The 72,089-nt window shown below is 34.4% G+C and overlaps 1 protein-coding gene across 2 annotated transcripts; it reads left to right on the plus strand.

Annotated features, from left to right (window-relative positions):
* The first annotated feature begins 16,828 nt into the window (after nucleotides 1-16,828).
* On the plus strand, nucleotides 16,829-55,741 carry LOC126821419 (homeobox protein Hox-B5). 2 transcript variants are annotated; one of them, XM_050549839.2, is made up of 3 exons: nucleotides 16,829-16,991; nucleotides 36,907-37,548; nucleotides 53,763-55,741. In XM_050549839.2, the coding sequence occupies exons 2-3, from the start codon at nucleotides 37,029-37,031 to the stop codon at nucleotides 54,041-54,043; spliced, it is 801 nt and encodes a 266-aa protein (XP_050405796.1). In that variant the 5' UTR covers nucleotides 16,829-16,991; nucleotides 36,907-37,028; the 3' UTR covers nucleotides 54,044-55,741. The 2 variants fall into 2 exon arrangements, with proteins under 2 accessions (XP_050405796.1, XP_055957349.1); XM_056101374.1 differs by having other exon boundaries at nucleotides 36,910-37,548.
* Nucleotides 55,742-72,089: the final 16,348 nt, after the last annotated feature.

The raw sequence follows: 72,089 nt of genomic DNA on the forward strand, positions 1-72,089 counted from the left end.
TTTTTTATAGACGCCATGTCAAAGTTCATAAATTAGATCAAAGGAATTTTTAAGGCTTGAGAAAATGGAGGGGTAAAAATGTCTGATACACTAAAACATATCTTTTATTTCATTTTACCAAGGTGATAAATATTTCGAGTGGTTTTCAAAATCTTGGTGGTTCTGATTAGCGAAAAATAACAAGTTACGATTTATAGCTCTCTTTTGTCGTCGCTTGTTCATGGGGTTTAATTTAATGAAAGGCTTAGAACTATAATTTGCATATTTAAAGAAAACACTTGCTACCGTATGATAAATGTCACGTAATAATTGGTGCCACCGCCCTGCCCATTGATGTACAATATATAATATAACTTAAGTTCCTTGCCGAGTTTTTTTTTTAAAGCAAATACTCACTTTTCATCACCAAACGGAAGAAATCGTTTTGAAGTTAGATACGTTTAGAATGGGTTTGTGTGTAGATCAAGTGCTATATAAACTGCACTCTCTCCCGAATGACATTTCTATTAACTGGCGGTTTTTAAGTGAAGTACCCACTTCTAACACAGATAACTGTTTTTCGTCGTACTCATCCATTGTGCATGGTTTGTTCTCACTGAGACTTCGTGTACCACTATTCGGTCGCCCAGTTTGTTTCGTTCCTTGTATATAAAAGTGTAATTGATTTAATTTTACAAATTGTGGGATACAGACACTGTGTCGTTGTTTACTAAACTGTATCGGCCTATGGGTTTCATCTCAGTTCGCCACTGAAGTTTTTTTCTAATATTTGTGAACTGTGTGCATTTGCGGTTTAAAATAAGTATACTGCCTTGAGCTCAAGCTTGACTAAAAATCCACTTTAGTGTATACAGAGATCCCCCCGAAAATTCAAACCTGTAGAGGCTATCGGTTATATTTTGCAACCAAGTTCGCCACTGTAGTTTCTCCTAATACGTGTGCTTGATGTGTTTTTTCTGTTTAAAATTTCCATACTATCTAAGTACTTGTTTAACCAAAAAATCCACAATATTTAGTATATGCAAAAGAAAGATCCTACTAGGTTCTACTGGTTCGATCTTCACAACCATGCTCGTCACTCAAGTTTGTGGATTTTCTGTTTAAAGTATACTGAGTCCTAGTTTTAAACAGAGAAAGAGAGAGAGAGAGAAATGTTGTTTAAAGTCCACTCGACACAAACTAGGTCATTTCGGGACTAACATATGGTTTAATTTTATTTCAATAATTCGCTTGCGCATAGAGGTCTTTAGCAGTGGGAGGAAAACGGAGGACCCGGAGAAAACCCACGAGGTTGGACAGGCGACCCTACTCCTTGTCACGTACAACCGAGGATTCGAAACCACGCCAGTCGACTCAATGACAGACTTTATGATACAGCGCGCGCACGCTAACCATTCAGCCATCCAACCCCTAGTTTTAAACAAATCCATACTATACTATTCAAAAAAAGTAGGGGATATTTGATTTTTAAGTGTTATTAAAGTCACCTAATGAAACTGACGAAGAAACAAATGACAAAATGAAATGAAGTTCACATTCATCGATTTATTCCAAATGATCGTTAGACTAAGTAAGGCACAGACTGACCATTATAAGGGTAAAATGATACCCGGGGTCAAACAGCAAAGTTACCACGGCATCACAACCAAGTCAGTAACGGGTAAATCCTCCTCTGTTTGCCAAACAAGCATTGATCCGACGTGGCATACTCCTAATGAGACGTCTAAGGTCATTTTGGTCCAGATTGTCCCATTCCTGTTGCAACGCAGCAGCAAGTTCTTGGACATTGGCAGGACGTTGTTGACGTTGACGTAACCTCTGTCCAAGCATGTCCCAGACATGCTCGATGGGGGAGAGGTCGGGACTCAGTGCTGGCCAAGGTAATGTGGGGATGTTCTGTTGTTGGAGGTAACCTGTAACGATCCTGGCCCTGTGACATCTTGCGTTGTCATCCTGGAAGATGAAACGGCGGCCATGACGTCGTGCGAACGGCACAACATGGACTGCCAAGATGTTGTCCCGGTAGTACTGGCCTGTAACACGCCCTGCAACAACATGTAAAGCCGTTCTTCCAGCAACAGTGATGCCTCCCCACACCATAACAGAACCACCCCCAAATCGATCATGTCTGATGACGTTAACGTCTTGGAAGCGCTCGTTTCGACGACGCCACACCCTCCTACGTCTGTCCAAAAAATCAACAGTGAACCTTGACTCATCTGAAAACATCACATTGCTCCAGCGTCGATTATCCCAGTGTTGACGATCCCTACACCAACGACGTCTTGCCTGAATGTGATGATCTCTCAAACAAGGGATCACGCGAGGACGTCGGGCGCGAAGGTGACCCCTATGCAGTCGATTCCGAATCGTCTGGCCACTCACTCTCACACCAGTGTCTGTTTGAAGACGAGCGCTGATCTGATTTGCTGTGATGACACGATTTCTCAAGGCCAAGGTACGGATAAATCGATCCTGGGCTTGAGTTGTCGCCCTTGGTCGACCTGAGCGTGGTCTGTCCTGTACAGATTGTGTATCACGGTATCTGGACCATAGCCTGCTTATGACAGACTGAGAAACATTCATCGTCCGCGCCACAACCGCCTGTGTTGTGCCGATCTGTAGCATGCCAAGGGCACGTAACCTTTCATTTTGGGTAAGCCGACGCATATCAAAATTTGTTTTCTGGTCACTAAAACAATTAAACTGATGTTTCCACCCTGGAATTCAATGCCACAATGACTGTAACATTCAAAGTCAGAGTCGTGCAAATCTTGGGTTGGACCCCCATGATGATCCCAAGCATCACCTGCATTCCATGCGGTAGCTATTGGTGCGTTTGGGCGTCACATGTAACTGGAAATGTTTCTTCTGTTAGGTTCTATAGTGAATTATTTCATAGTCATTTGCATATTTTAGTATTATGCCCCCAAAATCAAATATCCCCTACTTTTTTTGAATAGTATATTTAATATCCCCACAAGAAAGATTGATGCCAATCCTTGTCAACTGCATGTATTATGTATTGTATATTGGTATCTGGGTCTGTTGATGGTCATTAGGGGTTGAGTACGGCTGAGACATTTCGGCGCCAAATATCACCCTTACCTTTGAATTGCATTTGACCTGACCGCCCCCTTTCGGTTCAAAAAATTGAAATTGGAAAGTTGAATTGAAAACGAAAGTGGGGAGTGGAATATTATGCAGTATGAACGCCAGTGTTCAAACACGTAAATTACATTTTCCAGGGTGACCCCCCCCCCCCCCACCCAACATAAAAAAACTCATCGTATTTCATCCGCTTCAAAAATGAAAATGGTATTAATTTCCTTTTTAAGTATGAGGGTTTTGTACTTTCAGAGCACAAATAACTAAGACAAGACTATGTTCTGTGTGCAGACATGAACATTCGGTTCTAAGCTGATTTTTCTCTGTAGCTTTCAAACCGTAAACAATCCGATTTTATTAATTTTTTTTTAACATATTAAAGACGTATATAGTAAAAACGTAAATTTCAGTTTGTTCTCGAGCAAAGGTATATCTTCTATAATAGAACCATAAAAACAAGTCTCGACTTTCCCACAGATAAAATTCTAATTATCTAATTTAGATTATAATAATAGCAATTCGTCTTAGTACAATAATTAGATTCAGGTGTTGAAAGTTCGGGAGATATGTAAATGGTCGAAGCATTTGTTGTGTTAATTGGGTACTCGTCTGTAGGCGATTTTATGGATAAATACCGTTCTTCCGTGGAAGGTCAAACCAATGGGCTTTTGAAGTAATATTCAACTGATATTTCCTTTATATAGTTATTTTACACTGATTATGCTGGACTCTGCTGGATGAAGAGGAGTTTCAGATGCTTCAAGCCCAGTCATATTTTCCAGGTGTAGTTAAGTGGAGACGATCCAGGTCTGAACCAAGAGTTGACTTGCTGTGATTATGCTTTTCATTATCTTTCGTACACAGTTAATAGAAAACATATCTCGATAAATAATTGTCCCTAATTTGGACGTAACACTAAATTCATGGGAGTGGTTTTTAACTTTATTGCATATACCAAACACTTGTTATGCTGAGTAGATTGAAGAAAGTCGTGTCCATCATTTACGATGTCCAGCAGTTTTTAATATCCACGCTCTATCTACCCGCTATGTAATATTCGGTTACTTAACTGTTGTCTTGATATGAGAACTGCATTTGATGGTAAGTCCAGTAAGACCTTAGGACAAAATAACTGGAAATATAGAGTAAACAATAGATCGAGAATGGTTTTAAACAAGTAATGAACAAGTATTGGTGTTTTAAGTATGAAAAGGGTTGCCATCAGGGATATTCTTCCCTAGACAGTGCATTTATATTAACGAGTCTACTCTCGAATTTGTTTAATTATCCCACTGGACTTTGTATTTGTTACAAAGTAAGTATTTAACACGAATAATAAGACAAATCATTAGATGTTCTGTCGGGAATCGGGGAGTCTGCACAGTATCGTGGTATGCTTTCCGCCTTTGTCTCAACAGCGCTGAAAGACGTAGGATAAGGTAGATAAAGAGAGAAACATGCGTTACCTTATCTTGCACCAATGTCTATGATAGTCCAGTTTGTGGGAAGATGGTTTCCCTCAGGACATGAACAAAACACTTTCTCTGATCGTATTTCAGAGAATAAACCACTTCTGATTATCTGTAGTTGTGAACGTTTACAAGTAGTTTATACTGGGAGATACCTTTGAATATAAAACATTGCTTGCCAACGTAATTTGTAACACAAAAAGCAACATCGTTGAAATAATGTTTTTTTCTGTAAAAAAAAGGATTCTATTGCTATGCCGTTCAATCCAGATGTCCTATCATTATATGTTTCAATAGCGTGTATCAATCCACACTTCAAACCATTCCAAAAATGTATATATCATCTTGGTATAACGTAATTAATTGCGTGGGATGTAAAAATAAGGGCATTGGGTCATCATAAAATGATCTTTTAAAAATATTTAGAATTGTATTGAGATTTGCGAAAACACATTATATGAATACCGTTATTCCATTTGGCTCCAGATGGATAAAACTAATTCACGAGAACAACTCACTCGTTCTGGAACATATGATACCATTTCCGATAAAGCTACAAGATGTGTCTAGTTATAAAAAAAACCCATCTTACTTCTTCATTCTGATCATATTCCTGAAGCAATGGCCCGAGAAATCCCTCTCTGGCCATTGCTGGATTAGCTTCTGATACTTGCGCTTTTGAGGAAGTGTGTCTATTCTTCCCGTTCAATCAAATCTATCCCTAGGCACAGCAACATGACAGCCCTTCGTTTAATCTGGGGTCTTCCCTAAAACTCAGGACAGTGATTTAAGGTATTAAAAACGGCGAAAGTGTTGTTCGTCTCAAAACAGTATTGTTTACATTATATCCATGTTGATAGCCTCGTTTGTCACACAATTAGTTTTTCTGCAATATTCTGCTATGTACTGGTTAATTGGGCATAATAAAATCGTGAGTCAAGACGTAACGTTATGTAAACATATTTGGTCCAATTTGGAGCTCTGTTTGGTATTGTTACGCAGTTAGCTATTGGTTGCCAATCGGACTATTGATTAGTCATAATTTGGAACAAGAATTTGGTTTTTTTTTACAGCAGTGAGTAGTGGGATTAGCTCTAATCAAACGAAACACTACAAGGAGTATGAATTCTGATATATATCCATTCATATAAGCTTAATAGGATTCTACACATGTCATAATGCATATAAAGAATTATAAATAAGCTTATTTTGCACATCTTTATAGTTTGGTGATCCTGCACAATATTACCTTACTTTCCATTTCATCCCATCAAGTGAACACAATATGGTTTCAACGGCTTCTGCTTGAAATGTGGAACCGAAATGTTAACCCGGTAAAGTTTTTGGAGGGTAGATCACAAATCATCTAATCTGGAGAGTCAGAATAAGTTGTTGACGCCGTAATTTGCAAGTGTCACCTGTAAATAGTGGTGTAGTATGTTTATAAATTTACAAACTAATGGTTTCGCCGATAAAACTTAAGACATTAAAAGATAGCTTGGCTATTTGATACCCCAACCTCACACGCAGTTTTAGTGATAACTTAATGACTTGGATCAAATAGTTAAACTATCAGAATACAAATTCACATCAGAAATATTGTTAATTGTGGAATTCTAACAAAACAAGGAGCGGTATCAAGTGTTATAGAGAGCGCCAATACCATGATTTTTGCATACAACTATCTAACGTATGGTGTTCTTTTCTAGCCTTTTTAAATGCTAAGCTATAGCGAAAAAAACGCGACGTCGACTTTTTAACAAGTGACGCGTCGCCTTTTGCGTTGCGTGTCGCTTTTTAAAACAATATTTTATTTATAGATTGACTTCCGTTTTAGATTTTACATATATTCTTAATGATTAATAAACTGAATTCTTAATGATTAATAAACTGAATTCTTAATGATTAATAAACTGAATTCTTAATTTATCTGTACATTCAATATTATTCACCATTCCCAAACGCCACCAAATGAAATATACAATGCAAACCCGTTCCTTGTGTCCAATAATCACTGCATGGAAAAAAAATACTAAACAGCGAATGAATTATTCTGGTACATGCGCCTTTCTTCACTAAAACTATAACCATTTAGAAACAGCGATGTGAAGGGTGTCGCGTCGCTTTTTGAAGGACGTCTTGTCAAAGGCGATGCGCGAAGTGGCTGAAACAGAACACCATATGAAATCGGGAACTGTGGGTAACCAACTTCTGAGCCAATTTGTCAGAAATAGTTTCATGGATAGATATAGATCAAGCCTCGTCACCTAATTACTGTTGACAGATGAATAATATAAACAAACAACTGAAAACTCTTAATAAATAAATGAATTCAATAAGACTGTGAATTCCATAAGACAACTGAATTCTATAAACAAATGCATACTAAAAACAAACAAATGAATACTCCAAACAAATGAAAAATATAACCATAACACAGTGATTCTTAACCAGTGTGCGGCGAAGAAAATTTCTCACTAAAGAAGATAGCTATTTGACTGATGAAATTCGAAACACTGCAATAAAGTAAGCTCATAGCCGTGTTTTTCTTTATTTAGTTCGAGTCATTCAATGTGTCTATGACTAGTCTGTGCCTACGGTTGTATGCCGTCTATGACTTGACATGTTTTAATTTTGCAAAATTCAAATATTTTTCACATATAATTAGCCAGGTGTGCCGCTATTTTCTCATGTGTTCCAAGGTGTGCCGTTGGCAAAAGAAGGTTGAGAACCACTGCCATCACATAACATAACATAACACATGAAAACAGACAAATTAAACTATAAACAAACATGAAAACAGACAAATAAACAAAATCCTATTTTGGTGTATCTGCTAAGGTTATAAAAAAGTACAGTATTGTTAAATCAATAGGTAATTCACATATCAAATCATGTCTAATCTTTGCATAAAGTAAAAAACGTGTTATTATTATGGTCATCTACTGTATCGTATCGTATTCTTCTATTCCTCTCAGTTTCTGAAAATTCCTTAAATTACATTTTGTGATGTAATCATGATATAAACAAGTATATTATTCGATAGTGTTATCTATAAAGGAGCTTCAACTCTTACAGAAGAAAAAATTTACAAGGTTATTTGTATTTATGAATATTATAGTATTATATATTCTAAATTAAAGACTATTATATATCCTAAAATAGTTGATTTATTTAACAATCAGTGTAATTATTTCCGATTTAATAATAGTGTCACGCCAAAGGTCAAAATGTATTTAAGAAAATGAATAAGCCAAGCCGCCAGAGACATTGCCGTTTAATTTAATGTGTATCTAATTGCATATTCAATGATTCGCGCAATTAAATAACACGCGTACAACGCAAAATTTAATTCTAACAAAGCATAAATAAATTTGCAGCGATTCAGTCTCTATTACACATTTCTAATTATTGTGACTGTGCTGTCTATTCTTACAGTGGAATGTTGGTCTTTTGAAACCATACAGTATAAATCAAGCATTGTTTAACACACTTGTCATTTAGAGATAAAGTCTGGAAAGTTTCCTTTATGCCATCTGTACGCTGCATACACAATATAGCGTTTTTCTCGTCATGGAGTTAATACAGTCGGCTTTTTTCAAGATAAATCATTTCTCTTAGGAGCTTGCTGAGACAATATAGAATACCTCGACCATTTTATCAGGGCATTTTGTAGATAATACCATTTAAGTCTACGTGCAAAAGTGGTTGAGAGTTCCTATTCTCGTAAAACGTAAATCATTTCGTGTTAACCCCGTTTGACCCGGTTCTTACATTATCACGGTTTATGCGTCTTTAAACGATGTTCGTTTCTCTATAACGGCTCAGACTGTCCCTTTTTTTCTTCGACTGGGTTGTTTAATTAATTTATTGAACTGAAATTTAGCCTCTTCAATGTGAATAGGTGCTGGAACTTTGATTTCTTTTACCAGTTAATGACAATAGATCATTTTGGGCATCTTGGCGATGACAACAGCACAATTGACTCCGTCGCAAAAAAATGGTATTCTGGTCTCAGCTAAATTACACGTTTTGACCAAGACGGCCCAGGTCTTGAAGAAGGCAAGTCTCTGGAGTGTGAGAAATAGAATGATAGATGGAAAATGTTGGGATTAGAATACACTTGTGTTAGCTGATGGTGCGAGACCAGTTTTAGTTGCACTATAATCACGTCCCGTATTCAATGAGTCAGAATTTCCCGTTTTAGGCCCATAACTCACTCTTAGGGCTGTCTAGCTACAGCACTCATTTCCTCGCCTTTGTAGAGCTAATAATCTAATTTTTCCTCCACAATTGCCGTAATTGAAATGTATGGAATATATTTCATTTTGCTTTATACTAGCTTTGTCTGCTTTCACCCTTTTGTCATGGAACAGAACCCATGAAACCCAAAGAACAAACCTTTGACTGTTGAACAAGATCGTCAATGATCACCGGGATCAACTGCTTTTATTACCACTTCGTGTGTGTCCAAACAAAATTGACAGAAGTATAATTCATTTTAAATTCTTCTTGTGTATGGGTAATTGGTATCGGAATAAGCATTATTGAATCCATTTTTATAAACTTTTTTATTGCCCGATGAAAACCTGGTAATTATAAGCCACCTTTAAGATTATTTGAAGGTGATTTATTTTTGATTGTATATAATACGCACGATTATTTTTTTATGTGGGGAGGATTTAAATGAAATTTCGGCTGATCCATCCATTTGCTTTGATGTAATATGAACACAACGTGGATTGTATTTTCGATTTAAAATATGGTATTGTTAAATAAAATGATCACCATATTTATTATCTACACACGTGCAAAACTACGCACCCCTCTGTATGAGGCTATTCGTTCGATTATACTGCATATCAATGTGTGACGCCCAGTCATTTAGGGGGTGACCGAGCGCTTTTTTAGCGCGCGTAGTAGATCATAAGACCATTTAATGTGCCAGTCATGGGTTCGATCCCACGCTTATGCATGACAAGGATTATGGCCGTCTACGTAAAAGTGTTTTCTTTGCACGGTAGTCTGGTTTTCTCCTACTTGTAAAGATTCAAGCGCGATAAGGAATATAACCATGGTAGTTCCATGCTGTATCACTGGCTGTAGTGCAATTTCGATTGTCTTTTTTGCTCGCTTTCCTTTTGTTTTATTTTCTATATGTATTAGATTTAAAATTGTACATAGAACGGCGGGTATTCCGAACTGAGCATCAACCTCTACTCAACCGCCAATTCAGGTACGATGAACATGAAACTTGGCACGTGTGTTCTTTGGACAACAGCAAACTAAAAACTATATCAAGACACCTACATGGCATTAACAATGGACGCCAAGCCAATTTTCTCGCAGGTGTAATTCATACACAAACACATCACATAAATCATGCATGTATGTATGTATGCAAGGGACTTTTTGTTAATTCCAAGATGGTCCATGGTACTGTAGTTCCTGTTTTTGGTACACTGGATTGTGCTCTATAAATCCAGGGGACCATACTTCTGGTTATTTGGGTGGCCGATGTCAAAACCTCAGAGAATTTGTGTTTGTTGTTCATTACACAAAGTTCAAAAACTTTTACAAAAAACACGATGAAAAAATAGTAAACAAATATCAATTAAAATTCTTCAATATCCAGGTGAACACCATGGATTTGAGTAATTACGCACTCAGCTATGACGACGACGATAACTGAAATATATGAAAATAATATTGACCAGTATCCTTATAAAAATATGTAAACCGTCCATGCAAGTATATTTTGTCTGTTAATTTTCTCAATCTAAAAAGGCGAACCCTTAGAATTGTTTCGAAGAACTTACCCAAGAGATCAAGAAGATGAGTCGAGGTTGATGCCCAGTTCCTCGTATAAAAATAGAATACCCGCCTTTCTGTGCACAATTTTAAATCTAGTGCATATAGAAAATAAAACAAAATAAAAAAAGACAATCTGTGACACAACATATCTAAGAAGGGTGCGGTGTATTGACATTATATATAATAAGGCAATACCCATTGAATGTTGACGTATGACCACTGACTAGGTGTGATTAAGTTATGAGGAAGTATCGTGACCAGTGTCACAAGGATGAACATAACATTTCCCACCTAAAGTGACTCATTCAATTTAATACAAACATTTCATTGAAGGTGTATCTGAAATATCCAAACTATTTTGACCTAGGATGTTGTTTTTTTTATTAATCTGCGACGTTTCGTCCATCGTCGTTCCAAATTAGCGATGGATGCGTGCATTCTCCACACAAGGAATTAAGCAGAAGCTGCAAGCGAGCATAACCGTTTTCTCCTAGATGTTGCGAATCGGCATCTCACACTACATTCGTTTTATTTGGTATTTTTCTGGAAAATATTTTGGTTATAGATTGTCCCATTTGATAGCCTTCAATTTTAGATGACCACTGGATTTTATATTTCTGTTAATGAACTTTAAAACTAGCTTTAATTATCCATGTGTGTCTGTTCCTTTTTATTGGTCGGTGCAGAACTGTAGGACATTTGACATGAAAAAATTGTCTAAACTTTCACGTCTTTTACTTTTTTCAGGGGAGCAGTCCTATTGATTATAAGCATAAATATGCTCCTGAGAAAACATCTAGAAGAATCCATCGTTGTGGAAATGTTTATCTGTATCAATGCAATCTATAGACTGTCAACGATTTCGGTCAGAATTATTCGACTGTGTGTTAAACTCTTGTAAGTGCATTATACACTCTTTTTAGATTCACAAGAGGAAGAAATCTAATGACTTCCAAAATTACCGACAGAGTTACCCCCTTTGCTATATAATATGGTTGAAACTGTGAAATTTTTGATCCATTATTGATTTCATTTAATTTCCAAATTAACTATGGCGACCTTTACCAGTTTATGCCCCTTTGTTGCAAAATATACAGGCCAAAGGAAACGAATGTGTTCTTGTTTAAATAAAATTTGTGATTTTTCTGAAAAAAAAGAGTATCTATCCAGATTGTAATGGGCCAGTGATGGGTCGCTTATTCTTACTGTCGTGTATTTTAATTCAATGTTTGTAAATGAAATGAATTAATGGGGTTTAACTTACCACTCCGACTAAGCTAATGAAGAAGGGCATACGCCCGGACAGCGCCACTAGGGCCTTCTCTTATTTCGAACTACACGGGTTCTTTTACGTGTACAGGGGCAACCAGGCGGGAAAATCCCCATGAAATTTCTCGACCAGAACGGGGATCGAACACATGACCTCCAGGTTAGAGACCCACCTTCTTACTCAGTGAACCACCGCGGCTGTCAAAATTTGGACAAACACTTTAGCCAGTCCGTTTGTGTGTATAATTGAGTCAAAGGTTCTTGGCCTTGCATATTTTACTGCTGATAATAGTAGAATAGATATGAACACAAAGGATATATATTATACACGACAAAGAGTACCTGACACTACTTTGTTATTAGATCGTCCATGATGTGGTGTGTATTTTGACCGTACACCTAAAACCGCATAGCAGTACATCATAATCCATTAGATCACAAACGCTTGACAGAATGACTAAAAGTTCTTTGGAACCTTTTACAAAATCAATTTATTCTGAAAAATATACATAACTAGCGGTTGCCAGGCAATATACACCCGCATTTTGCAAGAGATGGATAGAGAACAAACTAAAATCAAACGCGATTTTTGTACAATCAAGGGCCATAATCCAGAAAGTTATGGTCTGAAATGCGCTAATATCAAAAGGGATTGAAATCGCTGGGATATAAAGATATATCTTAAGTTTCATCAAAATCGGATGAGAATTGTGACTTCTATAGGGTCCAGTAAAACCTTGGTATGACATACTTTTACACTATTTGCGTATAAGGAGCGGCCGTTTTGTCTGGCAGTTTCGAACTCAACCTTCATTGATGTGTAACGGTGATATATTTAAACGGTTTTTAAAATTGAATATAAATTGTGATTTATAGTGGGTCCACAAGCTAAAAATGCGATTTTTCGAACAATCCAAAAAGAAACGTTCAGATATGCGCGATTATCAACAGGAACTAGGGGCTTTGTGATATAAACATAGTTTTAAAGTTTCATCAAAATCGGATAAAAATTGTGGCCTCTAGAGGGTCCACAACCTTGATATACCATACTTTTAGACTATTTGCGTACGAGAGGCGGCCGTTTTAGTCCGATTTTCACGAAATTCGAACTCAACCATCATTAGGGTGTTACGGTAATATATATATTCACACGTTTTTTTAATAGGATAAACATTGAGACCTCTAGCGCGACCACAAGCTAAAAACTAAAACAAGCTAATTCAGGAAGTTATGATCCGATATCTGCGAATAACGAAAGGAGCCAAGATCTTTGGGTAAACATGCATTTCAAGTTTCACCAAAATCGGATCAAAATTGTGACCTCTAGAGGGTCCACAAACTAGATATACCATAATAATATGTTTACACTATTTGCGTACGAGCGACGGCCATTTAGTCCGACAGGTTCAGTGTAACGGTGATATATTCGAACGGTTTTTTTTTTAAATCGGATAATTGTGACCTCTACAGGGACCACAAGCTAACAACGCGATTGTTTGTAGAATCAGGGGCCATAATTCAGGTAGTTACGATCCAATATGCTCGAATTTCGAGAGAAACCAAAATCTTTGGGTTATAAACATGCATTTCAAGTTTCGTCAAAATCGAATGAAAATTGTGACCTCTAGCGTGCCCACAGGCTAAAAATGTGTTTTTATGTACAATCTGGGGCCATAACCCATGAAGTTATGGTCCGATAAATGCTAATATCGACAGGAACCGAGATCTTTGGGAGATAGACCTATAATTCAAGTTTCGTCAAAATCGGACAAAAATTGTGTCCACAAACAAATTAGTGGTAATTCAGCGACGCATTTGGGGATTTTTCAAGATCAACCTTGGCCTACCAAGGATGTGTCTCCTGGGGTAATAACAAGGAAAGTATGTCTGATATTTCGGACTTCTTATCCACCCGTGTGGATTTTTATATCAAAGAAGATTAAGCAAAATCCTTCGCATAGCATACATAACCAAAGAAATAAAATATCTGATGTTAGTCTCAAAATGACCGAAGTATGTTGTTGGTGAGAGGTTAATTCTAGCCCAGTGTTCATCTTGTTTATGGTCTAACTTGTAAATTAGTGTAAATCATATCAATGCTAACTACCCAGCTACTTCTCTCTCATCCTCCTGGTTATAAATTTATTTCTTCCTCGAATTACAATAAACATTGTGTGGTTTTCATCCTCCCAACGATTTGAACAATATATTCGTCTAGTCTCAACTGCTGACAGAAAAGGCCAATTGTTCTAAGGTAAGAATTATGAAAAATGTTTGTATGTTTTTTAATCAACGTTTAAAATTAATCTACGCACGCAATGGAGTTGGGGGTAACGGAGACGTAATAAAATAGTTCGCCAGCCCAATTAACATCTTATGACACTCGTGGGTTTTTACACTCGAACAATTGTTATACCCGAACAATTAACAATGAACCTATAGTTTACATTAAGTCAAGAATACTCTGTATTATGCTTCAAGAAGTATGTACTTTTTTTGTTCTTTAAGTAATTTAATAATTAGCTATCAATCACAACATGCCGCCATCTTCACTTGTCGTATGCCAAGTAGATATATATGTACGACCAAAGTTGTAAATAACGCAAAACTGACGTTTACAACGCTTGGCACGCGTGGACGCCCAATCCGACATGATTTTTCGGACAGCTTACTAAATGCCAAGACTGACCGTTGGTCATCGCTTGAGGTGTTGGTTGACAGCCTTGTTAAATCATAATGAGCAATTTGTAGACAAATTAATGGTACCTGAAAGTACAAGAGCAGATGACAATAATTGTGTATATGAACGAATATCTCTCACATTAAGTGACCCTCAAAAGTCTCTGATATGACAGGTTTTAAAAGAGGGACGGTCGAGTCTTGTTTGAATGTGGTATTTGCACAATAATTTGTAACAAAATATGAAATTTAATGATTTTAGAAACTTTAAGTCATTTACACCATGAGTCCTACCAAATCAACATCTTTAAGATACTAAAAAATAATTGAAGATCAATATTTTTGTTCTTTCGGTTATTTCATATTTGTTCAGCTGGAAGACGAAAACACGATATATCATTAAATATGACTTATTTACACATTATTAATACATCATCTATATTAATTGTGTATTCATCTAAATAAATTGATTTAGCAATAAATAAAAGTGCACCTACGACAAAAATGTTTCGAGACATTGGGAGAACAGAATAACATAAAAAAAACGTGTTTTGATACCAGAATTAAGAGATGTATCTCAAAAGACTCTTTCATTGAATCGATCATCGCTTTCTTAGATGGTTCCTGAAATTTCAAAAAGAAACCAATTCTATGACCTGCTGTGCTTCTTAGCCGGAAGATTGTGATAACATTGAGAGGCAACAAGGACACGAGACGAATCAATGCCGATACCTCGCCTGGTAACCCCAGATCTCCTCGGGGAGACATAAATTTACAAGCAACCATCAGACAAGCCCTTATCAGATCTTTAATCACAGACGCAGAATAAATGCCCGATTCTAACCCCGTTTCGGATTCCTGCTATCAGGTTTGAAAATATTTTCCTTAGATCAGCAAGGCCATGATCCGCTTTCGTGAACTGGAACTACTGACCCTAAAAGGAAATATATATTGTTCCCGAAAATAGCATTTCATTTTATAATGTTTTGTGTTTTTCAAATCTGAAGAGTAAATATTTAGTAAAAACTTGTTCAGAGGAAAATCAAAACAATTTTATTACATGATTAATTTATTATGTCCATGGTTTACATTGCGATTTCCCCTCATATTGTGAGTTCTGTGTCCTATCGTTTAAAAGGTATGTCATCAATATATGGGTTTCGATCAAACGATTTATCGGGAAAAGTCCCCAGGTCGCTTTCTAACCTTGTAAGTTTTCACCGGGTTCTCCCGAATGCTAAAAACATTTCCTTAAGCGAATTATTGAGTGAGCATTAAAACTTACTTAGTAGATATATTGTATGGTATTAATGAAACATAACGAGTTATTCCTTATTTACATAAGACATTAAGCCGACAAATTTTTAAAATGGGGCTTTCCTCTGGAAGGAATCAGTCACCTATATCAAGATCATTAGAATAAGAAATGGCCATAAAGCTTTTGATATATCATCTATCTTTAGATAATATCATCGAGTGACCACTCATCATAATCTAGCACAATATACTTATTTATGATTGACACCACTGATACAGTTGAAGATGACTGGGTTTCAGTTAGAGCCATAATTCGGATTTTTTAAAATGTATTTTGTTTATATCGCATTCTAGTTACTAAATTATTTTAAGAGCAAAATTATAAGGAGCGGTACAAATTTTAACCATGTCTCAATTGACAAAGTTAACAAAATCAAAATAATCAGAATATAAGCATGAACATTTGCAGATTCGTCCAATTTGTAAATTCTCCTTAATTGAATTATTTGTGTAATGCCAATCTTCATCAGTGGAAAAGAAGGTGAAGAAGAACTTACTGTCATTATATATTTAAAGGCCTAAAAATAATCGAAATGTACACGCATGATCTGTTCCTCAAAGGATACACCTGATCATGCACTGTTTATGACTGGACACGTGTAGGTTTCACCATAAGGAATTAAAAAATTGAAATCAAAACAAAGATATTCATTATGATTGATGGTCATTCTTATTTTTTTTTCTGTTTTCTGTCATAAAATGCCCAACAAAAAGAGTTTTCACATTTAGGATTAATGTTGAATGATGCGAAAAGGATAAAAAATAATATGCCACAAATCTATAAATTATCTTCTCTAGATTATGGTAGTTTGATAGAAAGAAAGGCAGGGTGTTTAAAATATATTAGTGAGAGCTCTATAAATCAATGAAATCTGTCTTGACTCTTTACGCTCAGGTGCTATGAATTAACGGACATTTCTTCACCCAATACTCATACTCAGAAAGAAAGGGATTCGACAGATTTTCTCTCTTTTATTTATTTGAATTTCCATCCATCTTGCCAACGCCTCTTTCCAATTGTCTTGCAAACATACCATTGTATATAGAGAAATGCGGGTTGTTTCTTCTTAAGCTTTCTCATTATCCGACTCTCTCATTGGTCCATATTTTAACGGTATAACCCATTTCTAAATGACGACTGCTCGTGTATGATACTACTTCTCTCTCGCAGACGATAACTTCAATTCCTTACCAACGACTTTATTAAATGATTTTGGACCGAGATGCCAAATGGTTCGTAAGTGTCTTGAAAAGATTGAATCACATCCTATCAGCCAAAGAAGTCCTGCAGCGAGCGACTGTCCACAGTAACGGAGCGTCGTTGTGATAATCACGGTGAGTTTATTGTCTTTTATGGGTGTTTAAGTGTGTGTTTTATTGCTAATGGCTAACGATGGTCGGAGGGTTTTAAACCGCAACGTACCAATTGATAAACAGAAGGGCCATAAAACAAAACTAAATACCACAAAAGAAAGCAAGACTCCTTTAATTTTCTTCTTAATTAAGTTTTATCGGATCAAGTACGTTTCTATTTATTACATTGGCGTATGGTATCACATTAATGAGTAATTGCAATAATTGTTTGATAACCTTTTGATAATCTCATTATAACGCTAACTGCTTTATTGTAGTATATTATTTTGGGGTCTAGTGTTTGGATTTCGGTGTTACTCCGTACAATTTACTCTGAATATTTAGCTAAACTAATTATATAAAATTCCATAGAAATGAGAGTGCTGGAATCATATTCGGGTTCCGTTGATATTTCGTACATTTGTTTTGAAAAATGTTTTAATTTAAGAGAATGACACAAACCATGAGAGAGGATTACACACCTTTCGTAATTTAGTTCTTACTTAATATATTTAAGAATTTAAAACAATAAAAACAGCCACATGGGCATAACGTCAACTTGTATAATTTAACTGTTTGTGGGATGAAGTTGAATCTTTAAAGATTTTAGATAAACACCTTTTTTCAGAAACTAAATGTTGAGAGGAAAAAAACTTTCGTTATTAAATTATAAATCTTTCAAGATTTTGGTTCTTCTTTAAGAATAGAAGCAAATGAACATTTTTGAATAATAAAACAAATTCTACGTGTTCGTGAGCAGCCATTTATTATCCTTTTAGGAATTCATTAAATTTTTGATACACTCTAAAAACGAAAGAATAAAAGTTGAACTTTTTTTTTCTTCCAAGAGCTTTATCAAAAGTTTCACATTTGATATTTGTTCCAGTAATTCAATAGTGTTGTGTTTCTGAAGACTTGATAAAGCTCTTTTTTTTCTCTCCCTTTTTTTTCAACTTTCAAACTTAGAAAGATAAATATTCTTTTAAAATAAATCAATAAGACTTTTAGACCACATAATTAGGTTTTCGCATAATGTGGTTACGTGATCGTCATTTTGGTAGAATTAGATCATAATTACTTTTCACCATTTCAATTTATTTGACAAAATCTCGGGATTAAACCAACAGACTTTCAAGTCTTACGGCGAATTCATGATTATTTATGTTGCCTTGCGCCGGTTTTACAAACATTATCCTGCTAGCCCCAAATGAGGAAAACTACATATTTCTTGTGTAGTGAAATGAAGAAATGAGTCTGATGTTTATTCAATGGAGACAATCATGTTGGCACCAATTCGTTTGACAGTTTAATGGTGAAGTAAGGATTTATTACTAACAATTTTCCTTAAATCAAATCAAGTGAGACGACTCGCTAACATCGCATTCGTACGCAACTCGCACTTGTAATTTTCCCCGTGTTATTTCAAATAGGGGATTTGTCATTTTCTAATTTATTTTCTTCCCAATTCTTTTTACATCTGCAAAAGTTTGTGAATCTTGCATTGCATGAACAATAGGGTCAAACTAATTTAAAAAGATTGGATTTGTTGCGTGAAACAAAGCCGCCTTAGTGACAGTAAAATATGTCTTCTGTTCAGTTCAGATGCTGGTGATCATGGTCAGAGGTTGTTGGGTTTTTCTTAAACAAGATTCAGCAAGATTAAAGAGAAATTATATCGGATTAATTAAGTTACAATTTTCTCTGGAAAACTAGAAATTCAATTTCATAATAAACTCCTTTGTCGACAGAAAAGAAATTCTTACTAATTTGTTTTTAAGTTAAAGTTTGTTGAGATACACATTTTTTTGTTTATCAAAGAACAAAATTTGGTTTTATTAAATGTTGGATGTTACTATTTTTGTGAAAGTCATTAAAAGATATTTTCTTGGGGGGTTTTTTCTCTTTATATTTCTTTAATTTTAAACACTGAGGCGCATTTCACTTGTCAAGAGTATACTCTGAATGATTTTAAACGAGGTTAATAAACTATGGTTTTCAATAAATGATACTCATATAGGTTTGGGGATTCTTTGATTTATGTTAAACTCGAATCGTTTAGCTACTTTTATTTTGAATAGATGGTAATTATGTTTTGGGGAGTTATAATTATGTAAAACTAATCAAGAATCCATTATCATTAGATTTTTTTCTAATATAAAAGGAAATCAAAATTAAATTTCGTAAGAAAAAATATTTCTGCTTTAGCAATATATTTTTTTAAAAGATATGAAAACCTTTAGTAATTATAATCAAATCAAAAACTAAATCTAATGAAAAAGCACTTTGAAAATCTTGAAAACTTGCACAAAAATGTTAAAGTGGGCTTGGGGGAAATACTGAGAATTATTAAATCAGAGGTTTCTTTAAGCAGATTAGAATATAGACTTACATATTTGAAAATAAATGGATGAATTGAACCGGAGATTAAGTAAAACTGTTTACTTTAAACTAATTGAAATAAAGAGTCATATATCAGATCAGAAATGTATAGTCACGTAGATCTTTTCAAACAGGCGAATTTCTGATTGAATAAAAGCATTATATTAATCATTAAAAGTTAATAATATCGCAATCACAAAATAAATAAAGAATGGTGACTGGCGATCTTTGAAAGAATTATCGAATGTCATTTATTTTGCTTATTTAAAATAAAACGAACCGAAAACCGGTTTAAATAGAAAAGCCATGAATCAGAAAATCCATTTAGAGTCTTTTATGTTAATCTTTGTATACGAAGGTGGTATTTATTAAATATACATAAAACAAACTTTGGATAAAAATGTGTCATAAATAGAGATTTTAATTTAGATATTTTCAGCCACTTTCCACAGGAGTTATCGCTGATGTCTCTACATGATTTCTTCATTTTTTTATTGTATTTTTCTACATTGAATCAGATAAATGTGAAAAATAAAAGATGAATCTACAAATCATATAGAATTAGAGCAGTTCTTGCTGCACCAACTTTTCGCACATGTCAACAAAGCTAACACTTAAAAGCAGTTATACAACTTGAAATCTAAGAAAATAAAATATACGTTGCATCGTTTCCATATCTTATAGATACATACCTCATCTTCTAAAGTTTTTGGTTTGAATGTCAAAATAAAATAGGAATTCTTGTAATTTCGTGTATAAATCCAGCTGTAAATTAGTATAATAAAACAAATGAATCAACAGCTAAATTATCTGCATTTAATTCGAAGAATATCCACCAGACCCCGCTTAAAACCCAAGACTTGTGTCCTGAAATATATATAACATAATTAATCTGTATAGTTATTTCTGTATTTAGCTATCATTGATATAAACGATGTGATTTTCATACCCATTATCAGTCACTGTGCTACTGGTTTATGGCTTATAAATGCATTCATTTCTTTACAAAACTGATTCCATATTTTTATTTGCCTTTAATGTAGACTAACATGGCGCCGCAGGTTAGAACAATTTTCTAATCATAATGTCGGTACGAAAGAATACAAGACAAAACATATCCCCGACTCGACGTTACGGTCAGCATGAAAATCAATACCATCACTCGCACAAATGGTTGGTATAGACAAGATAAATGTGATTTTGTGACTGTGAAAAATGTGTATTGCAACTCTCGCAATTATCTTCTAGAAATTCATTAGTTGCTCCTATAGCTTTTCTCTGTACGGAAAATAACATAGAGAGAAGCTCATTATCTGGCAAACACGTTCAACACGACATCTGAACGCTGGCAGTCGATGGTCATGCGTTTCATTATTTCCTTGTTATCATTTTCTCTATCTTCACAGAACTACAGAAATCATGAATTTCATGTTTTCCATGATCTCTTAACAGTGTCGATTTTTCATAAGTTTTTTTTAAAAAAAAAAAAACACAACATCTCTTTCAATTACTGCATTTGAATACCGAACGTGAACTATGGATGTAGTTTTTTTTTTATATGCCCTGTTTTTCTTTTATAGATATTGAATAATTTATAAAATCTCTATTCCTTTCATTGAAATGCCAACTTCTTTACGAGACACCTGATCCCATTTGTCATTGGATTCATTATACACTGTATTTGAGGCAATCTCACACAGGTAGTAGTTCATTTCATGTTGGAATCCTGATTAAGTTTTGATATTATTTTTTAAAGTTTACCTCATTGCAACATTACCTGTGCTACAGAATTACGCCCCCACCCCATGCCCATCCGCGTGTCCATGCTTTTCAGTACTCGTGTGCTCCTTATATGTATGTTCTTTGGCGTGATATTTCCCGGTTGGCGTTGACGTGCCGTTAAATACTATTTAATTCATTATCTGTACGTTAAAGAGCTTTGGAACTAGCTCAAGCTACTTCTCGACCTACATGACCACATAAACTGCATCCAGCTTTTAAAAGAGCTAAGCATCTAAGGTAAAAGTGGGTTGTTGCAATGTGTTATTTCGATTGGTGAAGGAACAAGCTTTATATATACTCTTTAAAAAAGTAGGGGATATTGAAATGCAAATACCTATGCAGGTTGCGATAAGATAAATAGTCATGGACATTTAACATGCTTTGAGAGTATGTTCACAGATGAAGAACTTATCGCCCCAACAGAACCACTAAGCTGCACATGCGACACACAATAGCGCCATACACGCGGGAGGGGTTCATTGTCAAATTTGACATTTCAAGGAAGAGTTGATGAAAACTGCCGCGTACTGGTTTATCTATCCATGTTTGCTTTCCTATCGGTTCTTGCATAATATTTACTGTTTAGCATATCTTTGCTTTAGTGTGTTACGTTTAATTTGATCGGGAGACGTGTTAGTCGACGTCAACGTCAACCGAAAACGCTGCAAGAATTCGCCGTGGCACTGCAAGAGGAGTGGATCAGATTGCCCCAAATCGTGATTAGACGGTTTATTAATAGCATGCCACGACGAATTGCTGAATGTCTGAGGATTGGTGGAGCAATTACTCATTAGGACAAAAATCAAAAACGTTCATTTTCACTTATGACAGTGTATCTCTTTGCGAGTGAAAGGGGGTCGTCAGATAAGCCGCCCATATGAACAGTCTATGTTCATGTGTAGGCAATTGGCCTGTTTTTAACATACACTGGTTACCTCTAATAAAAAACAGCAGTGCAGTTCCACAGTTTTGTATTGTTTCTGAATATCCCCTACTTTTTTAAAAGAGTATATGTTTACATTTTGGGTCGTTTCGTTTTTGTTTAACTTGTTGAATGTTGAACATAAAAGCAGTCATATCTCAACAGTTGGTTGTATCTGCGGACCTTACATTTTAAATGTAGGCAAAATAAAATCATTTAAGTACAGCACCCCTTCGTCATTTCCCCTATCAAGAGGATGTTTCCTTTAAATACCATTTATTTTCATTCAAACAGTTATATTTCGGCATCTAAATAACTGAAAGCTGAAATTTTTACACTTTGTCATTTAAGGGCTACCATGACCACACGAGACAATGCATTAATAGTTATGTACTAGTATTCTCAGTTTTGATTTTGGTGAATTGAAATGGGGTTTAACGTCCTACTGTTCTGCTCCGACTGGGCTAATGAAGACGAGATTTCGGTGAAGGGAATTCTTGAATGCTACAAAAATGAATGTTGCCTTGAATTCCTCCACTTGCTCTTTTTTCTTGAACTGCTATAAATAATGATGCCAGAATATCTTTTGTCATATAAATAATTGCGACTCGTGCTAAAGTCTTTAATTTTTTTGGAGGAAAAAAAAAGAAGAATTTTGAAAAATAACCCAACAACACTGTGACAGATTAGAATGTTATGTTTTGTAATGGTTATTGAATGTTAGTGCGTTTTAAAAACAATTATATGTTCATTACAATTCCTAAAGTAATTTCATGCTAAACACTTCAGTTATATTTCATTTGTATTGTAAACAGATGTGATAAGTTGATTTGTAATAAGTTAAACCCTAACACTATTTCCGGCAATTTACATTTCTTTGTGATATTTGAACGTACACGTTATTACGTTATTCTTAATGACAATTAAAGTCCTCGTTAAATTATAGCAGTTTTAATATGCAGTTTTTCAAATATTCATTTATTTGCAAAAAGGAGGAATGAACAAGCACAACGTTCGTAAAGGTAGTTATTTCAAATACCAGTTAAAGTTGGTTTATAAAAAGTTAGACTGAAACAGTCCTGCTAATCACCGACCAGGGCCGTAATGGGCGTTTCTTTTGTCCATAATTTTGTCATTTATTTATGAAATCATTTAAATTTTGGACATGATATATAGTGTATGAATGTAGATAACATGTATTTCCTAGTCGGTCACTTTTTACAATACTTTTGGCGATATTGACAAAAGAAACAGTGTTGTTGTTTATCAGTAGGACCCGACTGAAACCCATGCTTACCATCTTTGAAGATACTACAATTTTGGTATTGGAGCGTCCGTGGGTTGACAGTACGACGTCACGACCACAGACGTTTTATCCAGGGCAACCCTAATGCTATTTGTTAGTGGTGTAACGTCTGCTTTAATAAAATGTAATATCGCAGGCGCACCTAATCCTAACCAGTTAGCTTCTGTTAACATTAGTTAACGCAAAACTCTGGGCTGACATTTAGCGATTGAGTGGATTAAAAATATAAAGACCATTTATATGGAATACTATCGCTGGTTCATTATACATAATATAGTGCGAGATATCTACACGTTTATCTTATCATTTTCAAACACAAAAACTTTAACGCCATTTAACCTTAGTGACGGATGATGATGATGATGATGATGATGATGCGCACAATGTAAAGTTTGACTTGCCTTCCCTTAACGCCTGATACAAATTTGTTAAAACATTTCAATGACATGTAACAATTGAGCTGGAAATACACACGACACAAAATATAAAATGATTAGTGGGTTGCCTCTGATTGGTCATCATTAACTAAGTATCCTTTTTAATGTATATATATTTACCACATTTTAAATGTTATCGTTGCTTAACAAAGAATAAAGAATAATTATAGTCCATAAAATTGTCATCTGTGTACAATTTTGCTACTGGTACGTCAGCGCTTCCATCTTAAATGCTTTGATAATAATTTGCGCCGTTGTATTTAGGAAAAGTAAATTTTCTTTTTCTCAAAAAAATTATTTCGGGATTATTTAATTTTATATTTGTTTGTGTTAAATTGAATCCATACTGCTACATAAATTTCGTGTAACGGCGAGGAACTTCAAATGTAATCATTTTGTTTATTAATACTCGCAGCTTTAAATTTACGATAAGAAAATATAATCATTAAACAATGAAGCGCAATTGATATAACCCTATATCTTATTTTGACCTTTTTCCTATGTATCTTTCACTTATAACAAGATTAAATTTATTATTATCTTCAAATCCCATCTTTAGATTTATATATACTGGATTTATCAAATTGCCGATCAGAATAATGTTAGTTTGTCGGTCACAACTAGATTGGTCTATTTGGTGTCGGGCGTAGAAATAATAGCCGGGGTCTAGTGGGTCAAGCTAGAACAATTTCTAAAATGGAATAGTAATCGCACGAAATCTGCCTTCAATATATTATTAGCATACAAATTGGACGGAACCGTGTAATATTTAAACTGTTCGACCCCTAGTCAATTGGAGGCGACCGCTAGAGTCTGATATACGACCTTCGCCTTACGTGAAACACAAATTATGGCGAGTATTAACACGGGAGCAACTAATAGAGAGCTTTATCGGTTAATATTGGAGTTTTTATGCGTCTCGGAATCATAAATTTTAACACGGAGGTTTCAGAGGTATTAGTGAACACGACTTCTAGTCAGGATACGAATCACTGTTTTTCAGTCAGAATTGCGAACCTATAGCTTTAAAGAATTTCCGCTAAACACAATTATTTGAAAGTAAAAAAGTCTTGTTATTGAGTACTTGCAAATTGCAAAACCTTTAATGCGATTTGTGTATACTTAATACAGAATACCATGAAAGGTTAGGCTATTTCTCCTGCTGATAAGATGTGTGAAAGACCTTTTAGCTCTGATGTTCCCGTCCACCCAGTAAATTTGGCTCTGGAAATACAAATCAGAGTGGGATTGACAAAAGATATCCTTGATGTTTTCTGCTTCCATTTGAACAAATTCGTTTTGCATTGCACAAATATGTTAAAAAGTATCTACATTGAATATCATTGCAAAACAGCATCGCTGAAGAAAGACAATTTTTAAAAAAGAATGTAAGTGGTGATTAACCTTTTCTGCACCAAACAGATCAATAAAGAAAGACAGTGTGTTATAAGAGAAACACGGGTCCTCGGTTTTTCTTACCATCCCAAGCCAAGGAAAAAAGGAAACCTGGCTGGAAAATACAGAGAAACATTCACGATCAGCATCAACATCGAACCCGGGACCTCCTGGTCAGTGTCCCATCTTTTTTAGCCCAGTCGGTACAGACAAGTAGGACGTTAAATCGCATTTCATTTCATTTCCTGGTCAGTGCGCCAGCTACACACTCACCAAGCCACCGTGGCTTCCCAAAACATCCCGATCCTGTATCGTTTTGTGATATTTGCACTGATTTTGTTAAGATATGTCAGTGCTTTAACACGCCGGGCATATCATATTATAATTGTCAATAAATAAGTCATATTTATTAAATGTCAGATGTAGATTAGCCTCTATTACACTTTGTATATAATTACACAGCGATTAGACCCAAAATGACTTAATGCACTGTTTTACCTTTGACTCACTATGCATTTGTAATAAACTACAGGGTAATAACTATTAAACCACATATAATTAACAAAGAAATTAACATAAGAAAAGCCCAGCTTAGTCAAAATACCAAGAAATATTTTGTTTGCTTTGTAGAATCAGATTTTCAATATGCATTTATTTAGAACATGCGTGATAAGTAGTCATTCTTTCAATGATGGCCTAGCAGGAACTCATTACAAATCTTAGCATTAGTCCCAGCTAGCAATGATATAAGTGTTATAATTGCTTATGAAAATTGCTAATGCCGTCATTTTGATTTAGTAGTCTAATAGCACATTTTTAAAACCCGCAGTGTAGGATTAAGCAGAATAAATGAAGAATAAAATTGCACACATCTACATATGAATTATTCTCGTTTGGCATCTTGGACCTATAAATACCCTACCAGCTCTGTACGTAACTAACAATTAGACCACTTAAAGACCTAGACGCTTTAAACAGCGTCCACGAATTGTCTGTTAATTTATTTGATGCCCACGGAGTTTATGGTGTACCGTCTAAGACAGTCCCGTATCTTCTCACGCACAATAAACTTGTATCATATGATGTCCAAGAAGCTTCGGTTTTATCTTTTGATGCCCGAAATGATTCTGCTGTAGTATCTGATACCCACAGGATGCTCATGTACCTTTTAACACACAATGAACTTATATGGACTATATTCTAAGGTCCAAGAAGCCTCGGTTTTATCAGCTGATGCATGAAAAGCTTCTGCTGTAGGATCTGGTACCCATAAAACCCATGTTGTACCTGTATGTATTTTTGTACACCTAGTAGGCTTATACTGTACTATCTGGTGCCCACAAAGCTTCCGTCGTATCTTTTGATTCCCGCATAGCTTCTATTGTATCTTCTATCAGCTTCTGACACCCAAACAGAACCGGATAAAGTGGATTTGTTTTACCATCTGATGACGTAAAGAATCTGTACCCTTTAATGACCCGAACGGCCATATATTGGTTTCCTGAAATGTGGAAGAAATGAGTTATTGGTAGATTTTACATATCTAACAATCTTTGCTTGAAATTTGTCCCAGCAACACAAACTTCGGTGTTTCAACATTTGATGGCATAAAGCTGTAGTGATCTTTCATACTTTAATAGGGATGTATTCTTTCTACAACTGCTTTGGTCCAGGATTCCAGTGGTCCGCCTTTGTCCGTCAAAGGTCTTAACCTAAAGTAACCGTGTATATACGAGACCATGGCCGCCAAAGTTTCAAAATGATACAGCTGATGTGTCATCCAAGAACACGGCATGCTTTCTATTATTTGATGTCATTCTTATTCATTTGGTAAGTTAACAGCCAACAATGTTTATTGGGCATTTGTATCAAGATAATTTGGCTGTTGACTGTGCCAGTAGCCACTCAGTACCCATAGGTTACCTTCTATCTGGTCACTTAAGAGTTCTGAAAATCGGGTCCAAATTACCCTACAGTTATTGGGGTTTAGATACGGGTGTCGAGTGCGATGCAAGACATGAGTTCTCTTTTCTTTTCTACTTTGACATAGTTATTTGCTTTGTATTTATCACGAATCTCTAAAAGTCAAATTAAGATGCTCAATTATTTCAAATTTTATATAAAAGCCAGATCGTATTTGCTTTGCAGAAAGCTTTCATTTCGACAAGAAGTTAATATGTAGTTCTGTAATTTACGCAAGATTTCGTAACATAAGTATGCAACCTGTGAGCTGACTTAATGACTTATGATTTAGATAGCATATATTCAGCTTTTTTTTATTTAAAAAATTTATGGAGATAAGAAGATAGATATATCTTTAGAAACGCCTAGGAGTTGATTTTAGGGCACCTTCGTTCAAGGGTTATCATTGTTTTGATTTATTAAGGACATAGACATTCTTTGCAAATGCAAACGGCAATAAAGATGTTATGTTATTAGAAAGCATATATTCAGTTTTTTAAAAAAATGTATGGAGATGAGAAGATAGATATTTAATTAGAAACGCCTAGGAGTTGATTTTAGGGCACCCCCGTTCACGGGTTATCATTGTTTTGATTTATTAAGGGCATAGACATTCTTTGCATATACAAACGGCAATAAAGATGTTTTGTTATGCTTTTTATAACTTCTGTGTACAAACTTTGACTTGATTATTTGTTATCGGCTAGTAAATTATTTTGTCAGAATTTCTTTTATAAGTTCTATAATCTAGACGCTAATTTCACAGCGAGTGTTAACCTGTATCTGAAATTTATAAACAGTCTATGATAACAGAAGAACTTTGTGATATAACTTATTTCCCGGGTTTTGATTGTGGAGTGTAAACTGTTACAAGATGCTTTTCACCTGGCAAAAATATTTAAAACTTGAACTGTAACCTTTCACAATGACTTCTTTTATTCGTAAGATCAAATTAATAAAAGTGAGAATTTAAGCTACCTTATGCTAGTGTGGTTTCATCTTTGGAGTTTCGATGTTCAATAAAAGCCCCGCCCTCCTCAAAACGTTGACAATGACTGCGGCGTTATAATAAAACGTATGTTTAGACTTATGGGCCCTATTCATGAAAACTAATTTAAGAATACTGATAGCTCATTGGCTGAGCACTAAATTCATAGCAGACATTTTACTTCTGCAAATGAATTCCTGATATATGTAGTTTAAGTTTTCATTATGTTATTGTAGTATATAGGCATGGCGTCGCATGATGCTGATACTACTTCGCCATGGATCCGCAAGTTATTTTACTCTTCCTGGTAAAGGGCAAATACTATTACAAAGCTTTGTCACTTTGTGGAATTCAAATGCCCTTAGAAAGTGTGGTACTATATTTCACTTTGACAGAGAAATATGATTAAAATAAACATGGTGAACTGCATGTGCCATCATATATCAAACGTTGGTTGTTTTTTTTTTCAATTTTCGGTGATATTGCTCAAGTCAGTGAGTTTTCAATCGATATTTTTCCTGATATCAGTTACAATTTTCTGTCCTACAAAGATTTAACAAGAGCATCACTACCGCTGAAATATACGTCCACATTCCTGCTTCGATTGATATGGTACTTTTTTAAAATAAAGAGAATGAAATATGAAATTGTTGCATCGACTGCAAGATGACAAGAGGTAAAGCAGGCTAGGCGTTGGGTTTGTTTACAGACTAAATATTTTTAAAAAGTGGGTGTGACACCACCCCTGTGGGTCGGGGTATACACCAAAATAAATAGTTGCTGTCCTAACGGTATAAGGAATAAATATGCCAAGTTCCAGGATGATCCATTCTGAATTCTAGCCTGTCGACAAAACTACAAAAATGGTCATGGCTCTGCTCCTGGTGGCCGGGACATACATCGAAATCAATAGTTACCGTCCTTAGGGTGAAAAGAATAAGTAAGCAAAGTTTCAAGACGATCCATTAAGAATTGTAGCCTGTAGGCGATACAGAGACACACACACACACACCCACAGACAGGGGCGACTGCATAATGCGTCCACATTACAAAATCGAAAAATCTTCAATATATAATGTTACGTTTTAAAATTCCCCCTGGTTTTACAAGACATGTTGGCATTGTTCTGAACCTATTCTTCACTAAATGTAACTTTCTTTAGTGAAATTCTGACAGTTTGATATCTAGCTTATCTGGAGAGAACTCGGGCTGTATTGTTTTAAAGAAATAAAATAAATGGATCATGGGTCATCGGGGTTCACCCAAAAATCTTTCATTAGAAACGGTTTGTGATCTTCTTAACCTTATCAATTAATATTTTACATTTATCATAATATCAGCAAATCTTCATATTAACAACAACAGTAAAACGGCGTTGAAATGCTAATGAAAACAGTAAAAACCCATAAATTCATTCTTGACATTGCCTATCAAAAAGTCTTTTTTCTACATCTCCCAAACCTGGCGCTGCACAATATCGTCACCACAAGTCATGTCTAAATCTCGGCCACTGGTGATCGTTAATACCCTATACACAGTATCGGGCTTAAAACGCATTCATGTGTGCAATATTCCGTATTATAGTTCATGCTTGATTTCACTAGAGACAATTGTACGCGCGTGGCCGGGATGTAATGGATGTCATGTTAAGAAGTCGAGCATCAAAACATTAATAATTTGTCAGAAAGGAGAAAAGTTGATAAAACCGACCCACATCGGCCAGCACGACTTCTTGGCAGGAAGGTGTTCTTCCATGAGACCACAATATGGCGATTTTAAGTAGTCGGTCCGAGTGTTCTATAGAACGGGTAATGGCTTCTTTAGTTGTTGCTGTTACCCGTGTCATTTACTGTATTAGATAGAGTCCATTTAGTTTTCTCACATCATCTGTCATGCCTCTCGAGAAAAAAACCCCATCAGGCTGTTTCAGGAAGACATTTACATATGTTCCATCGCTGTTACCCAATAGCTACGACAGGCTAATTCCTGTTGTGCAACCATTCTACAATTTCAGAAAAGTCTCTGATATTTGCTTTCTTACATTAGTTGTTTTAAAAATACATTTGCATATTAGCGGTTAGTAACATGCCATGTCTGTAAAATTTCTTATTTTCTCTTTTGATTTTAACGCTGTTTCATTCTCGGCGAACATTCCAATTATATGGCATATACATGCAACTGAAGAGGATTCTAGATTCAAGCCTCGTTGTTTTGATAAATTGAAGAAAAAACAGTGGGTAACATTTCTTTGAAACTTATACGTTTGGAATATTGATGTTCGTTTTGAAATCAACAAATGTTACTTCTATGGTCGATTTCTGGCTCGAATTCTGTTCTACTTAAATTTCTGAAATTGTTCTCAAAAGGCACTATTTTTTATAGTAATTTTGAATAGACTTCTTTGTGTTTCTTGATTTGATGTATGAAGATTGTGAATTGGTATAAAGACATTTGGCATGTATTCAGTATAGTTACTTCATGACTCTATCTTAGATGTTCATCACTAAAAATGACGTCCGTGGAATTTTTCGACATGGAATTGGTTACAGTGGCATATGCCAAGTTATCTTTATTACCGTTAATTGACAAGTTATTCCCCGTGACAAGTCGTTTGGGGGTGTTTTTCTCAATTTTTTTTCTCATATCGCCCCACAACCACGTGTGCCAAGTTGCCAAGACTGCCAACAGAATGCATGTCAAAGAGATAAGACCGTGTCGGGTTATTTTTTTGCAGTAGTTAAATTAATGGCGATACTATAAATAAACTTGTGTGGTTTCTCTCTATCTGCCATAAGACAAGGAGAGCTATTTTCACTAATCATTTTATATATTTAAATTTCGTTATCTAGGGATATTTCTTTTCTGACATTTCTTTTGGATAACGATACAGAATTATCCCCACTTAACGTCCGTTGTCATTTATAAAGGATAATTTTGTTTATGTTCAGTGGAGATATTTCTGTTATTTAAATACATAGTTTTGTTTGACTCAGAACTGCTCCACAAATTGGTGTGCATTAAGTGCAGGGTAGATTATGTTCAGTACTATACTACTTTACAAGGACCTCGGTCAGCAATTTATTTTTGATTTAATTAAGTTCTTTTGTTCGGGGGTGGGGGGGGGTAACATCCGCTTACATATATAAAGACATCGCAGACCAATGTATCCCAAGGAAAACTTGCCATAAGATCCAGTTTTGTATTTGAGATGCTAAGGGGTTAGGAGGCCCAAAACATAAATTCGTCACCCCGTCCCCGTGCGTAGATTTAGGTGAAGTCATGCCTTTGGAGATACGTGGCCTAGTGTTAATTAAGTTTGCGTGTCTGACTTAGTAGAAACCGGTCATGCCCCAACCTGGTTCAACATTGACGGAGAAAATAATCGTGGTGTAGTTCCATACAATCGTTAGATCGAAGCGATGGATATAATAATACGCTTTAGGTGTAGATAATAAACGACTGGGATCTTCATTGGCTAGTTGCGGTATGTTTTATTTTGCAGGTAAACTTGCATTCATTTTAAGCAAAAATAATCTATCACGTATCAGATGTAAACCTTCCCAGATTCTTCATTTCGTGTCATTACAAGATTAATGTCCTTGCTCGTGTTTCAATGATTGCTTTGAGTATAAAAACGTAACAAAGATCTCATCAACCCAAAATCATCTCCATCTCGTCAAACTTTCAATTAAACAATCTTAAGATAGGGTTCATAAATAAAGGTTAATATGATTCAAAATCGACGTTCCAGGTGTGTAATTTACCTATATAGTATAATAAGTATTTGTTGTGACTTGCGCTAGATGTTTATGTTTAGTCTTGCCATCTGGAAAGATGCGACTTGAGCAAGATGTACACGCGTACAGTCCACATTAACTGGCAAATCACCATTGGTGGTACTGAATTGACGGTACGAACAGGTGGCAAAACTCCAAGTGGAAATGTTTTGGTGAAATAAGCACAGAGTTCTGACAAGAGCATATCGGTGTTTTCCAATAACTCATGTCAGAAGTCTTCTCTAGAGCATGGCACGTACCATCTTCAACCTTCTAGAACAAAGTGTTTCAAAAGATGTGATGAAAACGACTTCTGGAATAACATATTTATTTAACTTTAGTTTGAACGGGGGTTTACTCTAACAACCTGGGGTAATATGCAAAGAAGCGCAAGCTCCACTGCCTTAAGGATGCAACATTGTTATTTGCTGGAAAGCCCCTGGAATCCTAAATTGCCCTTTAAAGGTTACCTTAAAGTGAGCTTTATTTTTCGTTTTATCAAAATCTGTCATTGGACATTAATGATGTCTTCTTTCTATTTATTCACAGTTACTTCATCATCCATTTTCTGTGTTCTAAGAAAACTGCTATGCATTTCCCTAATTTCTATTTAACTTGCAAAAAGAAAATCACCAAGACCAGTATATTTTGCATTCACCTTTTCAATACAAAAAGCAAACCGCATGTGGTATGTGATATTCTAAAAGATTCCCGATTACCCTGTCTCTCGCACGACCATAATCATCGGATAAATGGACAGGTTGTTTGACTTAAGAATTCAAATCCCATTTTGTTTTCGAAAGTTCTTGAGTTCAAGAACCTCTTTGTAGCAGCAATACATCGTAATTGGAAAATCGTGTCATGTATCAACAGCAGAAAAAAAAAACATTCGTGCTCCGAATACGTTTTATATGGAAAAAAGTTTTTAAAAATAAAAAGGTGCTTTCATTATTGGTTCTGGATTTTTTTAGTTTCAGTTCTTTAAAACGACGCAAGTGTTATTGAAAATTGGGGTCAATTTATTCCTGTTTGAGTAAATTTCAGCTAAAACGAGCAACGTGTTTCCGTTTTTATATAAATAGAAATTTGCACTATTACACTGTTACGGTTAGTGAAATTGTGATAATCGTGACTACGAAGCTAGCTTTGTAATTATCACACAACTAAATTATATGCTAAGATATTGCGCAAGTAATAATTATTCATAAAATAAAGCAATAAAGTACTTTTTTCCGATGGTAGTTCGCCTGTAACTACTGGATCTCAGACCATCATGATCCATTGCTTTTTGACCTACAACAAAAGATGATATCTAATCTTATTAAGGGTTGTATTGGTTATGTAAATCGGTGACTTTCAGGCAATGAATGAAAAAGTCATAAAAAGGGATATCACACGAGTTGCTAATGACTGATAATGACTTCAGTGTTTTATGGTTTTTTAGTGCCAAGATATCAGCAGGAGAAACCATGGGAATCGTTTTTTGCTCTAATTGTGTCATTTTCTACAGGCATTATTAAATTTAAAGACAGAATAATTTTGAAGAATTGTTGTTTTGTCTTAGTAGGTCACAGAAATCATCAGGTCATTTATTTAGTATTACTAAAATTAAAGGGGTTATTACTTCGTGACTTGACCCGATAAGGATGGTAATTTCCTTTACTGTGGTTAGGCTGCACGTGCTACGTAATAAAGAAAATTTCCAGAACTTTTATTAACGTCACGAGATATCCGTTTCTTGAACAACTAATCCATTTCGAATGGTACTAAATATGCTTTACGTAATACTGACCTCGTCTTCATCATCCCGGTCGGTGCAGAAAAGCAGGACGTTAAACCCCATTTCATTTCATTTACATAATTCTGATTCCGTATTCTTCATTCCAACTGATCAGTTAAAAATACGGAAACATCGAAAGTATGTTGCCTCTGGGAATTAAGAACGTAGGCCACATAGGCTAACCATCAATGGAGACGGATTAATATAAGCCTCATAGCTTGTTTCCGAATCCATATAGTTTATTATGTATTGTTAATATGTCATTATATGTTAAATAAATACTGTTTAAACCAATAGTGCAAGATGTAAATACTTACGAATAAAGAACAATTATCTACGACTTTATTAATGTTACGTTCTGCATCATTCTTTGATGTTCATTCTGTGGAAACATATTTTTGAGTCTATTGTAAATAAAGAAACTTTGAGGCTATGAAAGTTATATCCGCATACTCAGAATAGAAGCCAAAAGATAAAATAGTCACCAATAAAACGTATTTAATATCCTCAAAGTTCATTCTGTAGAATCCCATTCCTGGTTCCATGCATGGACATCTTCTAGATAAGAATTATACTTGTTTATGTCTATTAAGGACAACATGTATATATAATGTGTGATCGCCTGTACTAATTTTAATGCAAACTATGGCCTCGGTCATGTAATCTTTCTAGTGTAATTTGTTATATTATCTTCAGGATAGTGTTAAAATATTCAAATAACAATAACGCACAATGTTCTCAGCCACTTTTAAATATCAAGCTAGAACAGCATAACGAATATTTTTTTCGCCATATTCCTTTCCACACGAATATTAATTAAATAAATTAGACGATATGCTAAATTAGATAAAGCTGTGTGAATAAATTGCGCGTAGAAAATAATTAAAATCGCATTTCTTTATTTTAATGTAATTTGTTCATCAATTTGAATTAGTACTTTAATTATTCAAACAAATTTATTTATACATGAATTGACCGGAGTAGAAATAACAATTTGTTATCCTGGTCGACACGATAGCTTCTAAAAGGGGAACAACACATTTTCTCCTTCAATGTTAATGAATAAAATTAAGATTTCGAAATAAACTAAAAGTTACGCGAGGAAATGTTTTCAAACAGTACACTAGACAATAAACTTATATTTCATGACTTCTTTGAAGTATACGTAACAACAATGAATATAATTCATATGTGTATTGTTGGTTTAAAATTGTTCTTTGGTAGAATAGAATTCATTTTTGAAACATAACCATCCTCGTAATATCCCTTTAATAAAATATTTTACTTCAATTATCGTCTTTACTTGCCTAGACTTTTAATAAACTTTAGCTATCAAAAATCAATGAAGTACATATCCAATACAAAGAAGTCATTGAGGAAAGTTGTAGTGAATATATAACGACACGGTCTATACAATACAGTTCTGTCTCGGGCTGGACATTAGGTCGTCGATACGGCCATAAATTTCTTCCGCCTCCTATGACATTTGATGGATGTCAAATCTTCCGTAAAAATTAATTTTAAGTGGCAAGTAGAACATCAATAGGAGCTTTAATCCGTAACAAGTTACACGGAAAACAAATTTGGTTTGTTTTAATGAACACACGGGGGATAGGAGCTATAAAATTATATGGCAGCTATAATGCTTGTAAGTATGTCAAATAATATCTTAATGTAAACAAACCGAGTAGGTTAAACAGCTTTATTAATGTATTGATACATTATTTGCTCCATGGGCACTTGCGATGAACTCCAATGTTTATCAGTGTTATTTTTTTTTTTTTTTAAATAACAAATTCATCATACCCAATTTAATAATTGTTCTTATTAGTTTAATTATTTTGATAATTTTTTATATATTTATTTTTTATCAATAAATTTTAATTTAAAGATAAATTCATCGAATTGTATTAAATGTGAATAAATCATGTGCACATTTTATATTTAATTTTGTGCTTAGTAAACATCATTAGTAAGATAATTTATGCTAAATATAGCGAAAAAAAGTTATACCAATATTAAATTATTAAACGAAAATTGACACATTACCTATTTTACGTACTAAGAGTTGATTTAGATGATCTAGAATAAATGAATATCAACTGTGCAATTTCCATAAATGTATTTGCAGGGCTTTTCGATTATTTGTGTAATAAGCATTTCATTTAAATTTCTAATTTCTGAAGGTTTTGAAAAGTGTGCTTGCTCGAATAATTTCAACAAACTACGGATTTTAAACAACACTAAAAATAAATTATTTGGGTTTTTGTGGAGAAATATAAACAGTTTTCGAGATACGATAATTAGTTTCGTTATTAATTATCAGAATACGCATAATTCGTAAAATATTTCATTTAGCGATATTTTATTCATTTTAAGGTAAGTAGGTTTTAAGACCTAATTTATATATGTAATAGATTATTGAAATCTAAATAAATTTATATTATATATCATATTTATTTTCTTTGTAAATATATACATTTAATATTCAATTATTATCATGTATAGCGTATAGCTGTTAATAATTCTGTCACTCTCTGGTATAATCGCAAATATCATGGACCAGATTGTATCAAAATAACAAATCAAAATACAGACTCCAATGTTGTCTCGTTATATAAATCAAATAAGAGTGTAACTATCAATATTCTTAAAACATAATGAATAAATAATCAGAACATTCACGGAGGGATTTTATCAGTACAAAGGTTCGCCTTAAACAATCTAGAAAAAGTGTCAATAAATAGAATTATATAGAAGTGTGTTAGTCGAAGGCGGTGATTCATGTTTGAAACAGAACATATAGATTTAATGAAAATTAACAATAACGTGATTTGTCGCACTTTCAGACACAATTTAACAATAACAAAGCACTTAAATCTCACAATGATTTACATTTTATTAATTACCTTTTTAAATCCCAGATTTAGCGTTTCATCTAAAAAAATAATATTAAAAATTATAATGACACTTTGTGAATTAAGCTATTAATTACATTTTATCCTCTCTCTTAGTTTTTGTGTAATATTCTCTTAGATTTCGTTAATAGAACTAAGATCACATTCTAAACAGTGAAATCCAAATACTGCGACCTCTTTCCCCTACACATTGTAGGGGCGGCGATTCATTGGGCTATAAAACCACGTGACTATTTCATTGGTTCGTTTCAGAAGTGAAGTGCTGGCTGTGAAATTGTTCAAGCAATCATTGTAGTCATAATTCATCGGCTTGCTAGTATAGTGAGGCCTCGCGACAGCTTTACGGCCGCTTATTACCCACACAAAACGGCCTGATGAGCTCATATTTTGTCAATTCGCTCTCTACATGTTATGGACAGACCCCGACATTGGAGAATTGTTCGGAAGGGGGATACGAGCGAAATGGAAATTATGGAACAGGCGGTGGTGTGTACGCGGGCTATGCCAGTGGTCGGTACCCGTATTCGGCCCGGGGAGACAGGTTAAGCGAGCAGAATGGAGATTATTACGGCACACCTAGGCTTACACATCTACCTAACAGCAGTCCATGTTCCTCACCCCCCTCGTTACAGAGTGTCGGGGAAAGGAACCAAGTTGAGATGAGATCAAATACCACATCTAATAATAACAACAGTTATTTCAGTAGCGGACATTACAATGATTCTATAGATGAAAATAGGCCCAACTCAGCACATTCGAATAGTCCCCCAAGTCACACCCCGACCCCTGTGGATCACAGAAACATACAGGAAGCACAGTGTCCGAGTCCAAGGGCTGGCGACTCGAATCCACCACACATATATCCGTGGATGAGAAGAATGCAGTATAGCTCAGGTAAGCGAACTTATTTTTCTAGTGTATTTATTTACATGTTGAATGCGAATGCGTGTGGTGGCGACTGAGTCAAACAGCGAGAATCTATCTGAAATCACGCGTTATGATATTATTACGTATTATCATCCAGGAGACATCCCTTGATTCTGCATAAATTATGTATAGCCAAATTACGACCTATAATTCCACTTATTATCTGCTATATCTATTTACACGCACACGTAATGTATTAGACCAGTGGGAACTATTTGCATTAGAGATCATGACCTCGATTCAATTCATTTCAATTCCACCGATATATTGATTTCAGAAAGCTCACCGCGGGCGTCACGTACTATGTTTTCTTTAGTTTATGATGAAACTTGGTGATCATTATTAGAGTAATTGGGGGGTATTCTGGCGAATGAGGATATATGTGTTTTTATTTTTTGTTGATTATTGTTTTTATTGCCAGAAGCGTATTTGCATGTTGCAATTGACTTGATACTGGCCATTAACAGCGTTAAAAAAGTTAATTCGCGTTTCGAGGGAATGCAACTAATGAGTAATCAGTCTTATGCATGTTGTAAAACTGATAGATAAAAAGTATAATGTTGCATTGCAAGTAGGCAATTATTTTAACGCTTTTCAACACGTTAGTTGACAAGAAAAAATGGGGTGATTTGTGAAAGAAAATGAAGGGCGTTGGGTTTTTCTTTTATTCCAAGGAACCTTTGAAAGCTATTTTCCTGGTAAATTTATTAATATTTTTGTATATAAACAGTATCGTTAGTTATGTTAAATAAAGAACACTGTATGCAAAGATATATAATTTGTAAATGAATACACGAAATATACATGCATAAATTGATTAACAGGACAAAATTTAAAAAAATATATATATTGATTTTCCAATGAAACTTTTTAGAAACCGATAGAATGACATATGAAATGGTCTATGGGTTATATCATGTATTCTTATTTAATATTGTCTTTTGAAATTATAAAGGATCAGAATTGGGTTATATCATGTATTCATGTATTTAAAATTGTCTTTTGAAATAATAAAGGAACAGATTAACAAAATTTCATGATAAACCCTCTCACTTGTCCATCATCAAAATCAAACAAGTACATGTAACAAAATTGTTTACATGGTGCAAAATAATAAAAATATATTTTTAAAAAAAATCAATCTGGCCTGCAGTGAGTCATACGTCTAACGTGAATTAAAAGAGAATATAAAAATATATTTAAATATCATGCCAGATCGTATCTTTTCAACATGGAAGCTGTTTATGTAAGATGCGAAAACGCGGTTTTTAATTGTTAATGATTTCTGGATTGTGTCGCTTATCAATATGGTTACATATATATATGTTATATCCCCAAGCAAACACGCTTTGAAAAATACAGATTGTCTTTCTTTTTAAATCATATTCTATACGATATTTTTGTGTAACAATATGCTATTCATTATTGTGTAATTATGTCATTTTTTTTTTTAATTGATATATGTTAAGTCTGGCCTACTTTCGATTCATTCACGAGTTCAGTATTACATTTGTATATAAGCAGCTTTACAATGTTCAAATTGATAAACATAAATAGATTTGTTTGATATACGTTAATTATGTGTATTAGAATAATAGTATATTCTATTTTTGATCCATTCATAATTTACAATATTCAATATTCACACTAATAGGTTGGTGACTTAGATATTATCAACGTTGCAAAGTTCAATCACATCGAAATTACATGATATAATATGTAGTTCGAACAGTTAATACTTAATTGATCCTGTCAGATCTATTATATTATTTCCCCCGTCAGCTATATAATATCAGCTATATAACATCAGTAACTTATCCTTTTAATCCGTGAATTATCCCTTTATGAACAAGTTACTTATCCTTTGAAAAATCCTTGACATTTTAATCTATGAATTATCAGGTAAAATTTATTCATTAGCAATAAAACTTAATACAATATTTTAAAATATTAGGGCATTTGGGATATTGTTATCTGTGGAGTTGTTTTCTTTTTGTTGTTTTTTTTTTCATTATTGAGTATATAAAAATAATGTTTTAATAAATAAATTAAATAGCTAATTAAATACCATAGATATTAAGAATATAGGTATCCTAAATAATTTATCGTGCATAATGTTAAATCTTTGATTAAATAGGTAAACAATAAAAAAAATTATTAAAGACAGTGTGTTTATTTTATCGATTTCAGCAGACAAATAGAATATAAAACGGCTTATGTACACAACTGCAGAGCAGCTGAATCAAATTAATCAATAAATAAAATAAGTTCATGATTTGCGAAATCTCAAAGTACCTATACGTTATTATTCAATATAAAAGGACTTAAGCCTTAAATTTAAACAATGGAATTAAACAATGCCATGCCATGCCTTTCCTCAAAGTTGATAATACAAAAAGTATTTTAAGGACAATAAAAAAAATGCTTAGGTAATAGTGTTAAGAGTTGTATGTTTCTTTCCAATGGTTCAAGTGTAGCGTTAGTAATTAAGATACATAGAAAGTGTAACGATGTAGAATTGCAACATTTTCAAGCGGAAAGGTCAGATAACAATTTTCCACTTTTTGTTTTACTTGGATCTACACGCCCACAATATTTTATTGTCTTTAAATAGTTATATTAATAAGTACAAAACATATCAGTAATTTACACATTCACTGGCATCAATTAAATTTAAAGTGGCACATGGACATAATATTATATCAGTACAAAATACGAACGTTAATGGCTATGTAAACTCTTTCCAAAATGCACGAGAAGTGGTATCGTATGTTCAAGAAAAAGTAAGCACACCCTGTCCAATTTAAATCGACGATTAAATAAACTAAATCGGTGGTTAATTGCCATACCAATTCTCATTTTACATGTAAACAGGTAAAAACCCACTGATCCTATTTATTTATTGAAAATGCAAGTAGGGTGTTTTCTAAAACTCGCATTGTAATATGGACTGTAGTTTGTTTCACTGACGTATTCTACCGTTTCTTTTTTTCAAAAAGCAAGGGTTAAGTATTCAGATTTTGCTTAAATTTACAAGAAAACTCACTTATAACATACACGACTCTGTAGTTAACTATACGACATAAGACAGTTTGGCAGGGATAAATCTGACAAGGAAAACATATGTATTACATTCACCAAGTATGAAAGCCACTCATTTATTACACGACAGCAAAAAGGGGTCTATGTCGCTCAACTTGTATGAAATATGTCAAGATATATAGGCTAATGATATTGTTATAAACTACCGTGTATACAAAGCAAATATATAAATAATAACGTCTGTATGTATTGTAGGCTATGATCAATGGTTTGTATATTGTATAAGTGAATTTAAATAAGTATTTTAGACATCAAAAAGATTCTGAATCGGTCTTAAAGTGGGGGTCTACAATAACATTTATTATTGATGTCACATTTAATATTTATGAACAAATTGGAGCTATTCAATTGTTGTTCATCATGATTTAAAACCTAATAAAAAGCCAATTCAGATCGATATCTGATTTTCAAAAAGAAAAATACCCCAAATCATTTAATAGTATATAGCCACTCTAAAAGAAAATAAATCGGCTAATACTAATTGAATTTACATGAAATAGATAAATACAAGTATCATACAAATAAAAAAAAATAATATTCGTTCTTTATTAGCCAGACTTTGATCAACAGTTAACAATCACTCATTCTTCATAAAACACTTCATAAATTCCCTTTTATAACGGCCATTTGTCGCAGAAAACGAGCCGTTAAGTCACAGCGTCTCATAAAACGCCTTCAGCTCGTATTTTACGATCGGTGAAGTATCGTAAATAGAAGATCTTGTTAAGCGGTGATATTTTCAATAGAAATTAACTTTTATGTTATTTATATAGTTCTCTTGGTAGTGATTTGCTCAAGCGACTTGATTACTTTTATTTTATCAATGATTTCCCGAGACTTGTCTCAACAACTCTTCGATTGACCATATTATATGCTTTTGTGAACGGGAAAGGAGGAAAAAGTGTATAGAAAATTAAACTGTTTGAAATAAAAGGTGACTAAGTTTGTTCCAATAAATGCTAATTATAGGTTTCTTATTTCGATTTATGAAATAATTTATATCATTTTTTGAAATATTTTTTCTGTTGTTGTCCATTTCGAGGTATTCCTATATATTTATTTATATATTCCTACCCAAAACATAACACCGTCTCTTTAAGATCGCATTGGTTAAAGCAGCGTAGTTTAAGACATACAGATGCTTATAGATGAAATGTAAGCTATTTTGTATATTTATGTATATCTTGAATTTATTTATATTTTGCCACTGCATATTTTTGATGTTAAAGGCCCCCCATGTTGCTTTCCATGTTTATGTATACATATTTATCTTATCGTTAAGAAAATATATGTTAAGTGTTATGTAAATTCTAGCACTACGTAACAGTGGGGTATACTTTTTATGAGAGGTAGTTGTGTTTAAATGTTTAGGAGAGTATATTTAAAGAATTGGCAGTAGGAAAAAGTGTTAACAGATATCCAAATACTTTATTAAGGTCATTTATCATTTTAAGCACCTTCTTAATTCCCTGTAGACCAAACAATATCCACAACGTCATACAAACAAAGTTATACGTCTTTAAAGTTTCATGATTATTATTGGTATCTAATTTTGGTTTAATATATAAAGTTTCATGATTATTATTGGTATCTAATTTTGGTTTAATATGTAAATGTATCGAAGATACCCCCAAGAGGCATTAAAATCCCCCCCCCCTCCTCCTTAGTAGAAAATGCGTCGTTTATGACGTCATTTTCTAAAATTGTCTAGTTGCAATTAAACCAGAAGTGCTCCTTTCGTTATTAATTTTAATTATAAATATGATAAATTTCAATGGAGAAAGCAATCGCGATAAAATATGAATTTTTTAACATTCTTGATGCAATACAAAAAACCTCAAAAGTCTGGAATATTTTCTTCTTGTTTTTAGAATGCGATAAATGCTAATAAATAACGCAATGGAAATAAAAGAAAGGAAAAAGAATTAATCGATTGTATGAAATCGATAAAAGAGTGTTGTGAATAATAGTGTAATCTGACAATACAATGATAATATCGTAGATAATTGAGTGTGATTACAATAGGTCAACGATTTTATGAATATATTGCGATTGTTACTTTGTGTTTTATTGACAATAATAATAGAAGTAAAAATCTTGATAACAAACCAAAGTTGAGCGAACACACTCCCACTTAACAATTATGTCACCCTTTTAATAATCATAACTTTAACATACCAATTACCAGTCTGACCTCAAATATATTATGTTCTAAAAATAGAATAATTACAAACCAATGAATAGATACATGCATGTTGTTAAATATTAAATATCCAGGTTAAAAATGATACTATCCTTAGATAAAATGTCTCCTACCGGTCTCCATAGTATTAATAAGTGCACGAATGAACTTAGTAGGGTACAATGTACTCATGAAATTTAAATTATATCTTGAAGCATAACCCAGGCCCGTAATTCCTCTAAATGTAGGCCAACTGTGCAGAATTCAATGCGCATCTTCAAATATTTTACTGAGAAATGAAAGTCCTCCTAAAACCATTCTATCAGACATAGATTTCTTAATTACAGAATAATGGACAGCTAGGACACTTATAAATATGAAAAAAACATCTCCTCCTATACGCTGAGAATCATCAGGAATTGGTTCATCAAATCTCGACCAAACCTCCACTTGAAAAAGTAATTCTCAGTATATATATATATTAACAATCTTTGAGGTAATTTATGAATCATCTTATATGTGTGAGAGATAGAGTTGGCATATTGTTATAAACCATCATGCCATTTCTTCATATAAATAAATACGCGATTATCAAGCAAAGTTTACGTTGTTATTTGTGTTGGTAGTTTCCCATACACACATCATCGTGCCTTTTTGTTTTCAATTACAAAACAGACTGAGCGAAGAAACTGACAGGATGTTGGTTGAGGCATTTGATTCGTTCAGACAGAAAAGGGAAAGGGACCTTTTCTTAAACAATATACCAAGTGAAATTTACGACGTATTGACTGTAAAAATCACATAGTTTTCCTTCTCGATGAATGAATTTTGATAAAAATCTGCAAGGGTGCCGTGTCGTTTAAGATAAAAGAAATACAGAAGTTTGCGTTATAAATCTCCAAACTTTGACAATGGGCTCAAGTTGATCTGTCAAACAGCGATCACACTTCAAAAAACTCAATTCATAACCTAGCTACAAGAGAATAATGATATTAATAGGCTAGACTTGTCCAAACACACTGGTCTGTATAAGTCTTAATAAGGCGTGTTATAAGGTGTGATATCCAGCCATTTTTCATATCGCATGGCCAAATATTAAGATGATATCAGTCTCATATCCATACAAGAGTCGACTTAGCATCCCTCTTCATGTTTGACAAGCGTTTTGTTTCGCGACCATAAAAATGATTTAGATTTATGGCTTCAGTTCCTAATATGAAAATTTCCCCTTGCCCTTAACAACAAGACAGATACTGGATTATGATTTTTTATGGTGCGATCCTTATCCTTTTACTTTTTGGGGTATATTTTTTCCAAAGGTAGGATAAATTCGGAGCAATTTCTGTAATCTTTATTTAAATATTTCAGATTTATGGGCTAATTTTCCACACAAAGGTGTCGGAGCGTTCCAAGTTTTAAGCTCAATGATTCTTTGAAGTGTGTAAGCCTAAGATAAAATGATATTTTATTTATTTTTATATTTCCTTCGTTATTAACTATTAGCATCCGCATCTCGATAAATCTAAGATGACAATGGAGATAGGGTTAATAATAGTCACATCTATAGCTGAATTTCTTTCAATATTTAAACATTTAGAAATCTAACATTACTACAACAGAGTTTATGGCTCATATTACAGTCTACTAAATGGTATGCATTCAATTCATCAATCGAGGAATTACTATGTCAAATATTTAGTAGGATACCTCTAGCACTATAAATATCGAGTTATGGACTGAAATATTTGGAGATTTCATTGATAGATTGTGATCTTAAACACACGCTATCTCAGGTGTCAGAGTAACACGCCCATAGAGAATATTTTAATATCACACTGCTACAGTTTTGAAACCATCCCTTGAAATTTATTTCAAATATTTAGTAGGATATTTCTAGCACTATAAATATCGAGTTATGAATTGTTGAAATATTTAGAGATTTCATTGATAGATTTTCCGTCAAATGCTCCATTGTAAGAGTAACATGCCCAAAGAGGATATTACACATACTGCACTGCTACCAATAGGAAACCATTTCTTGAAATTTATACTAAATATTTAGTAGGATATTTCTAGCACTATAAATATCGAGTTATGAATTGTTGAAATATTTGGAGGTTGCCATCTTAAACGCATACTATTTTCAATACTCAGTTTTTAGAGCAGTACATCCACAGACGACATTATAACACAGCTACAATTTTAAAACCATTCATTGAAATTTAAAATTTTGAATCGCCTAAAGCCAATTGAAGCAGCTGAATATCTTTACTAAATTTTCCGGAAAGATCAAAGTCAATTTTCAGATCGGACCACCATGTCATATTCTTACTTCCCGTACTGTCTATATGAACCAGACGTCATCTAGATCTAGACCAAAGGTTTTGTTGATATCATAACAACAAACCCAACAGACTAAATACATGAATATGAATATTATTGTAAATGTTAGTATTAAAGACGTACAGGTGTTTCGTGTTGAGAAGAACTATTATACTACACACAACCACGAACAGGTTCAAAAGTTTCCGTCTCACCGTTTTCAACAATCTTTGTCCAAAAGCGCTACATAGAGTGGGCAAAGTTGGTTTCAAAGGGGGGAAATGTAAGGTTATGTTAGTCGCATAAATTATGCTCTCTATTGCTATGTTCTTTTATGTGGATTTGAATTGAAATGTAAATGGTGTATCCCGTCGGGTAATGATCTATTATGGCTTTTTGAGTAATCGCCTTGTCTATTATAGGCCTCACATCACAGAGTCGGTTTGGTATTTTGTAAAAGTCACATTTAGACGACCACTATTCAAATTCATCTATTTGAGGCTGTGAAAAAAAAATCGCTTAAAATCGCTGTAGATATAGCCCTGGATCTCTGTGTTGGTGCGTTGCTGATAGTTTTGTATTCAATACTTCTTGATCAGTCGGTTTCTTGTTCGGAAAAGCTACATTTAGACTGCCCACTGTTCATCAAATTTATCTTCTTGAGGGCGTCTAAAAATATAAATAGCCCTGAGTTGGTATATTGGTTAATCTCCGATAGTTTCGTATTTTGTTACTATGATTGGATGCAACAATTGAAGATGTATTTCTCGAATATTTAATATATGTGTACTATTCAATAGCCATATATATTTTTTCAAAGCAATTATTACAAAAGGTGAGAAAATAAGAGCGATATATCTGTTTTCCTGGCATATGTTAATGGACGAGGCTTGAACGTTTTCGTATCCCAATTCGGAGCATACATACAACAGACACAAACAAGTCGCCATTAAGAATTACTCGTTACATTAATCACGAAAATTCAGCTACTAATAACCATCTCGTGTCTGTTTTCACTAAGAGTAAGAAATTCATCCTGTAATCAGTTCTGGTCTCCATTTCAAATGAGCTAGAAGTAATTTGCAAAAGAGTTTGTGTTCTGAATCTAATTACTTCAAGGTAGAAATATGACTTAAGTGGATTGTCTTAAAGGGAATGTGCAACGACTCTTAAGAGCCGTGCACGCGAATGCCCATAGCATACTAGAGACAGTGGGCTTTAGAGTATTGGAAACATCAAACTCAGATTCCTCATGTTTGAACGAAACAAAGAAATGGCTTATATGATAGAAAATAGCCGGCTACTTACGTTGATTTTCCTAAAGGAGTCGTTCTAAGAATCACCATCCGTGTATGGCATGAATACGGTCATCACCCATCTTGGAAGGACTTCTGGGCCTATTCACGATGAAGAAAGTTAATCCTTGTTGTCAGAACAAATCTGATTATTCTTTGATATACGAGATACGTATGATAAAATCATGCCGTGATGGCAGGGAGGGGGTTGAAATGCTTTATGCGCCGAGTTAAAGGAGCGAAATGGCGACTTGCTGGTAGACGGGCAGACGGCGTCGTTAGGACTAAACTCGAATAGTAAACCATGTCTACGATGGAAAGGTTTTCACCACATTAACGTAAAACTGCTATAAAAACAGAATCGTGTGAAGAGACAGAGTGGTGGCTTGCTGGGTAATATGATAAATTATTAGTTGTGTACACGCCTTGTGGTCCTTAATGGGGTATTGATACCCTGACTTTTATTATAAGTCTGTGCGTAGAACCGGGGAAATCTCCGCTTCATTGCCCGCTTATCTTTCATCTGTAATTGACAACATTAGGATGTAGCGTGAACTGTCTATTCGGTTTTACGTTGTAGACTCCAATATCCAGACATCACACTTAAATGGTTACACAGATTAATATAGGTCTCAATATCCGACACTATTGTTTTGATCCGAGATTTGATATCTTAGCAGCAAAGTACTGTTCCAACAAAACATGCGGATGTTTTCTTTAATTGGGCAAAATTGATTAAATGGGATATTTACTGCCTTAATAGTACGTTTAGTAGGACTCCACTAAACCCACAAAAACCGATAAAACAAATCTACGGACAAGACACAAACTAAACAGACATTACAAGCAACAAACAAAAACATGTCAATTCAAGTGAATGTGTCTGTTAATGTTAATGAAAGTGTTACTGTTTTGTTACTAAATTGAAGTACCTGCGTTTTTTTTAGAATATTATGTTAATAATTTGTATATAGGTAAATGTTTTAATTATAAATCAACGAACTGTAGTCAATGAAAATTTCATTGTTCATTCCATGACTTATTGTTTTTGATTCATTGAAAAATGACTCCAACGTTTCGTGTTGGCAAACATAAAATGTCATCATGTATAACCCTAACAGACCAGTTGTCTGGATAATCAAGAATGTGCTAAATCGGTAAATTGAGCGGAAGTAAATATATGTGAAGGCCTGCTGGGTAATTCATGCCCGGTACAAACAAGCGTGATATCGGGTTTCATCGTATCACTTTAGTGAATTCATAATTTATATCATCTTAAAAATTGTATGCCGGGCCATTTAGTATATTCAGAATCATGAACCGTCGCCATATGACTAAGCCATCTTTGATATAAAATCGCAAAAAATGAAGGTCTGTTAACACAAAGATTATTATGTCTGTGCAAGGCGTGTGTATTTGGAATATTCTTATGAGAGCAGTATGTAGACATATTTATAACAATGCTAATTAGGGTTCCACAAAAAAGCGAATGCTTATTATTATTATTATTATTACACATTTGTGGGGTTAGGTAGCCGAATGGTTAGCGCGTGGTTTCGATTCCCCGGTTGTACGTGACAAGGAGTAGGGTCGCTTGGCCAACCTCGTGGGTTATCTCCAGGTCCTCTGATTTCCTCCCATTGCTAAAGACCCCTACGCGCAAGCGAATTATTGAAATAAAATTGAACCATATGTTAGTCCCGAAATGACCTAGTTTGTGTCGAATGGACGTTAATCTCCATTTCTCTCTCTCTCTCTATTACACATTTCTATAGCGCATATTTTGAAAGATACATATTGAAACTGTCCTCAAAATTTTAGATTGTAGAATATATTGGACACGAAAAGAAAGAAGATTACCTTTAAAACATTATGCCTAGAAATCGCAAGCAATGTCCATGTTTGTTTTTGTGGTAGTTAATGGAGGGTGTCTAACTAGCCGATTTAGCTTGAACAAAATAAAGAGTTTCGCTAATTTCATCGTATAAATATAATAAACATGTTTTCTAAAAACACCACCATCTGGACGCAAATCGCCGACGTGAGTATGACGAACGATTAAATAAGTGCAGAAAAACAGAACCGTGTTCAAGATGTTATAGGTTATCTTGGTGATAATGAATGCAGATTTGCTTCAATCTGGTTAGGGGTGTACCGGAGTCCCAGGGAGGTTCGCGTGATGAATCGCCTCAATTACTCACTCGGCTAATATAACATTCATAATTGCATGCGTAATATTTTCATGTGAATTGACAAACGTCTTTTTGCCAGAACTGAATATTAAGCATGTGAAAAAAATGAGTCTGAACTGTGAATCGATAGGTGCTCTTTATCGATGTGGTAATTACATTGGGTGGATTGCCCAACGCAACAACTAGACTCCTATCACATCGAAATCCGACAAGTCATACATATTTTATTCTTAACTAAGCCCCAAATAAGAGGCATCATTTAAGCGGACGAGTTAACGACTCTCGGGAGATTATAAAAACAATGTTGCATTGAATAGTGGTTTGAGGCTAGACAGCCGGAACATCAATCATAAAATCGAAACTCATGTCCAACTCGAATCCTGGTTTTGGACATAACCACAATAGACGCCACAACACGAAGATGGAAAGTTGATCTGTTCGGAGAAAATCCTTTATTTTCACTTTGTATCAGAAGAGGTTCAACGGTCGAGAAATTAAAAGTAGACACCCAGTGAGTATACGCGACGATGGACGCCCAGCCGTTGAATAGAATTGTCGACAATTGGCCCATTTTCATGAACTTATCGACTCAAATTACCGCCAATCATCCTTGAATTAAACCACCGAGTTTGATTTATTAATAAGCATACATAATTTTGGCAACCGAATCTTAACACGACCATCTTTGGTTTTGGACAAATTGATGCCAATGGCGTCAAATCTTTTCTTTAATATCAACTAAGTTTTTAAACTCTATAATACTCTGTATTGAGACACACACCATGCTCTAAATTAAAAAGGATTTTATGTAATGAATTAATATATATTAGGTCATCAGACAGTTAATAATATCGATTATTTTTGCATATTTATCAAAGCTACTCCTTTTAACGGTAATTTGACAGCCACCGGGCTTTATTAAAGTTAATTCAAGTCGGAGACTTGTTAAGTGAATCTTGAGTACATAATAGGTAGATTCTGTCACACTTAGTATTATAATCTACCTTTGCGGTTCTAATTCGTGAAGATAAATGGAAGATCTGCTGTAGTTTATTGAAATTTCTTTAAGGTGATAGTCTGATAAACGTATGAATCTAAATGATTTTGTATAATTAAAACATTATTCAATTTCAAAAAGCTATCATCTTAATTTTGGAGGTATAATTTCAGAATTGAAATGGGATATAATTATGATTGTAGGATTGGGACAGAATGTATAATTTCAGGAATGAGTCGTAAAGCATAATCGGGAATGGTACAGGATATATAAGATTCGGGTGGGATGTACTATTTCTGGATTGGATGGGGTGTATAATTTCAGAATTGGGAGGAAATGCATCATTTTAATATTGGTATATCTGGTGCGTAGTTACAGGATTGGGACTGGATACATTGTTAAAGGATTGGTACGGGATGCATAATTCCAAGATTGGACAGGGTGTATTATTTTAGAATTGGGACGTGATGTATAAAATACTATTGGGATGGAAGATAAATTCTAAGATTGTGAAGAGGAACATACTTAAGCAAAATTCTCTTTATTTACAAAAGTCTAGGGAGTAGTATTTTTATTGAATTTTGAAACTACAGGGTTGATTAATTATTTGTTGTTCACCTGCTCAATAAAGAAGTATATCAGGCAACTTTCGTATCTGTCCAATTTTCTTATCCTGAGATCCATAAATTGCACGATTTCTCTTTGGGTAATTTCGATTTTAGTGTGCATGGATGCAAATTCAAAATGAGTTCTTGGAAACATTTTCGATTTCCAATTACCCTTTCCTTGTACGCCTTTAAATCTATCGACACATGACTATATTCAGTAACAAAATTTGGATTGTGAAAAGAAAGTATTTCTTATTAAGATGAAGTGAAGCTAAGTGGGAGTCGATGTGTGGCCAAGCTGTCGACCACCATAGTCAATTTCTATAAACATAATTCTGTTTTGTCATTGATTTTGAAATTTTGAACAACACCTGTCAATATTTATATCATGTTCTGTGTTCGCCTGATTTCCTCGCTCATTAGATATTTTATGCGAAACAAACTCATACAATCACTCATAATCGTTGACTTCGCTTCCCGTATTTGCTTTGGTTGCCTGGAAATTAGAAAGCTACTTTATTTGAATAAATAAAATCTTGACATATTCTGTTGCTAAAAACCTAAAAGAATACATATACATTTCGTAATAAATACAGTATCTGGCATTCTGTTGCTCGAACAAATATAGTATTTGACACATTCTGTTGTCAAATACCTAAAAGAATACATATACATTTCTACATGAAGCTCAATATCTGTAGAGCTACAGGGTTCTCGAAATTGTTAGTGATATATTGGCGATAACTTTAACAAAACTTAAATGAATTCAAAATTGCTAAACCTTATTTTGAATAATATTTGTGGCCAATATGAAAACAAACTAATGTTGCGAATTATCATAAAATTAAGAATTAGGTTTTTAATATACTATGATATAATTTGTAGGATAATTTATGTCTTTAATTGGCATGCTTTCGGAGTTTTGTTGCAGATTTTTAAGCAGACTCCGTAGCATTTTTTGCATTTGCTAAATTGAAGTGTGAAAGTAGCAAATAATTGAAATGGAATCAGTACTTTAGACATACACGTGTACAATCAAACTTAATGCGATAATTTATTCTATAGGCCAAATTTTGGTTCAATTGATAAATTTACAAAATGTGCATGTTATTATTTGACTTCATTGTCGCCGTGAAATTCGGGCTAATAAATCATTTGGTCGTTTCTCGCATTATATATTCCACGTGCTTGTATCATTACCTTCCTATTTTAAATCGTTTATAGACGATAATGTGTACATTTAACCCGTTACCTCTTTTATAACGCTCAGACGGAATTTACCGACTGGCTTTCTAGAAAAAAATCGAACATCCAGTTATACTATAGTCACATTAGAGGGAATACGTAATGCAAGTAATTTTCTAACCAGCGTCTAATCAGTAAAAGTTAGCGTATTGATCTGCGGACCTGTCGGCGCCGTTTGCTTGCCTTAGATTAAAAAAGTTGAAATTTAAAATAAATCTTAGAAAATTAGCCTCGGAGAGCGCCAACGTGGTAATTAAATCTCTCAGTGACGAATGGAAATGTCGTGTATCCCCTGAGACTAGTAGAACAGTAGGGAGAGAGGGCTAAATTGACCCTTGTCAAAGATGACTTTAAAATATTGCAAAACGAAAGGGAAGGGAACAGAGTTTAGGCAGATATAAATGGTTTTTCTTTGTTACTTGAAGCGCTGCCCCATTGGAGGATTCGAAGCGAGGAAAATATTTTGTCACGCGCGCGTAACAACCTGATTTCCCAGACTGGAGAATAAATTTGATTGGTCGGATGCTTGTTTGGTTGAGGAACTCTGGTCGAGGTCTTATCTGTGTATGGGGTCTGTGCCGCGCTTTGCGATTAGTTTAGTCATGATTAAAGAGGCGAGCAGCATCCTCGTCAAAATACACGTTTTCTTCTGCAGAATTAAACCCAGTATGGCGATAAAACACAGTTTTCTTGAAAAGGAAATTTGTAATTTTACGCCAGGTTTCATTTTTGCTATTTAATGAATGGCATTGTGTGTAATTTCGTTGTTTAATTTGATTTACTGATTAGTTTAACAGTAGTAATGTCTATTCTTTGAACTGTCGTCTTCTTTCTTAATAAAATGACAAAATTTTCTGCCCCCATCCCCCCTCACTCTCTCTCTCCTCTCTCCCTCTCTGTTATTTTCCTTCACTGATATTAATGATTGTATAAAAGTACATTTTGTTATGATGTATATTGTTTATAAGATTTAAAGGATGCTCACATTACAATTTAATCCCGTACCTACAAAATCGTCATGAAGTGGCGCGCTAAATGTACAGTGTGCTACCACATCCCCTACATATAATTCAAGCCTTCTTCAACTGACATCATTGTTTTTGACGTAGTTGTGCGAAATTATGTATTAAAACAAAAAGAACATAAAATGATAATGTTTTTTATTTTTTTATACAGTTCTGAGAAATGTTTTGTATGAAACTAATGCTAAAAATTCTGGCAATGACTTTACAATAAATGTAATTAAAATCAACAGATTTCCATTTGGAACAAAATAATGAATATTTTAAGAGATCTGATACTAATCTTTTAAAAGAAAGGCACTTTCTAAAGTTAATTAAATGAGTTAATTTCTAATGGAATATTTTTTTTACGAAATATTGCTCATTCCTGGAACAATGCAATGAGAAGACGAGAAAGAGAAAACAAGGAATCACTTAAAAGAAAATAAATCAATGTCCACGTGAGCTCGTGAGAAATTACCTTTAATGGTGCCGCTCATTATATACATCAAAGGTTGCCGCCACATTGTCTGTGAGTGAATCTTTGGGTACTATTTTTATAAATTCTTCACGGTATCTCGCTGGTGTCTTTTTTTGTGGTACCCTGTAATGGCCAAAATCACGACATACATAGTTATGTTATAAAATCTTTGATTATGTTGGATTTGTAGAACATGATAAAACTAGTACGAGTTTATGTCTGAGCCGAGATTATTTGAGATAAAAGAACACTTACCTGTCGCTTTTAGTGATCGAAGATAATCGACCGCACAATTTGCCTTATGTGTCTCATCTTGTACATTTAAAATAATTTTAAAATAAAACTACAATATATTGATAAATGAGTTTTAACTTTTGAAAGGTCATTCTTCCATCCGTTTCAAACAGCAGTTATGGTTTTGTTGATAACACTCTTTCAGATTGCTGGACTACTTACTGCTCGTAGCCAGGTTCCCAGGATTACCTTCCACGCAATGCCTTAAACACGGGCCAAAACTATCGCTCCGTTTATCTGAAGGGTGTACATGTACCTTTCTTTTGAAATTTTTGGGATTTACTAAGACGCTTTTCTTTTTGAAAATAGTTTTGTCAAAAGTACATAATCAAAGACTATTAATTTAGTCTTATGTGCCAATGAAAGGTGGTGTGACGGCGGCCATATCGCTACAAGTAGCTTTTGTATTCTTCATGTCTCATCTTTTACCTGATCATTGATTTGTTTTTTTATATGTTTCAGATGGTAACGATGGTGACTCCAAACGATCAAGAACCTCATATACACGTCATCAAACCCTTGAACTCGAGAAGGAATTCCACTATAACAAATACCTCACCAGACGGCGGCGTATAGAGATTGCGCATGCGCTGAACTTAACGGAACGTCAAATTAAAATATGGTTCCAGAATCGTCGTATGAAATGGAAAAAAGATCATAAACTTTCACATATAGCTAAAAACATGAACCTGGCGAATGCGCTTGAAAAAGCTGCTGAAGAACATAAATTATCGTTACAGTGAACTTAACATAAAAAAAATTAAAGATTTTAAAATTTAGTCAAGTTACCACAATTTGTGACCTTTCGTTACTGTGAACTAGGCCCACGTGCAATGGCGGTTTGTGCTCTACGTCATGGCTGTGTGTGTATACAATTCCATGTATTAGGACACGGGAGATTATTTGGTGAATTAAACTAGCAAGGGTGCGTTGTTGAGGCAGAAACGATTAATAAAAGGGTAAAACTGTGTACGGTACTTAAAGACATTATTATATGAAACACCCATATGGAGCATATATTGTTGATATTATTTTTTCCTTCTATAAAAATTTACGTTAATTTAATTTGATTTTCAAACGTATACGAAAATTCAAATTTACCCCGAGAATGGCTAACAGAAATCGTTAATAGATTTCTAACAAATACGCAAATCCGGATTTGTGCATATCCCATGAGAGAATACTAATTTTAGGTGCGCAAATCCGATTTCAAAATCCGATTATTGTTATATAGGATTTGAATTAATGTGTATTCATAATTCCGGAATCCGGAATTGTGTATAGAGTTTAAATATAGTTCCCCTGAGATATTTATGACATTTTTCATATTATGAGCCAAAGACATTCTTCGCTTCCAAGGTGGTGCCGTTAATTCAGGAAGTTTCAATTTAATTTGTGTTAGTCATTTATCATGTAAGATTTAATTAATTATTCGATATGTAAATAGTCATTTTGTTTTTATGTATTTATGCCACAATTCAATGTGACTGCCTGTATATTTCTTTATTCCTTTCAAGATTTATAAACATATCATGGAGGTGTTTTTCCATTTGTTTGCAATATCAGCATTTTTTTATTTTATTTCTCACATCTTATCAAATATTCTAATTTTCAAAGCTAAGATAATCGAATTGGAATAACATCTTGGAATATACATGTTAGGAATGGTATGCTTACAACTGCGATTACGTTATATGTAGACCAGATTTTGTGCTCATTTCATATAATTTTTTCGAAATAAATGGCATTTACGATTAGTGTAAGTTTACAAATGAAAGCCTTACACATGTTCAGGTCGATTTTGAAGAGATTCTAAACATTAACACCAAACAAAGAGTTTATAATTTAGAATTGTAGCTGGACATTTACACAATGATAATGTAAGATATTAGTAAACTTTTATTAAATTAAGAAATTATTAAGTTTTATCCTTGGATATTAGTAAGATTGTCTCTTGAAATAAAATTTAAGACAAATGGCTATTTATATTAAATTTATTTGTTTTGTCTTTAACCAAAATACAATTTTAGTATTATCTTCCTTTTTACAGTATTACACAGTAGATATGAATGGCAGAATTGACTATAATTTTGTTTTCTTATCAGAATGAATTATCATTATAATTTAATGTCCATAGGAATGAATACTTAATTTATGACATAGATAATTAAATTAGGAATAAGTTGATTGAATATTTAATTGTTAATATAGATATTATTATTATTATATTATTATGAAATTCCCATAAAACGAGAGAAATTATACTTATATCAGGGTAAACTGAGTCAAACGTTTTTATGTCTGTGTGTGTCATAGTTGTCAGTAGCTATAGTCAATGTCTTTTTTGCAGCACATAATTGTCTTACGATGTTTCAAGATAAAAAGTCTACGAAAATAAGAGGAATAAAAAAATCTATTAATTTTAATCAAATAATTGTGTTGCTATTACTTTGTCATTTTGCTGTGAGGGGGTGGAGGGTCGGAAAATACTTTAAAATAGATGCCTGTGATAATTTCCCAAAGGGTGCCTGCTAGTTCAAAATGTTGCCCAGTTAAGAACTAGTCGTGGTACTCTTTCTGAAACACCTCGTATCACTTCTCATTTATTTGGGACATTCACATTCCTAGTAATTCGTGTTTTATTGTAGCTAACGCTTTGTTTAATGGTTAGTTTTACGATCAGTAATATAGAAAACGATTTCAAAGATCAACAATTCCTAGATGTTCTCTCGACTTGTGTTTTCTTTAAAGTTTTAAGTCGATAACAAGGCCCTGTGCTATTTGGTCTGGCTAAAAAACTCGGTTCTGTTTGAAACCATTTAATTTTACTAAGATTCAATCGGTGTCTCAGTACTTAAACTCACGGCATTTGTGTAAGATCAACATATCTGAATCAGACCCCTTACTTCGTTAAAGGGCATTGAGCCCCGCCATATATCAGTAAAGAGTGTTTGTCTCCTACGTTTTGTATCGATTTGTAATCAATGTTATACCTACATTCGTTGAATTTAGGTGCATACATTTTATATGCCAAGAACAATCTATTTGGCATTTTGAACTTAAAGAACCCAGTCTTTTTAAGTTTTGATTTCCCAACTGTAATTTCGAGATAAAGATATTTTCCCAACTTTTGAATTTTATGCATTTTTCAAATTATTAAATGGAATTTGTTCCCACTAAAACAGTACTTTATTCACTGTGTTACTGAGACAAGAAATAACGCCGAGAAACTCATCCCTTTAAATCATACTGTGATATAAGTATGAAAACTGTATGGATCGGCCGCGACCTTGTTACCCTCTTTAACAAAAGGAAGAAACAAATTGATAATAACGACTTTATATTTTTACCAGATATCTGAAATAAATATATATTTATTAATATGTAATTAAGCGTAAAAATTAAGAAATTTACAATCGTTGAAGAACGATGGTTTATACGACCCTTAAAATTACCTAACAACTACTATTTGTCATGAATTCTGAAATATAAAAAAGCAGCACGCAGTAAGAAGAAATTTTAACGTAACTTTATTTATCCTAATATCATATTTTTTGATAAATTAACTAAAAAAGGCACATCTGGCATTGTAGATTTCCGCATAATCAGGACTGTCAGTAGTAGGAACTTGTACAAAGATTAGAAATAGAAGAAGAAATAAATACAATTTTTATATATTCAGAAATTTGACGGTATTTTATTACTTATATATACGTGTACATTATAAACGATTCAAACAAATCGTTTCTAAAGCGTCATTTTTTTTTTTTTTTTTTTTGTGGTATTGAAACTAGTTTTGTATGTTAAAAAGGGAATATACATTTTACAGGGTGGCATTTTAATCCTGTTAACGTATATAGATAGCGTTATTAAAGTATAATTATGGACTACAGAAGTTACCAAGATCAATTCATAACATTTAAACATTTTAAGAGATTAGCGATTCTGAAACTAGAACTCTTCACAAAAGTGGATCAAAACTTACACCCCTGAGAGAATTATTCACGTCACTTTAGTGGGCAGAACACCTTTATCAATCTTTGTCCAGTATTACTAATGTGCAGGCTTTACTGTTGTTAACCTCTTAGAAAGAGGTCAAAATATGAGTGACCAGGATATTGTCAAAAAAGAGAGTAAATAGTTGGCCCTTAATGACTCGATGGTTTCATGTAAATGGATGCCTGGACTACCAGACGTTGAGAAGGATTGTACAGGATTAATGGAGTGATGAATGTTGTCGAGACGAAACCGCATCTTATCCCCGTCATTTGATTTGAAATATAATGTTAAACAGCCGCCGATTTGGTGGTTAGTTATTATCTCATTAAAGGATTAATCGCCGGCTCAACTTTGAAATGACTAATCGTGGTAGTTTCCAAGGGTAGTACTTGCAACCACGTACATTTAATAACACTGTAAATAATGTATACAAGTTTACTCCTAAAAGATGTATGTCTAAATAGCATAAATTTCAAATAGCTTACCACTATTTTTAAAGTAACAAATGACTAATCGTGGTAGTCTCTATAAGAGTAGTCCTTGCAACAACATATATTTTATAATACATTTAATTTCAAGTAATAAATTACAAATCGTTGTAGACTCCATGGGTAATGCTTGCAACCACTTGCATGAATAATAATATTGCAAGTCTAAACTACGTGGATTTGAAATAACTCACTACCAAAATTTAATCCAAAATATTTCGTGTAAATATTTGAAAACAAACAGAGGAGAGCCAATATATCAGTCTTATAAAACACAAAATATTAAGTACCCAGGCAAAGTTCATTGGAAATCCTACATTTATTTGCTTAAAATATAAACGTTAAAAAAACGTTAGATTATCACACACTCTTCAGACATGTTTCTATAACTATAAAATAAATCATCGGACTTTTGGATGTACAAGGCGTAAACGATTTACTACTTTCACTCACATGGCATGTTCACACGTTAAGTCATGGCGGAATGATCTATAGTGCCCAGAAAGTTTTTTTCAATTGCAGATTCAAGTAGTGGTCAATTTATATTTGACTATTTATTTGACAGCACTCCAGACTAACTGTCCGAACCATTGTGGTGTTTTGGAGGACCTTCGATCACCTGGGGAGTATTATCTTTGGCGCATGTGGAACAAGAATAACTCACACGTAGTTATACCCTCACCGAAATTAAATACAATATCTGGGGGTATCAGGTCAAATAGAATAGCATGACCTAAGGACGCCCAGAAGTCCATAAAACATGCTCCTTGTCATCGTGTCAAGCAACCCGTATTTAAGACGCGAGCAACCAGATAGCAACTTACAGCTTTAACACACATAGTGTGTCCATCGACTGGATAATTGGGCACAAAACACATTAGTTATTTTAAGCTAAGAAACTTACAATGTAATTCTAGAAATGCAATTGTTATTTCATGAGATGTAAACTAACAAATACTAAATGGCTTTATTGTTGTTTGGATAGAGAAATTCGTTTATTTATTGCAGAATAATAATTATCCTGGAGTCATCTCAACAGCTAGCCCAAAAATATCAGACAGACGGATATACATGTATTTTTATTATAAAAAATGTTTCAGGCAATGGTTCTCAATTGTGTTAATATTATACAAAAATATTATAAAATATGATTTGACCCGGATGTATAATAATAAAACTAAGGACATACATTTTCTGCTCCAAACACGTAGATCAATTTGAAAATCCTAAGAGACAAATTCGACCAAACCAAACACTTGTAAGTTACGAGATACAAAATGGTTGAAGGGAGATTCGAAAATGGTAGCATTTGGTTAAAACAATTTAGTCTGTAACTTCGCCAAACGCAGTCTTACATTTCGACAAAACAGTTATTTAAACGCGGTTATTTAATTTTGGGTCGTGTTTAAATGTAATAAAGTTTGAGAGATAAGCATTCTTACTGACTCAAATGTGACATTAAAAGTTTGCCCTGGACCAAGAAACATCCCGATAAAGGACACGTTCAAGCACAACATTTCATCCATAATGCGAAAAACATTGTTTAAATAACAAAACATCACAGGTAATACATATTTGTAATGAAAGTGTGCAGATAAGTGGCAAAACCGAAACTAAACTATCAAAGATAATAAAACTGTTAGCTACATGAATCTTAAAAATAAACAACCACTGTCACAAATGAGCTGGGGACAAAAAGAAATGAAATGGGGTCTAACGTTTTACTTTTCTGAATCAACGGGGCTAAAGGAGACGGAAATACGTCAGGCAATGTGCTGTCGGGTCAGATTTGCCTGAACAGGGGTACTACAGCCTACTCTAGTTTTGAATCCCAATTTTCAGAGGATATTTAACGTGCTGCCAATGGTATACCATGGTTAATTTTCTTACCGAGCCCTCCTACACCATTGACGACACAAATCAGGCTGGAAAATCTCGCGGAACGTTTCCGCGGCCAGCACTGGGTTCGAATCCGGGTCCCGCTTTGTAGTTAGCAAGCCCCCTACCCATCATATTACAGTGGCTACAAACTGACACAGAAAATAAAGCTATTAGCTACATGAATGCAAAAACATACAATAACACTAGTCACAGATTAGTTGGTTACAAAATGTCATAGATGTTCTACAGATGGCATGAGGTCAAGCCAAAACGGTACATTTTCCGATCGAATGCGGTAGATCAAATATTTGTATTGCTCAGACGAGTAGGTGATACTATCAAGCTATATACTTTAGCAGAAACTTTAATAATTGGAGGGGTCACGGCGGCGAAGTGGGTAAGACGCTGGCTCGCTACCCTGGAGGTCGGGTGTTCTATCCCTGCATTAGCCGAGGCCCTGTGTACACATTGGCGAGCACGTAAAAGATCCCTTGACAGTTGGAATTCGATATAAGAGTAGGCCGTAGTGCCGCTTTCCGGGCCAAATCCCCCCCCCCTTCGGAGCAGAACAGCAGGACGTTAAACCCCATTTCATTTTAATAATTGGAATTGAGATACAATACATTATACATCAGGCAACTCGGATCTATTGTCTTAATTAAGTAATCAAAATATAAAGATATATTATTTGCGTTTGTTGTTTGTGGTGTCTGTATAATTTGTGTCCTTTACGTAGGTTTGTTTGTGTGTGGTGCGGTCCCCCTGTACTTACATATATTTTCGTATGAGTCTTCCCAATAAACAAACTGCTCGTGTTAAAGATGTATTCTCAAGGAAGTATGTAAGGATAGTTACTTCCTATAAAAGTTTGACATATTTTGTACATATGTAAAGTGTCTTATTATATAGAACAAAAATTTGACTCCTTGAACCTTATGTCTGCTTTGTATGTGTTAATCGAATGGCTAGCAGTTATCAAAACAAAAAGGTACAGTCATCTCTGCGATTAAACGGCGGAAAAGGAAGTTGGCAGGAGATAATCCAGTTTAATGTCCAAACGTACACGGATAGTTAATCCCGCAATAGGAAAACCAAATCTGGATTTAGATAGTGTTCTTTCTCATGGCCTAATGAACACCCTCTGCATTTGTTAACAAGAGGTCGAGAGGGCTCAGTCGCCCGTAGTTATTTAAATTATATCAAGATAACCTTTTCCCGTAAATATAGCACCGAGTTACCACCAACAAACCAACTTACTTAACAAATTTGGTATTAAATCCATAGAGCAGTGTAGTCGTAAAAATCGAAAATATTGAAACAAATCTCAATAAGCAAACAACCTTAGCAACGGCATACCTAGAGAATTTGGTGGAAATCAATTTAGAGATTTAGAAGAAAAAGCTTAAGAAGGCGATACACCGTTCGGACCTCTTTCAGCTATTTGCCAGTTGACCGATTAAAATTTCTCTATCATAGCTGTAGAGAGATTCTATTATCGTATGTCGGACAATGAACGCTGGTAACGATTATGTCAATTGACTTTCAATGCAATCTTAAGCAACTCATATAGGCATTCCAGGTAACACGCAAGTCATGTTTGGTATGTTAAGGGGGTCGTCTCAAATATGTTACCGTGAATACAATCGGTTACTTTTCTGTAATAAAACGAAACCTTGCATCTTAGTTTTCAAACCTACAGTGGTACCAATGTTGAGATAAAAACGCTTTTAGCTGTGCTGTAGTTCGGATCACCTCAGCAATGGGATGTTATTTAGATTTCTTCTAGACACTTTTCTCACCAGAAGAAAAATAGTTTAAAGGAACTAAACCTTAAACTCCATAATATTCGACGAATATTAGCCCATTTCAATCAGTATTGATGTTGATATCTCACAGTAAAAATACGGGATCCTGATACGAACCATTTAAGACACAATGAACATTTTAAAATCAATACACGAGTCGTGTAATGTACGGCTATAATGGGTTCGAGCGCCATTCGCAATGAACAAAAGGAAAACATATACCAGAAGACAGCTAGGAAGTAATGAAGATTGGCTGATTCACAAACAACAAAATAAGAATAATAAAAAAACTCGTAGAATGGACTAAACAGGCGCAAACAACTGCCGAGCAATCTGAACTGTTCGCGTATTTCACCAAACAGAAATTACAATAACGCGTTTTTAAAAAGGTGTAAATAACTGGAAATAAACTTATATTACATTAGTATGTTCTTTTATACCCACGTTCGTCTATTTTGGTGTTCCAAAGAATAGAGCTCTTCGCCCTTTTATCAAATCCTGGCCAGTTGTTCATGACAAAATGTTTCTAATTTCAGAATTTCTCCTTCCCTATTTATGTTGACATCATGATGCCACGTGCAATGTTGGAAGCTATATACGGACTGCACGGATACATTATGTTCGATGTTGAAAGAAACACATTATATAACATTGCTAGTTCAAAAATGACGATCGTGTCTTATCAGTTCAAACATTAATAAATTATAAACATCTGATATGGTTTAATACAAATACAATGTTTTCATTAAAGGCTTAATTATTAAAATATAGTATTTTAATCTTTCAAATCCCAGATAAACAAATCTGCATGTTTTTTTTAGTCGTAATTGGACTTTAAAAGTTCTGAAAACATAAACACTTTTAAACTTATGAAACTAGAACCGGTTTTGTCAAACTTCATCAGGGACCCGATACAATTTTATAAATCTAGTATAGTAAGTACATGTCCGAGTCGTGTAGATCAGAATGTGACCTTTGAAATACGGAAGGACATTGTAATTAATATGCCATATATATTCATTAGTAAATGACAAATGCCTAATATGTTGGGTTTAACAATGAAATATGGTTCTGTTAACTGGCTCGTTACGTTTTGATGATTTCAAAACATGTGTCCACATGTACACCACTTCCTTACAGGGATTCCGGATTTCAACACAATCCAGCAAAATATACCATTCTCTATTATCTATTTCATTGTTATTATTAGTAGATACGACGACAAGTGTACGAAATGGTTAATCATCCTAATTCCGTCCTGTTCTTTTGGCTAAACATCTTGAAGCTTCGAGTTCTGTTGGGGGTTTTTTTTCAGACTAACAATATATCAATTGTACTTCCTAGTCACTAGTAAATGTTCGAATTTAAATTGTCCATGTATCCACCAGAACTACTACCCAATCAGTATGGTTTAAACACATTTCCTTTCAGACATCAAGGAATCGTGGGTTTATTAATATTATGTTAGAAGTACATATCGTCTTAAAATTAAAACAGGTTACAGCAACCATAAGAACTTCCAGTAGTGCTATCAAACGCTAAATGAATACCTCCTGTAGGTTGATTTTTAATACTAAAAAATCATTTTAATTGAAAAGTTATAGTAACCATGATTATAGGGGGGGGGGGGGTAACAAGGCGTTAACACAAAATTAAACGTTTTATTCCAAAACGAAATTGGTTGTTACGTGTCCTGGCATATCGTTAAAATGAAAAAGGTACAATGTACATTCCACAATCCCTTCATCATATTCTTTGCTTTAAGACCACTAATGAATAATACTACTAAACACAAATTAAACGTTTTATTAAAAAACAAAATTGGTTGTTACGTGACCTGGCTTATCGTTAAAATGAGAAAGGTACAATGTACATTCCACAATCCCTCATCATTTTCCTTGCTTTAAGACCACTAATGAATAATATTACAACAACATATATTCATCAATAGGAGCAGGTTCTACTAATCACCGACAAGAACCCGTAAAAGCGTTTCCTTTTAGAAGCTACAGTTGATCAGTGATATAGTGCGCTGGCTCACAGATCGAGTTCGATCCTGATCCCGGGGTTATCCCAGGAAGTTTCGTTTGATTTCACAGCCTGGTTTCATCTTGCCATTGGTGTAGAACAGAATGTCTGGCAAGGAAAAGCATCTAGTCGTTCGGATAGTCGATAAAAAAAAATCGTAAGCACTCGAATCGATGGGCAGTAAAATAAAATGAATTCTTGTCTGCATATATATACTCTTCAAAAAAAGTTGGCGATATTCAGAAACAATTCAAAACTGCGGAAATGCACTGCTGGTTTTTTTTAGAGGTAACCAGTGTATGTTAATAACAGGCCAATTGCCTACACATGAACATAAACAGTTCATATGGGCGTCTTTTCTGACGGCTCCATTTCACTCGCAAAGAGATACATTGTCAAAAGTCAAAAATCCTCAGACATTCAGCAATTCGTCGTAGCATGCTCCATATCAACCGTCCAATCACGATTTGTGGCAATCTGACCCCCTCCTCCTGTAGTGTCACGGCCAATTCTTGCAGTATTGTCGGTTTACGTTGACAACACGTCTTCCGATCATGTCCCAGACATGCTCTATAGGGGCTGGCCAAGGCATATGGACAATATGGTGACGCTGGAGCTAGCCATTCAAAACACGGGCGCGGTGTAAGCCCGGGCATTATCATCATGAAAGATGAAACGTCGACCTGCACGTTGAGCAAAGGGCAGATCTATCGGTGCCAGGATGTGGCCACGGTAGTACACATCAGTGACCCGTCCTTAAACAATATGCAAGTCCGTTCTGCCAGTCTTGGTGATTCTTCCCCACACCATAACAGACCCACGCCCGAATCTGTCATGACGTTAACGTTAGCATGACGCTCATTTACACGCCTCAAAACGCGAGCACGCCTATCGGTGAAATCCAGAGTAAATCTGGACTCATCTGAGAACAATACACGCGCCCATCGACGATTATCCCAATTTATACGCTGCTTACACCATATGCCTGTTTGTCATGTCCTGGTGAGTTAATGGAGGCACAACACGTGGTCGTCGCGCACGCAAAGGCGCTGCATGTAGCCTATTTCTAATCGTTTGGGGTGTAACTCGAATTCCTGTATTTTGGTACATGTTTACATAAAGCTGATTGGCCGTTTGTCCTCGATTTCGCAGGACCCGTGTACGAATGTATCAATCCTGGGCTTGTGTGGTGGCTCTAGGAAGACCTGAACGAGGTCTATCATCAACATTGTGTGTTTGTTGGTACCGGTTCCACAGTCTGCTGATCACGGACTGTGACACATTAAGCATGTTGGCTACTGCTCGCTGTGTAGAACCCATTTGAAGCATGCCAATAGCACGTAGACGTTCATCATATTGAAGACGTCTCATTGCAAATTAAACGTAACACACTAAAGCAAAGATACGTTAAACAGTAAATCTTATGCAAGAACTGATAGGAAAGCAAACTTGGATATGATAAACCCTTCCTTGAAGTGCCAAATTTGACAATGAACCCCTCCCACGTGTATGGCGCTATTGCGTGTCGCAGGTGCAGCTCAGTGGTTCTGTTGGGGCGATAAGTTCTTCATCTGTGAACATACTCTCAAAGCATGCCAAGTGTCCATGATTATTTATCATATCACAACCTGCATATGTATTTGCATTTCAATATCCCATACTTCTTTTGAAGAGTATATTTAGTTTGCTGTGAAACAAATGATCCTCTAAATTGTCACCTTATTAAGTCGTTATGCAGGGAAGTTGTAGGTCGTCCTGAACGGGTCTGGGTTAAGTATTTAATTTCAAGCATATTCTAACAAAGCCGTTATACCTGACTTCACGTGATGGAAATAATCTTTAATTTGTTGTTTAATATGTTCGATACGTTTTAATAGTAAAACGTACATTCTTTTACCAACCACGAGAAGCTACTTCTATCTATGTGGCCATCCAAAATAAACGAGAAGTGGTATCAGTTGTTATAGAAAGAGGAAGTGTCGTGACTCCTGTAGTACACACGTAACTTCGAGGCGATATGTAAAAACTGGATTTCAGAAACTACTGCTACTCTGCAGTCTCGGTGTTTAATTACAAACGTTACACCGGAAATTGTTAAGTAGCCTAAGTTGTGGCATCTATTGTTTTTACACAGAAGGCACTGGAGTGCCATAAAACTTCGTTCCTTTAATTCTGAGCTAACAATTGTTGTTTTAGTCGTGTATTAAATACCTGATTAATCCATTTGTATATAACCAGATTAATGACGTCATTCAGTCAGGTGTTGTGGGTGATTCATGATGTGCTGCCACGAGTGGCAAACATATCAACAATACGACCATATAACAACCTGTGAAAATCTTGTAATATGTTGTCCAGTCTACAAATTACATTTACAATTAGCAACCTGGATTGACGCTTACATGTCATAAAGCATGACAAAATGGTGTTATGAACACGAATCATTCTGAAAACCAGGAACGAATTAAGTCTTAGCCAAGACATGATTTAGACATATTCTAAACTAACACGATTAGTCTGCACGCTCTACTATCATTGATACAATTGACTTTGACAGCTACATACTCAGTTTACATTTTCCTCCAGCATTATTCAACCATATTATTTTTTTACGAGCAAAATTAGGTTGTAGATTCGGCACCTGGAGTTCAAATCGGTCGACATATCCAACCATGTGAGCAACGCACTATGGCCTCAAAACGAAAATTAACGTTATCATATCGAAGAAAAAACTTAACTCTCCAATATGGTTTAAAGGGTACAGTAATTTAAATAATTAGACCTCCCGCCCGCCCGAACCCAACCCATCTTTAACTTTGAGGAAACATTTGACACGCAAGTGATTGTATTTTACAATTAAGAAGACACCACAGTTTTAGGTATCAAGTAAAGCTACTAAATATCTACACGTGTTTCGAATAACTTTACCAACAAGTATGATTACAATAGTTGTCACCAAGGCATTTCCCAGACATCTGAGATAATTTCGCTCTCTTTAAGATGAAATATATTTATTGAACTTTAATCTGTCATTTAATTCTACATAAATTAAAATATCCATTCAAACAGATAAAAAATTATCTTTTTATAAAAGAGGCTTTATACAAGGAGATCTATTAACCCTGTGGTACTTCATTATTGGTTCACAAATTATGCAACAAGTTCATGTGAGATAAATTCAAATGGGTCCCACCTCATCTTTTAAACCATTAAGATTAATGTAAGATCTGAAATTAGAACATTCATTACTATTGACGATCTAATAATGGAAAGGTCGCTACACGTGAATAGACAAGGATATCGGGATTATGGAGTAATGTTATGATCTATGTTATATTAATCATAGTATGGTAATCTATTTAAAGAATAACAATGGTAACGATACTAATTAGTTCCTCTCTTGTTTTGATTAAAAGAAATATGATAATGCCTAATGGTGATTTATTATCACATTGATAAATGAACATCGGGTATCATGTTTTGGCGAAATTTGTTATATAAATGAATATTTTCCTATGAATTCCGTATCCATTTTTTACACTCTACCGCTGGGAACACATCGTTTTGGGATGGTCCTGATCTCGGTGACTGCTGTTTGGTTGATTGTGTAACGTCTAAGCAGATGGATTCATATTCCAAAAACAAGGTACTGTGTTTGATTTCTAAGGCTGTTTATATACTATATTTACCCTTCAACAAGGATGATAATGTCGTGGCGATGTCCTTTTTTTCATTTTATGCACACAGATTTAATTAGGGGTAGATTTAATTATGTTAAAGAGGTTTTTTTAGCCTTCTTATCCGCTAGGAAATCCCCAAAGCTTTCTAGGTTGTAAACATTACACAGTCAACCATGTCAGGTGTTTTAAGGATTGTGACAGTTAACCCATTGTAGATCACCCATTGTTTTTACTCGAATACAAATAAAGAGTATTTATGGTTGAATGTTATGGTTATCGCGGTGTTATATTAAGGCAAGGAATGTGACAGGAGAGATAAGTGTAAGAAGGTAGTTTAAGTCAAGCTTCATAGTGTTATTCTATTAAATATATCCTTGGGATGATGATGGTCGTTACACCTTCATAGCTTTTTGACACGTTATCGTACACCGAGTTGCCTTTCTTGGGTTACGTTTCTTCATTTGACATGAGCTAACACACCTACAACCCATCATTGCAATAACAATACTATATATTGTATTGTCACTTCACGAGAAAAAAATAACAATCTATGGATGGGGGGACATGTAGTTGGTAACATTCATTAATTTCTTCCTGTTGACCTACCCTCTTTCATCCCCATAAACACGTCAGTAGGATGATCATGTATCTGGGAGGGGGTTAGGCTGTAAGAGATTCTAGCTGATCTCGTGGGTTGTAAAATTCATGTAAATCGTCTAGGTGTCGGGAGGTCCACTACCTTATATCAACGTAGACGCCATACGTCGCGTGCCAAAGTAAACTGATCACTTTTTATTGGCTTCGGTGTGACAAATGGGAGATTTAGGTAGTCATTTGCAAATCTGAAGATTGGCATCGATTTCACATTCGAAATATTTTCACACGAATTCATTGCTCGGCAATTTCATGGCCAGTTATTTGAAATAAAAGAAATGAAATTTTATATCAAGGCATCTTGGTTGTGCTCAAGAATTCATTGTCAAATACGACTGATCCCACTGCTGCTATCGCACGTATTATTTTTTTTGTTTCGGTGATGATACTAAGACTTATTTCAAGGACAGTAGTCTCCTTTCTACTCGTTGGACGTCATAGGCTTTGATTAAAACTGGTACATCATTTTAGCTAATAACTGACCCAAATTAAGACTAAAAATGCTCTTGTTCAGGGAAGGTGGGATGCATTTTTTGGTCGATTCTTAATTATAAACTATTAAATGTATCTAAGAAAGAATCTGTCACTTTAATTCTAACTTTAAGGAAAAAACATTACTCGAGAGGAACTTGGATGTCAAACTTTCTTAAACGAAATATGATATATATTATTGACAATAGGTACACTGTCTAATCTAAAGTGTCTTGAACACTTAAACTCATTGTCGGATTATTTCTTTAAATCCTTTATGCATCGCCGCCGACTATTTCCGTTACCCAGTTATCACATGATTCGATATTAATTTGCAGTATTTACTTTTTGTCTTTGTTTGGATAATCATTGCACGGTGACACTCGATTTATCTCCCTTCAACAATAGTTCTAATTACGGGTGGTAGATGTCGCTCCGCCTGGAAGATCTCTGGTATTGTAAAGTTGTCATTCTTAAATATAGGGGCGGTTAAATAGTCGCCCTAACACTAATACATCGACAGGACAGCCAGTTTACACATAGACAACCACTGCTAGTGTTTCAAATTTATTTGCACATGTATCTGTATGTGGTCTAGGATTATCTTTGTCGAAAGAAATAATTTTCGAAAGGTATTTCCTATTTCTGTTAACATTAATGTGGTCTAGGATTATCTTTGTCGAAAGAAATAATTTTCGAAAGGTATTTCCTATTTCTGTTAACATTAATAAATATATGTTAGCTATACAATTTTATTTTTGCCGATTCATATTAATTCGATCATAAAATAAAAGTTATTATTATTATTATTACAATAATATAAAAAGAAAAACAATATCATCCTGATCTCGAGTCTAAATTATCTAAAACGTGAATATTGTACAACTTTGGTGACTGCATTGTGGATTGAAAAAACACAAACAAAAAGCAGCACTTCCACCATACATTAAAATCTAGATTTTTCTCAAATTATGGAATTATTTTAGTTTAAATGTTTTTGTTTTGTTTAAATAATAGCAAGAAGTGTCTATCAAATAAACAAATCATAAAAGTTTAATTACAATCAACTGCCGACACATGAACGGGCATAGTTGATGACACTGCATAATTACAGCAACATTCTAAGCTTCCCAAACAGAGAGTAAATATACCCTAAACACAAAACCCACCACTATTGACGATAATTAGAGTTACCGTTCAGATAGTTTTTTATTAGGTGGAAGGTAGCCATAAGACTGGGCCTTATACACAAAAACTTAAAATACAATATTTTAAAAGAGGAAAGTCTCTTAACCCAATATTACATACAGTCTTCGACATCGCAAACACGACTTATTGGTCAATTTAAGTCAACATTGAGGTTGTTATCTTACCGAGAAAAGGTGGGATTCCGGTATCCAATATTTAAGACAGATTGAAAAGTTTAAAATTGGCACACGAATCGCGTGTCAGAATACTTTCGAGCGCCATTTCTAATGAAGCGACTCGATGAATGAAGCTAAACATATCCGACAATAGAATACTAGCGCTGTAGACTGGAATAACCAGACACCTAAGACTGCCATTCAATTTGGACTCTTCGCGTAAAAACTGAAATGTTTGAATCTAAATCAATTTATATACATTCATATTAGATCATTATATGCGCTGGACTCATTTGTGTACATTTCTGGGTGCCAAAAAATAGAGATTTAGCTCCTTTAAGATTCATGACTATCAGTTGCTAAGAGCTAACATTTGTCTTAAGCCCCTGGTCACAAGCAGTCACCAGTTACAACAAACTTTATTAACCTTTAAGCTTTTCCACAAAATGAGAGGTGGTATTGGGTGATCTGAAAAGCGTAAGCATTCATTATATACAGCGACTTAAATTGCCCATTTATGAGCTGTTAATTAAGAGGGAACATTAGCATTAAAAGTAAGACAATAAACTACAGGTTTTCTGGATCTCAAGGTCCATTTTGACGAAGTACATTCATCCGCCATGCAATTGTATGTCTTTTTATTGTGAAAATAAATCCTTTCCAAATAATATAGGGTTTCATTACACTAATTTGACGTTTTTAAGTCTGTTTTATTGTTTTAGAATCGAAGCAAAGCGTTGCCAAAAAAAATATTCTTTACGATACTCTATTATAAACCAGTGCACCTGGTTTCGGCGGCACATGAACAGTATTCTACAAAATATTGTTGGAGTGACATCAACTGGAATTAGTGACGCGGTTAGTGTTTCTTTAACTTCTATCCAAAGAGAATTAGTGGAGTTAATAATCATTGATGACGGAAAAGGCCCGACTAATTGCAATCTGATTAGTTAATCTTATTAATTTGTACAGAAAGTTCAAACAATTTAATGCAAGTCTTTTAAAGTGGTCGACAGACATCGCGTGTTTGCGCGGTTGTCACACATATGAAAAGATAGGGGTATGCCACGGTGGTTTCCGTTGGTTCATAAAGAAAACTCATGAATCAATGTAACTCCTACGGCACTAGTATTCTGTCTTCCTCGCCAGTTGCGCTGGATTTCTTAATTTTGGAAAGAATCGTTTTATCATGCGATACATCTGTGCGGCTCTTTTTGTTATTTGCTTTTACGGCGATATTTCATCTTGGCGGTCCATTTGTTACGTCTGCTTAAACAATTGGCTGCCACGTGACTCTCGCGTGGGGATCTCTTGGGACAACTTCTATCTAAAAGGAAAACAGAAATAGTTTGCTTCTAAAATGACATCTATCATTTTGTTTACCTAATTCATATATGTCCACCCTTTGAACAGCTGTCCAACAAAATAAAAGCAAGATTTTGTCACTTTCTCTGTCTTGATGTATGTAGTTTTACCTGCATTATTTGGGGGGAATACTTGGTGGTGTTGAGAGAAAAATTATAAGCCCGTGTCTGTTATACCTCTGAGAGATAAAGCTTTCTCATTGTTTTCTTTTAAAATCAAATCATTATCTGGAGTTTTTATATTTTTAAGAAAATATCTTGTGGGTGTTTTGTTTAAATTTCTGGAAAAGGAATTTTGACGGTATCATTTGTAATTCTTAGCTATCAGAAGGGTAATGCGTTGTTTCCAAGTTTCGAATCTGTTGTTCTTTCAAGGGATAATATTCGAGGACACTAGTAATCTAAGCTGGCGTTGTGTGTGTGCGTGTCTCCCTTTTCTAGGATTAAAAATAGATTGATTTATATTTCCTTTGTTTATTTTTTTTAAATGGAATTGATATTAATCCCCTATGCATTTAAGTTGAAATCTATTCTTATTTCCTACAGTGGCAGGATTAGAATTGACTGAAATAAATGATGCTTGGACTTTTCGATTAACCTTCAGTTTCCTTGTTTGAATGTTCCCAGGCTAATGTAATTGTACATGCTAAATTTTGTTTAAAATGGGTTACTATTAAAATTATACTATCAACTATATATACCTCAGGGAAGTAACGTTATTTGTATTTAAATTGGCATTATGTAAGATTTAGATGAACAGCTATCCATAAAAGATAATGCAAAAATGAATATATTTTGAGCAAAGTTAACAATAGTTGTAGTTTTGACAAGATGTGGGCATTGATCGTAACTACTGTCATAACCTCCATTTTTAAATTAAATCATTATATGGCCGAAAAGTTCTAATCTACCTAAAGGAAGACCTACAATAGGCAGATTTAGTTCTTACGTAATGCCTGTTTAAGGGAGAGTGCTGATATAGTCCTTGCCTGTTCCCGAATCCTATTCTTATTGAATAAAATACAGTTTTAATATATATATATTTGTATTGTAAC

Source organism: Patella vulgata, chromosome 5, assembly GCF_932274485.2.
Source record: "Patella vulgata chromosome 5, xgPatVulg1.2, whole genome shotgun sequence".
Lineage (NCBI taxonomy): Eukaryota > Metazoa > Mollusca > Gastropoda > Patellidae > Patella > Patella vulgata.

Coding starts and splice junctions, on each gene's coding strand:
- LOC126821419 (XM_050549839.2), top strand. CDS start 37,029: ATGAGCTCATATTTTGTCAATTCGCTCTCTACATGTTATGGACAGACC. Junction 37,549..53,762: donor AAGAATGCAGTATAGCTCAG/GTAAGCGAACTT, acceptor TATATGTTTCAG/ATGGTAACGATGGTGACTCC.